At 33.9% G+C, this 72089-nt stretch overlaps 2 protein-coding genes across 3 annotated transcripts in view; one reads left to right on the top strand and one right to left on the bottom strand.

Annotated features, from left to right (window-relative positions):
* Positions 1 to 14885: 14885 nt before the first annotated feature.
* On the top strand, positions 14886 to 47204 carry aln (divergent protein kinase domain 1C). Its single transcript, XM_075304742.1, has 6 exons — positions 14886 to 15514; positions 15582 to 15734; positions 15807 to 15944; positions 30682 to 30890; positions 30952 to 31089; positions 46490 to 47204. The coding sequence occupies exons 1-6, from the start codon at positions 15365 to 15367 to the stop codon at positions 46911 to 46913; spliced, it is 1212 nt and encodes a 403-aa protein (XP_075160857.1). The 5' UTR covers positions 14886 to 15364; the 3' UTR covers positions 46914 to 47204.
* A 15525-nt stretch (positions 47205 to 62729) lies between these two features.
* Aps (diphosphoinositol polyphosphate phosphohydrolase 1 Aps) overlaps positions 62730 to 72089 on the bottom strand; it is a 10525-nt gene continuing 1165 nt past the window's right edge. The window contains exons 1-5 of one of the 2 annotated variants that reach the window (XM_075307882.1): positions 72009 to 72089; positions 71883 to 71955; positions 63370 to 63468; positions 63155 to 63310; positions 62730 to 63096 (exon numbers count right to left, since the gene is read on the bottom strand). The exon at positions 72009 to 72089 is cut by the window's right edge and continues 1165 nt beyond it. In XM_075307882.1, the coding sequence (XP_075163997.1) occupies positions 62848 to 63096; positions 63155 to 63310; positions 63370 to 63468 (504 nt within the window). In that variant the 5' untranslated portion in view covers positions 71883 to 71955; positions 72009 to 72089 and the 3' untranslated portion in view covers positions 62730 to 62847. Of the gene's footprint in view, positions 63097 to 63154; positions 63311 to 63369; positions 63469 to 71882 lie in introns of both variants that reach the window. The other variant, XM_075307881.1, reaches the window with a different exon arrangement.

Genomic DNA, 72089 nt, shown 5'->3' with positions numbered 1-72089 from the left:
TCAAAAAAGATCGATCAATACGTATATAATTCAGTTTGACAAAGTAGACATAAAATTTTGACAAAATTTTCTACAGAAATAAAATTTTAACAAAATTTAAGAGAAGATACACATTGGAGATGTTACATATAATAAACACTCCCACTGACGAACGTATGAATTACAAAACCGACACAGACCACTGTGCACAGATTTATAGAAATCTCATACAAAGGCACAAACATAAGTAGGATAGCTTTAGTTAGATATGAACTTTGCAAGGAGAAAGTCCATTACTTTGTAAAACGTAAATATGAAAAATGTTTGTTATATTTTTGTTAAAAACCATTGTTAAAATAAATATTGTAAAATGTTTAAATTATGGTATTTTATAGATAATATCTCGCTGAAGATGATCACCGAAGGTGTATCGAAATACCCGAAATAGCAATATTTCAATAATAAAACATTGAAAAAAGCAACTATACCAGCATTTTTCATTTATCATGACCTCAAGCCGAAAAGAATCCCAATAATTATAAAATTCCAAAGGTCAACTAAGAAAACTAAACAAAATTTTCTATAGAAATAAAATTTTCACAAAATTTTCTATAGAAATAAAAATTTTCACAAAATTTTCTACACCCAGAAAAAAGTGACCCCTTCTTTAAGTTAAAATGAACTCATTGTGAAGAAAGTTGAACTTCGTATAGCGCCAAAGACATTTTTATTTGTTTGAACGATGTGATTTTCGTAGAAATTAGGAATAATGCATTCCATATATTAGTTAACATTTTCCTATATTTATATACCACTATACTACAGAATGAAAAAATTTAACTAATTTGAATTCATATATGGAATGATTTTATTGAAATTTTTTCATTCATTTCGACAAATCTTACACATTTGTGGTAAAACTTTTACTTCATAATTAGAACTGCTTACCTTCGTTTTAAATACAATTTTATTTATTTCTATAAGCAATTTTATCTTCAATAAAAGACATGTTTTATTAATATATTGAATATATTTATTAAGAATCAACAGCATCGAATCTCTTTGAAATATTAGTTTATTATTCCACTATTTCCAATTTCCGTGTGATATTATCAACTGTAAAACGCACTTTTTCTTCTTCTTGTACTTTTCACTTTTAATAAGTTGATGCCTAACGATTTTGTCCTCCTTTTACATTTTCAATACCTACAAATATAAAAAATCATAAAACATTTTTGTTGCAAAAGGTTAGCGTCACTGAATATTACCTGATAATTGAAGGTTCCAAAATGAAGACAAATGAAAGGGTTGTTATTCTGCTGGTGTTTTCTTTCTTTATACACTATCACGAACATTGATAGATTTATTAAAAAAAAAAACGAAAATTTTTCTCACTAATTTAAAATAACAAATATATTATATATTTTATTTGTTATTTATTATATTATTTTACCATATTATTTTTTAACAATCTCTCCGTATACCAAAACAACGCGATTCCAACTAAAAAAACAACCGACGCGCAAATATATCGATTACACCCACGCGCAAACACATCGATTACGATGACAGGTATCGATTACAGGTAGACAATAGAAAAAATTTCCTATATTCTAACAAGTGTGTTTCCTTAAGTTTTGAAAGGATTGCATACTTCTTAGTACGAATGAACTAAAATATTTTTCTATGCCAAGTGTTGTTCGTATGTAGGAAAAACTTTCTATTATAAAGGAAGTCGCAATTATCATTTTATAAGAAATTTTACTAATTTTGAAGAAACTTGGTTTTAGTTCGGTTTTTGTTTATTTTTACGAATGCTTTGTTATCGGTGAATAAAATTTTCTTTTTCAGTAGTAAATTCTTATACCCAGCGAAGAAAATAGTATGAGTAAAATTCCATGCCTTATTCTAGTTAATGAACTATTCCTAACTGCTTACAGGTTAGGATTTTTTTACTGAAACGAGTAAATTTTATTATTTTTCACAAAAATTTACCTTAATGGAAATAAAATGGATAAACTATATTGATGAAAATTTTTTGATTTAGTTTCGAAGGCACTTTTTTCTGGGTGTATAGAAAGAAAATTTTGACAAAAATGTCTACAGAAATGAAATTTTAACAAAATTTTCTATAGAAATAAACTTTTGACAAAATTTTCTATAGAAATAAAATCTTGGTACATTATTTTTGGCTCGAGTGGCAACCATGATTATGAACCCAATAAAACTTGAACAAAATTTTCTATAGAAAAAAAAATTTTGATAATGATGAAAATTTTATTATGAACCGAATAAAATTTTAACAAAATTTTCTCTAGAAATAAAATTTTGACAAAATTTTCTATAGAAATAAAATTTTGGTAGATTATTTTTGGCTCTAGTGGCAACCATGATTATGAACCGATATGGACCAATTTTTGTGTGATTGGACCAATTTTGGTATGGTTGTTAGCGAACATATACTAACACCACGTTCCTAATTTGAACCGGATCGGATGAATTTTGCTCCTCCAAGAAGCTCCGGAGGTCAAATCTGGAGAACGTTTTATATGGGGGCTATATATAATTATGGACCGATATGGACCAATTTTTGCACGGTTGCTAGAGACCATATACCAATACCATGTACCAAATTTCAGCCGGATCGGATGAAATTTGCTTTTCTTAGAGGCTCCGCAACCCAAATCTGGGGATCGGTTTATATGTGCGCTATATATAATTATGGACCGATGTGGACCAATTTTTGCATGGTTGTTAGAAACCATATACCAACATCATATACCAAATTTCAGCCGGATCGGATGAAATTTGCTTCTCTTTGAGGCTCCGCAAGCCAAATCTGGGGATCCGTGTATATGGGGGCTATATATAATTATGGACCGATGTCGACCAATTTTTGCATAATTGTTAGAGACCATATACTAACACCATGTACCAAATTTCAGCCGGATCGGATTAAATATGCTTCTCTTAGAGGCTCCACAAGCCAAATCTGGGGATCGGTTTATATGGGGGCTATATATAATTATGGACCCATATGGACCAATTTTTGCATGGTTGTTAGAGACCATATACCAACACCATGTACCAAATTTCAGCCGGATCGGATGAAATATGCTTCTGTTAGAGGCTCCACAAGCCAAATCTGAGGGTCCCTTTATATGGGGACTATACGTAAAAGTGGACCGATATGGCCCATTTTCAATACCATCCGACCTACATCGATAACAACTACTTCTGCCAGGTTTCAAGTCGATAGCTTGTTTCGTTCGGAAGTTAGCGTGATTTCAACAGACGGACGGACGGACATGCTTAGATCGACTCAGAATTTCACCACGACCCAGAATATATATACTTTATGGGGTCTTAGAGCAATATTTCGATGTGTTACAAACGGAATGACAAAGTTAATATAGCCCCATCCTATGATGGAGCGAACAAACTGCTTAGCTAGCTGAACTGACATGGTGAACGAAAAAGAACGATTGATGTGAACTAGTTCAGTCCGTTCATTTCAGTGATCCGTTCACTTGAACTAGTTCGTTCGCGAACTACCCAACTCTACACCAAGACAACGCACCGTGCCACAAGTCATTGAGTACGATGGCAAAAATTCATGAATTGGGCTTCGAATTGTTTCCCCACCCACCGTATTCTCCAGATCTGGCCCCCAGCGACTTTTTCTTGTTCTCAGACCTCAAAAGGATGCTCGAAGGGAAAACATTTGGCTGCAATGAAGAGGTGATCGCCGAAACTGAGGCCTATTTTGAGGCAAACCCGAAGGAGTACTACCAAAATGGTATCAAAAAAGTGGAAGGTCGTCATAATCGTTGTATCGCTCTTGAAGGGAACTATGTTGAATAATAAAAACGAATTTTGACAAAAAATGTGTTTTTCTTTGTTAGACTGGGGACTTATCAGCCAACCTGTTATATGTCCAAAAGAACTCTAATTTTAATTTTTAATATGACTCGACGACAAATCTCGCACCGTGCCACAAGTCATTGAGAACGATGGCATAAATTCATGAATTGGGCTTCGAATTGCTTCCCCACCCACCGTATTCTCCAGATCTGGCCCCCAGCGATTTTTCTTGTTCTCAGACCTCAAAAGGATGCTCGCAGGGAAAAAAATTGGCTGCAATGAAGAGGTGATCGCCGAAACTGAGGCCTATTTTGAGGCAAAACCGAAGGAGTACTACCAAAATGGTATCAAAAAATTTGAAGGTCGTTATAATCGTTGCATCGCTCTTGAAAGGAGCTATGTTGAATAATAAAAACGAATTTTGACAAAAAATGTGTTTTTCTTTGTTAGACCGGGGGCTTATCAGCCAACCTGTTAGGTTCGCAAATAAAACAATAGCAAATATGGTGTGTATGGGTCCATGTTTTTTGGTATGGCTCCACACTGAAAAAAATATTGTCGTGAGGTCAAAGATTCCATGTCTTTAAAATACGAATGCAAATTTTGCTTAGCATAGAAGACGCATTTCTCTAATATAAAGTTTTTTTCTTTGTCCAAAAGTCGATAATCTTTTCAATGAAGTCCTAATGTCCTTATAATTAAGTGATTTGACTTAAAAATGGGTATCATAACATGAAAGAAAAAATGTTTGGGCTAAGGTCAACTTGACTTTAATAATTCAGAAAAATTCTTTAAATTTAATGAATTTGGCTTTAAATTTGTTGCCTTTTTGCGTCTTGACTATAAAGCAAAAAATCGTTCAAATTTAGGACATGTTTTTCTAAACTTTATTTTAAAGATGTTTTTTACTTGAAACATAGCATAATTTCTACTGGACGTCGAGTCTTAATTTGGAAAATAAAGTTGTCCTTAACTCGTTTTTAAAGGACTTTGATAGCATATGAAGAAAATAAGCTGAGAAAGCGAAAAATTAAAATTTGCTTCCTAGAAGCAAGTACACAAAGCCCACATTTAAAAGAGAATTGTGTCTTAATAGTTTCCTTACTTGTATTCTCCGCTTCTTTGGCTCGGAATCAATACCAAATTTTTTAAAGTAAAGACAAAATCTTTGGAACCGGGCATGCTTTTTTTTTCAGTGCAATAAGACCTTCCTTCAATAAGATCTTCCGTTTGGAATTCTTGGGAATATTGTCGTGAGGCCAAAGATTTCATGTCTTTAAAATACGAATGCGCATTTTGCGTAGCATAGAAGACTCATTTCTCTGACACAAAGTTTTTTCCTTGTCCAAAATTCGATAAACTTTTCAATGAAGTCGCTTTGTCCTTATAATTAAGTGATTCAACTTAAAAATAGGTCTCATAATTTGAAAGTTTTTGTTTTTTTTTTTTTTTTGACTAAGGTCAACTTGACTTTAATAATTCCGAAAATAGGACGTGGTTTTCAACACTTTATTTAAAAGTTGTTTCTTAGTTGAAGCATAGCATGATTTCTACTTGAAATTGAGCTTGTTTGTTTGAATTTCTTGCTTGTTTGTTTGAATTTCTCAAACATCATTTATGGTAAGCAAACACATGTTGCTCTCGAAGGAAAATCAGATATGTCCATAGCAGGGTAGAATCGTGGATATTAGTTGAATATTGTTGATAACCTATCAATTGTGTTTAGATGTTTCTGTTTGTGTGGTATACTCGGTTATTAGTGTCTACTCTGTTATTAGTGTTTCTATACAAAATTTTGGTAGAGATAAACATATGAATTTTATAACACCCACAAAGACAAAATCACTTGAGAAGAGATCAATGTTATCTATAATGGGTTTCTATTTGTATATGAGTTAGGAGATAAGTTGTTGTGAGGATAGGTTAAGAAATATTTTATAAGATAGCATGTAAGAATGAAAAATTTAAAATAAATTAAGTGTTCATCAACCTCGACGAAAGCGGAGGCATTTTTATTCATTTTTTGGTCCTTCGAACCTTTCTTAAGAATGAACCAGCGAAAGGTGTTCTACATCAAAGAGTAGAATTAAGCAGAAAAAGAAATCCTGCCACGAAGAAAACGTTGGAAGAACGAACGAGGAAAAAGACGAAGACGAGAGTAACGAAAAGGAGATGATCTAACAAGCCGAAGAAAACAACGGAGGAGAACGAGATTACGACGAAGCGAAACCCCAAACTACGTGGGATAAAAGGAACGAATTTTCAACGAAAATGAGAATGAAACTAAGCGAATAAAGCATAGGACGAGAAGAGCAAACCAGAAGAAATAGATCGAAGAGACGAGCGAAAGAAAACACGACGACAAGAAGTACTTGCGAAAACAGATTTAAGAGTAGAGGCATACCGCGACGAATGAGCATCGGATTTAATTATGTTGAATAAAGTATTAAAAGAAATGGGAAGCAGGAAAATGAGGTCGCTCGAAAATGCGTTTAATGTAAATCTGGCCGCATTGAATTCTATGATGAAACAGGGACAGAACGTAAGAGATAAATACTAATTACAAAAAAAGTACGAGAGTTTGGAAGATCAGATGAGGAGGCTCCGTGACATTCATACGGAAATGGTGAAAGAAGGAGAGGTCAACGATTTTACGGAAGACCAATGGGAGCAAGCAGTCTCTGATTTGAATGAGGAGCAGGAGAGAATAATGGAAACATCCATGGCTTTAGAATCAACTGACAAGAAGACCATCAAGTTGGAAAAAATAAGAATTCCGGAGTTTAGTGGACGCCTGGAAGACTGGAATACATTCTATGGGCTATTCTGGACTCTGATACACGAAGATGAGAATTCATCTGATCAGGAGATGTTTCGGTTAAAAACTGCATTGAAAGGAGACGCATTGCAACTGATCCGAAACATGCCGTTGTCTAGTACCGGATACAAAACAGCGTTAGAAAATTTGCAACAAAGGTACGACAACAAAAGGAACCTTTTCAACCATTATTTGGTCAAGCTTATCGATCAACCGAACATAAATTCGTCATCAACTGCCAGTATTACGCAACTACTGGATGTATCGATTGAGTGCATTGAAGGCATCAAAGCGATGAATTTGAAATTAGAAGATGCGTATCCGATTCTTGCGCATATTGTATTACGAAAATTGGATGTGGAAACACGTCTGCAATACGAGCAGACAATACAAAAATCTACGGGAATTCAGGACACCGGTGACATTCTAAAATTCCTGCAGCAACGATATCAAATATTAAAATCAGTATGGACAACAGATGAGATAAGAAAATCACTGAAGTAATTCAGGTTTAAACCAGCGACAGCTACTGAGTACGATAACAAATTGAAGTGCGGTTATTGTAGGAAGGCAAGACATAAAACGTTCCAATGCAGGGAATATGCCACTTTAAGGGTTCAGGAGAGAATAGAATGGGTAAATAAAAACGAGATATGCCGTAATTGATTGGTTCACAAAGCCACAAGAAGATGTAGGAGCAAAATAAGTTGCTATACATGCAAAGGGCTACACCACACAAGTCTACATATTAATATATCCGAGACTTTTGAAGATAGCAGCGAAACGACTTTGACAACATTGAATGAAGCACATCACGTTTTAATTGCAACCGCACAGATACGTGTAAAATCGAATCAGAACGGATTCATAACTTTGAGAGCGTTGATCGATCCCTGCGCGCAAACCTCATTAATCAGTGAGGAAGCCGTAAACATTCTGCAACTCCCAAAACTAAAAACCGATGTAACTCTACAGGGACCCGGGGGAGTAATAGTCGGCAAAGCGAAATCTAAAGTCAATATTGATGTCAAACCACGGTTCATGAGTGACTATGTTTTGAACATAGAAGCAAAACTGGCTTCCCTACAACAAGATCCCACGTGTGGGTACGATATTGATAATTGGGATAACATTACTCTTGCAGATCCCGACCTTGCGTCATCAGACAGAATACATGTGTTGATTGGGAGTGACGCCTATCATGAAATTGTTCAACAAGGTATTCTCAAAACAGATAAACTGCTGGCGCAGGAAACGAAGCTAGGATGGATATTATCTGGATCCATTTCAGCACTACGATAAAAAGAGATAAAAAATTTGAAGGTATTACAGAAAACGAAAACGTGGTAAGGGACAACGTTTGTGTGGAGAACTACATCAACTAAAACGAATGACCATCACAAGGCTCAAATCAACGAGCAAGGACACGAGTCCTGAATATAAGGAAGAAGTGATGCAACAACACTGAACTCAAAGAAGAATACGATCCTTTTATAGATGACACATCTTTCACACCACTTACCCTAAACGACCTTCTGGTTTCCCTAGAAAAAGAAAGGATACAAGTGGTGGCATACGCAGATGATGTGGCGCTAGCAGTCAGGGGACAATTCCCATCAACAGTTAGAGATATTATACAGAGAGCCCTCCGGATGACTGAGAAATGGGCGAAAGATAATGGTCTTGGGGTAAATCCTGCAAAGACAGAACTAGTCATGTACTGCAAAGATCGCAAAACTCCCACGGTTAGGCCCATTTCCTTAGGGGGTATTGAAATTCCCTTTAGGGAGTGTGCAAAATAACTTGGCGTTATTTTGGACAGGAAGCTGAACTTTAAACTTAATATTGAAGAAAGGGCGAGGAAAGCAACGGTAGCTTTATACTCGTGCAAAAAGGCAATAGGGAAAAAGTGGGGACTAAAACCAAAAATTGTACATTGGCTATACACGGCAGTGGTTAGACCTATAATGCTATATGGTGTTGTAGTCTGGTGGCCGGCACTTCACCAGCCGACAAGTTTAGACAAAGTTCAGCGTATGGCGTGCTTGTGTATCTCAGGTGCATTCAGCAAGACAGGAACAAACTCCCTTAATGTCATACTGCATCTATTGCCTTTAGACATTTTTGCTTGTTGCGCGAGCTATCGCTGTGGTAGGAAAAAAGGTACGGTCACAGTTCGGTCCTAAAAAAATAATGCCAGATGTGCCTAACGTAGTGGATTACACTTTGGCGAGACTTTTCGACAAAAAGTTTGAGACTCTAATTCCCAACAGTGAGGCGTGGTGTACACGGACCCCGGGGAATAAAAGATATATAGATTTCTACACCGATGGCTCCAAATTGGATGGCCAAGTGGGTTTCGGAGTATGTTCTAAAAATCTGGAACTTCGAATAGCGAAAAGATTACCTGATCACTGTAGTGTTTTTCAGGCTGAAATATTAGCAATAAGAGAAGTGGTGAATTGGCTGAGAAGTAATGCTCCAAGCAATATTGGCATTAATATATACTCAGACAGTCAACCTGCAATAAAATCCTTGGACTCTGTGTTCCTCAACTCGAAAACGGCCATCGACTGCCGCAAATCTCTCAATGAGATGGCTGAGCAGCACAATATTCACCTAATATGGGTGCCTGGCCACAGGAACATACCGGGGAACTGCGAAGCAGATGAGCTAGCAAGGCTAGGAACTACCTTACATATTCCAGGGGAACTAGAATCTGTTGGTGTGCCTCTGGCTACCTGCAAGCTCTTACTGCGTGAGAAGGCTGTCATGATGGCAAATGTTCGATGGGAGAATTGTAAGGGTTGTAACGACACCAAGCAAATATGGCCCCATTTAAACTTAAACCGCACACTAGGTTAGGTTAGGTTAGGTTAAAGTGGCAGCCCGATTAAGATTCAGGCTCACTTAGACTATTCAGTCCATTGTGATACCACATTAACTAAAAGTACCTATTACATATGGGCACTTCTAGTTTTAACCGCTGAACCTTCTTGATTATTTTTCTTTGTTGAACCAATCAGATTGTTCCAAAAACAGTAGCAGACTGCTTAAGTTAACGTTTTCCAGATCCGCCAGTAATCTGAAGCTATATGCTCCTAAAAGTTGCTTGCGCTTTACACAAAATGCAGGACACTCACACAAGAGGTGTTTAATTGATTCTTTTTCCTCCGCATCATGACAGCTCATACAATAGTCATTATACTTCGCGCCAATAGTTTTTGCAAAATCGCCTATCAGGCAGCGACCCGTTATAGCAGATATCAGGAGTGATATCTGACGTCTCGAGAACATTAGCATATCTAGTGTGCGGTTTAAGTTGAAATGGGGCCATATTTGCTTGGTGTCGTTACAACCCTTGCAATTCTCCCATCGAACATTTGCCATCATAACAGCCTTCTCACGTAGCATGAGCTTGCAGGTAGCTAGGGGCATACCAACAAATTCTAGTTCCCCTGGAATATGTAAGGTAGTCCCTAGCCTTGCTAACACATCTGCTTCACAGTTCCCCGGTATGTTCCTATGGCCAGGCACCCATATTAGGTGAATATTGTACTGCTCAGCCATCTCATTGAGAGATTTGCGGCAGTCGATGGCCGTTTTCGAGTTGAGGAACACAGAGTCCAAGGATTTTATTGCAGGTTGACTGTCTGAGTATATATTAATGCCCACATTTTTTGGAACATTACTTCTCAGCCAATTCGCCACCTCTCTTATTGCTAATATTTCAGCCTGAAAAACACTACAGTGATTAGGTAATCTTTTCGCTATTCGAAGTTCCAGATCATTAGAATATACTCCGAACCCCACTTGTCCATCCAATTTGGAGCCATCAGTGTAGAAATCTATATATTCTTTATTCCCCGGGGTCTGTGTGCACCACGCCTCACTGTTGGGGATTAGAGTCTCAAACTTTTTGTCGAAAAGTGGACTCGCCAAAGTGTAATCCACTACGTTAGGCACATCTGGCATTATTTTGAGGACAGAACTGTGACCGTAACCTTTTTCCGACCACAGCGATAGTTCGCGCAACCGCGCAGCCGTTGTTGCAGCTGACTGTTTGGCCAAAATGTCTAAAGGCAATAGATGCAGCACGACATTAAGGGAATTTGTTCCTGTCTTGCTGAATGCGCCTGAAATACACAAACACGCCATACGCTGAACTTTATCTAAACAAGTCGGTTTCTGAAGTGCCGGCCACCAGACTACAACACCATATAGCATTATAGGTCTAACCACTGCCGTGTATAGCCAATGCACAATTTTTGGTTTCAGTCCCCACTTTTTTCCTATTGCCTTTTTGCACGAGTACAAAGCTACAGTTGCCTTTCTCGCCCTTTCTTCAATATTAAGCTTAAAGTTCAGCTTCCTGTCCAAAATAACGCCAAGGTATTTTGCACATTCACCAAAGGGAATTTCAATACCCCCTAAGGAAATAGGCCTAACCGTGGGAGTTTTGCGATCGTTGCAGTACATGACTAATTCTGTCTTTGCAGGATTTACCCCAAGACCATTGTCTTTCGCCCATTTCTCAGTCATCCGGAGGGCCCTCTGAATAATATCTCTGATTGTGGATGGGAATTTCCCCCTGACTGCCAGAGCCACATCATCTGCGTATGCCACCACTTTTATCCTTTCTTTTTCTAGAGTAACCAGAAGGCTATTTATAGCAACATTCCAAAGAAGAGGTGAAAGAACTCCTCCTTGGGGAGTGCCTCTGTTCACATACCTTTGTATGTTTGCTTGTCCTAGTGTGGCTGAAATACGTCTCTTCATTAGCAGTTCGTCTAACAGCCTGAGTATACATGGATCAACATTCAGAGTTGTCAGTCCATTTAATATCGAGCTCGGATGGACATTATTGAACGCCCCTTCGATGTCTAGAAACGCCACGATTGTGTATTCTTTGACAGATAGTGAGCTTTCAATAAAGCTGACTAGTTCATGTAGTGCGGTCTCAGTAGACCTGCCCTTCGAGTATGCATGCTGTCCTTTCGAGAACAACCTTGAATCGATGTTAGTTCTAAGATAAATATCTATCATCCTCTCCAGAGTCTTAAGTAGGAATGAGGATAAGCTGATTGGTCGGAAATCCTTCGCCCTCGAGTGAGAGGCTTTTCCCGCTTTAGGTATGAAAACGACTTTTGTTTCCCTCCACTTTCCTGGGATATATGATAAGTTGATACATCCTTTATATATCACTGACAACCAGGGGATAATTTTGTCAGTTACAGCTTGTAACTCCGCCGGAGTAATTCCATCAGGTCCGGGGGATTTGAATGGTCCAAAGCTATTTAGCGCCCATCTTATTCTAGTTTCCGATACAATTTCCTCGACAGGAAACGACCGCTGAGCAACTGTGGCACCGCCAGTACATGGTTCAACCGTCTGATTTCCAGGAAAATGTGTGTCCAATAGTACCTCCAGCGTCTCCTCACTGGACGTTGTCCAATTTCCCTCCGATGTTTTAATGAAACCTGGAGCGGAGTTGGTGGATGCTAGAACCTTCCGTAGTCTGGAAGCCTCGGACGTATTCTCAATACTGCTGCAGTAGTCATTCCAAGAGTTATGCTGAGCCTTTCTCAGTTCTCGCTTGTATCCTCTCAGATTCCTCTTGTAAGCGTCCCAGTCCTCAGGGGCTCTGGTGGACTTTGCCTTGTTAAAGAGCTTCCTGCAGGATTTCCTCATATTACTTAATACCGTAGACCACCATGGTGGTCGATGTTTCCCCCTTGGCTTTCCTCTAGGGCATGCAGCTTTCAGTGAGATGTTGAAGGCCTTAGTAATCCGCTCCACTGCGTGTTCGATATCTTGCACATTTCTCATTTTTGTCTCTGTTATTTCCGGTATCATCATATTGAACGATTCCCTATACCTATTCCAGTCAGCTTTCCTAACATTTGGCGGAAATATGGTCTTGGTGATATGAACATCAAATTTGAAACTGATGTAGCGATGATCTGAGAAGCTGTGTTCACTTAAAACATTCCACTCAGATATCATTTCATTCAGTTCTTGCGAGGCCAAGGTGATGTCCAAAACCTCTTGCCTGTTTTTAGTGACAAAGGTTGGGGCATCTCCCTTGTTGCAAACTACCAGATTAGTACGCAAAATAAACTCTATTAGCGACTCTCCCCTTGCATTAGTATCACTACTTCCCCATATACTATGATGCGCATTCGCATCGCATCCCATTATGAGTTTCGTCTTTGTTTTCAGTGACTCCTCAACTAAGGTCTTAACGGCACATGGAGGCATCTCCCTGTCATGTCCCATATAGACCGAAGAACCGCACACTAGATAAGCTAGTGTTCTCGAGACGCCAGATATCACTCCTGATATCTGCTATAACGGGTCGCTGCCTGATAGGCAATTTTGCAAAAACTATTGGTGCGAAGTATAATGACTATTATATGAGCTGTCATGATGCGGAGGAAAAGGAATCAATAAAACACCTCTTGTGTGAGTGTCCTGCATTTTGTGTAAGGCGTAAGCAAATGTTAGGGGCATATAGCTTCAGATTACTGGCGGACCTGGAAAACGTTAACTTAAGCAGTCTGCTAATGTTTTTGGAACAATCTGGTTGGTTCAACAGAAGAAAATAATCGAGAAGGTTCAACGGTTAAAACTAGAAGTGCCCATATGTAATAGGTACTTTTAGTTAATGTGGTATCACAATGGACTGAATAGTCTAAGTGAGCCTGAATCTTAATCGGGCTGCCACTTTAACCTAACCTTAACCTAACCTACCCTAAACGGTTCTTAGAGGACGATGCACATTCCACTTTGGGGCCGCGCAGAATGTTTGAATTTCTCAAACATCATTTATCGTAAGCAAACACATGTTGCTCTCGAAGGAAAATCAGATATGTCCATAGCAGGGTATAATCGTGGATATTAGTTGAATATTGTTGATAACCTATCAATTGTGTTTAGATGTTTCTGTTTGTGTGGTATACTCTGTTATTAGTGTGTTACTTATTTTGAGTTTAATGTATGCGATTTTCAGAGTAGAGATAAACATGAATTTTATGACACCCACAAAGACAAAATCACTTGAGAAGAGATCAATGTTATCTATAATGGGTTTCTATTTGTATATGAGTTAGGAGAAAAGTTGTTGTGATGATAGTTTAAAAAATATTTTGTAAGATAGCATGTAAGAATGGAAAATTTAGTGTGTTCATCAACCTCTAGTGAAGCGGTTGCATCTTTTTATTCATTGTCGTTAAAACGTTTGTAAATATCTTAAAAAGCATATGAAGAAAAATAGCTGACAAAAACTAAATATTAAAATTTGCTTCCTAGAATCAAGTTCGCAAAAGCCCAATTTAAAATAAATAAAATAATACCAAAATCATTAGAATCATTAATCTTTGAAACCGGACATGTTTTTTTAGTGCAGACATCGCAATTGTTATTCAATTGTCTTAAACTTGGAAATCTAGAGGCATAATTGAGCCACATATTGTATGTATCGGTCCATGGTTTGGTACAGCCACCAACAGACCTGTCTTACGTTTTGACTTCTTGATTATCCAGATATCGCAATTTTGACCTATTTCTTGTTTGACAGAAAAATAGTGCGACCCATTAATACTTCGTTTCAGCTATCGTGTACTTTCAGTGTTGCAAAGGGCTGCGTTCTTAGCTAGTTTACTACGATGTATACAACCCAGCAAAAAATGGAGCACTATTTCAGCAGGGTTGTAAGGGAGAGAGGCAGTTCCAACTGCTTACAAAACAATCGAATCAGCGCTGAGTTTTGTGGGCGATGTCCCGATTTAGAGCAGCTTCTACATAGCGCTGATATAATTGCTCATTTTAATAGAAATATTGCCAAGAAGTGCTATATAATCTTGTGTATAGCATTGTTGGCGTGAAGGAATACAGCACTACCTTTCATGCATCTATACTGCATGAATTGGTTGCAATAACGTAAACGAATGATCATAAACTAGTTTGATTACTCGTTTACGTTATTGCCACCGATTCATGCAGTGTGGATGCACTGCCTAATTTATTGTATACCAATAAGCGCAACTAAACTCTTACTGCTGAAGTATTTTTTGCTGGGGCACTACCTTTCATGCATCTATACTGCATGAATTGGTTGCAATAACGTAAACGAATGATCATAAACTAGTTTGATTACTCGTTTACGTTATTGCCAACGATTCATGCAGTGTGGATGCACTGCCTAATTTATTGTATACCAATAAGCGCAACTAAACTCTTACTGCTGAAGTATTTTTTGCTGGGAACTGTCCTTCATACGATTGACATAACTGTTCGGTAAATACAACTGCGCCGAATCCTAACATATCCTGTAGTCTTACCACAACATAACCGGGGGCCCATTTAAACGTAAACATAAAATCGTAACAAAAGGAAATGATGAAAAACAATGCTGATGGAAACACGAGGAAAAACACGTTATCAAAACATAAACACCAAGAAGGAAAGAAACAAAACAAAACTACAACTACAACTTTTCAAAGGCAAAAAGGCGGACAAAAGGATATAAGTGACAATTAGAATATACATAAAATGTAAAGAAAGAAGTCCAGAGTGTTCAACACTAGCAACGAATGGAGCATAATTATTAGTTCATCCCATAAAAATAAACAATAGTAAATAATCTGTAAAATAAAGGAAAAAGTTAAACAACATTTTAAGGACAAATTCCTTACAAAAACCATGCTAAATGCCTTCAAACGTAGATTTCGCACTATTTTTCAACGCCTCGTACTTTTGGCAATACTGGCTGCTATATTCATGTTGGTTGTGTCCTATATGAATTTAGAATTCTGCTATAAAATTATGTCGCAGAATAGTCTAACTTATATGGTAAAGTGTTTTATATTTTCGCCAAGAGAGTTGTAGTAAAAAATGTTCCCTTTTTTTAATGCTATAGTGTAAAAAGTATAAGAACTATGAGTACAGTGGTTCATTGTGTGAGGAGTTGTGTGCCAATGAGCAAGCTTTTAAATCCTTTAAGTGTCCTCAAACGGATATGGGTACGATTATGTTCACAGCCGAAAAAAATGGTGATGTTTATGCCGTTAAGGTAGGTTAATACAGCTTCTAATATTTTCGATTTATGTATAACTTAATGTTTTGTTTTGATGTTTTTATTCAGCTGGCCCGCCACATCAAAGATGACTTAAGTTGGATTAACACTCATGGCAAACAAGTTTATCCTAAAATAGAGAATTTCCATCACATTGTTAAAATGCATATAACGCTTACATATAATGTAACGCTCGACGACAATATGGTAAGTTCTGGATAATCAACTACATCAAGATATTTCATATAGTATACACTGAGAAAAAACAGGCTTTTACCTTTGTCACATTCGCAAAATAATGTACGATGACAACTACACCGTCAAAAAATCGCTTCTGTAGCATATACTCCAAACACATTTTCATTCAAGCATATATATTTTCAGGATTGGTCGAAACAAAATATTGGTGGTGAAAAAATGATTCAACTTGGGAGAAATGATTCTCGTGTGTAATTTCCATAAGAAATTAGCATATAAGACCCAAATTGAATCATCTCACCCAGCCAGATCTTACTAGAGACTATGGAAATGTGGATAAGCCAACACTGAAACATATGTATAGTCAGGCTTATAAGATGGGTATCTGGCATTTTCTTTTCAATAGCATAATAATACCAATTCCTTAATCTTCATGTCCAATTAGCTCGCATTTATAATTGTAATTAATGTAAAGTAATTGATTTGGACGAAAAACCAGCCTGCGTTGATATCAGGCTAACATAAAAATTGTTTGTATTGTTTAAACTATTATGTTTCGCCTTAGAGCATACAGTGGTAGAAAAAAATGAAATTTATTTTTAATTAAATTTTCTTTGTGTGGATATATATTTAAGGCGTCAATTGGTTACTTTCATTATTTTACTTGCAGCATACTCTCTAGGTCTCTCTTTCTAAACACATATAAGTTTATAGGCTATTTCTAAATTAATAATAAACATAAAATGTTCTACCATATTAACATATACGTGTCAAACAGGTTATGTTAGTTTATGAACATTATATGCTTGCACTTAAAAATATTGTGTTAAAAAATGTGAGTTCCAAACATATAATTTTTACACCCAAACACATGAAAAACAGTCTTTTTCGTCCGTGTAGTGTAAAGATTCTCATAGAAAAATTCTGCTAACATTACAAACACAAAATTACTGCAATTACGTAATACCGAGCTTGCTGCTGAAATATATGTAATGTGCTTACAACGGCAATATACTAATTTAGCCCCCTAATACTCAAGCCTTTCTTCAATAATATGAGAAACTTATGGTAGAGCGCGTCTAAAGACAACAATGTTGTAAAACAAAATTAAAATTCTGTTAAAACTCCACTGGTAGAAGAAGTTTCGTAAATAAGATGAATACCTATCTTGTATTAATGGAATTCTTCATTAAAGGTCAGCCAAGGTAACATTTCGTTATGACAACGTAATTTTACGTTATATTTACAAAACCCTTCATGGTATACATTTCGTAGTATTAACGTTGATATTACGTAGCCTTTCCGTTGTATTAACGAAAATTATTCGTTGTATGAATGGAACTTATTCGTTGTATGAATGAAACTTATTTATTGTATGGATGCAACTTATACTTTGTATAAATGAAAATCACTCATTGTATGAACCCAGTTTTTTCATTGTATGAATGAAAAACGACGTTGGATCAATAAACACAAACGTTATATTACCTATCCAATTATTGCATTTGAGTTTAGTCATTGGTAGTGCATTATTCTTTTGTTAAGATCTTTGAAATATAATTTATATACAGTAGGAAATAATATTTATAGATACATTAACCCAACAAAAAAAGCGTCGGCACAAAAGTAATGAAAATGTTCTTTTTGGATCCGGAAGTGGTGCAAAATTGACACAGAAACGATGAATTTAACATGGACTTGTCATAGGACGGAAGTCCTCCATTTCAACAGCCGTCGCACTGAATTTGCATCACTTCTTTAGGAGTGATCCGAATTCAATGTTTTGAATGTAAATTAAAAAATTCTGTAATATTTTGTCAAATAAATAATTTTTATAATTTTTTATAATTTTTAATGGATTCTAACGCTTGTCGGAAACGTTTGACCTCAAATATTTTCAAAAATTCACAATATTTTCAGATTGGATTTAGCACTTTTTTCGACAAAATTTAAATGATTTGTACCATTTTATGAATTCTTACTCTGTTTTTAACCTATTTGAAACAAAAAAAGTTAAAATTACCCATTAAAACTATGAAAAAACCAAGTTATAAAAAATTGAATTAAAAGAACTTCCTGCACCCTCAAAAAAAAATCGCTTCTGCAACATATACTCCCAAACATATTTTGCTTCAAGCATATAAATTTTTGGGTATTGCCCAAACATTTATATGTTTGATTTCTTCCAATATATAATATGTTTGAAAGCATATTGGTCTAAACAATATAATGTGTTTGGGTAGTCTAAGTTCCAAACATTTTGTATTTTTCCATCCAAATTCAATAATGTTGTCTTCCAAAAAACTATATGTTATTATGTGAACATATAATATGTTTGGAGGCATTTTGGACCCAAAAATATTATATGCTGAGAAGAATTTTCTCCCAAAGAATATTGTGCTCAAAATTTTTTTTCTGCCTAATTGTATATTGCCTCACATTTTTTTCACTTCCATGAGTCTTTTTAGTTCTTAGCACCTTTTTCTGTAATACAAACATTGTACAAGAAATTATTAAATTTTATAATTTTTTTTATCAATTTTACCTTTTGCTGGACGGGGATTTGAACAGCGGACCACACAGTTTGTAAGCCAGCACACTAACCACTGGCCTACGTAGCTGTTATGGTCATCAAGAGATAATTATCGTTATAAGTTATATTTATATAGCATAGCTTGCGGCGCCCACGAGCTGATGATTTATTGATTGATTGATTTATTGATGCAAACATAACATTGTTTAACAACATAACATTGTTAAACATACATTTGTTGGCAGCGTGGAGCAATGGTTGGTCGTCCGCCTTGTGTGACAGGGGCCTTGGGTTCGATCCCTGCTTCGACAAACACAATTTTTATACCCTCCATCATAGGATGGGGGTATATTAACTTTGTCATTCCGTTTGTAACACATCGAAATATTGCTCTAAGACCCCATAAAGTATATATATTCTGGGTCGTGGTGAAATTCTGAGTCGATCTAAGCATGTCCGTCCGTCCGTCCGTCCGTCCGTCCGTCTGTTGAAATCACGCTAACTTCCGAACGAAACAAGCTATCGACTTGAAACTTGGCACAAGTAGTTGTTATCGATGTAGGTCGGATGGTATTGAAAATGGACCATATCGGTCCACTTTTACGTATAGTCCCCATATAAAGGGACCCTCAGATTTGGCTTGTGGAGCCTCTAACAGAAGCATATTTCATCCGATCCGGCTGAAATTTGGTACATGGTGTTGGCATATGGTCACTAATAATCATGCAAAAATTGGTCCACATCGGTCCATAATTATATATAGCCCCCATATAAACCGATCCCCAGATTTGGCTTGCGGAGCCTAAAACAGAAGCAAATTTCATCCGATCCGGCTGAAATTTGGTACATGGTGCTGGTATATGGTCTCTAACAATAATGCAAAAATTGGTCCACATCGGTCCATAATTATATATAGCCCCCATATAAACCGATCCCCAGATTTGGCTTGCAGAGCCTAAAAGAGAAGCAAATTTCATCCGATCCGGCTGAAATTTGGTACATGGTGTTGGTATATGGTCTCTAACAACCATTCAAAAATTGGTCCACATCGGTCCATAATTATATATAGCCCCCATATAAACCGATCCCCAGATTTGGCTTGCGGAGCCTCAAAGAGAAGAATATTTCATCCGATCCGGCTGAAATGTGGTACATGGTGTTGGTATATGGTCTCTAACAATCATGCAAAAATTGGTCCACATCGGTCCATAATTATATATAGCCCCCATATAAACCGATCCCCAGATTTGGCTTGCGGAGCCTCAAAGAGAAGCAAATTTCATCCGATCCGGCTGAAATTTGGTACATGATGTTGGTATATGGTCTCTAACAACCATGCAAAAATTGGTCCACATCGGTCCATAATTATATATAGCGCCCATATAAACCGATCCCCAGATTTGGGTGAAATTTGCTTCTCTTTGAGGCTCCGCACTCAAAGAGAAGCAAATTTCATCCGATCCGCCTGAAATTTGGTACATTATATTGGTATATGGTCTCTAACAACCATGCAAAAATTGGTCCACATCGGTTCATAATTATATATAGCCCCCATATAAACCGATCCCCAGATTTGGCTTGCGAAGTCTCCAAGAGAAGCAAATTTCATCCAATCCGGTTGTAATTTGGAACATGGTGTTAGTATATGATCTTTAACAACCGTGGCAGAATTGGTCCATATCGGTCCATAATTATATATAGCCCCCATATAAAACGTTCTCCAGATTTGACCTCCGGAGCCTCTTGGAGGAACAAAATTCATCCGATCCGGTTCAAATTAGGAACGTGGAGTTAGTATATGGTCGCTAACAACCATACCAAAATTGGTCCAATCACACAAAAATTGGTCCATATCGGTTCAAAATCATGGTTGCCACTAGAGCCAAAAATAATCTACCAAAATTTTATTTCTATAGAAAATTTTGTCAATATTTTATTTCTAGAGAAGATTTTGTTAAAATTTTATTCGGTTCATAATAAAATTTTCATCATTGTCAGAATTTTATTTCTATAGAAAATTTTGTCAAAATTTTATTTCTATAGAAAATTTTGTTCAAATTTTATTCGGTTCATAATCATGGTTGCCACTCGAGCCAAAAATAATCTACCAATATTTTATTTCTATAGAAATTTGTTTTAAAATGTTATTTCTGTAGAAATTTTTGTCAAAATTTTCTTTCTATAAAAAATTTTGTCAAAATTTTTATTTCTATAGAAAATTTTGTGAAAATTTTATTTCTATAGAAAATTTTGTTAAAATTTTATTTCTACTTTTTCAAACTGAATTATATACGTATTGGATCGATCTTTTTTGATTTAATATATACCACGTATGGACTTACATACAATTTAGAAGATGGTGTTAGGATGGTGTTAAGATATCTTGCCATCGGCAAGTGTTACCGCAACTTAGGTCATTCGATTGTGGATGGCAGTGTTTAGAAGAAGTTTCTAAGCAATCCATGATGGAGGGTTCATAAGCTTCGGCCTGGCCGAACTTACGGCCGTATATACTTGTTTTTAAATATATTTTTTAACATATATTCCAGATTCGTTCGAAAGTTCCCGAAAAGGTGTTCAGCATTACATACTATTATATTAAATTTTTACTACGAAATTGTAAAGTGTGTTTTATAAAAGACTTAAAGTCAGAAAAGAAAAATGCTTGATATAAACGAAATTGACTGAGTTCAAATCAAATATTATTTTTTTATTGCAAAAATAAAAATTGTGTAACAAATAAAGGTTTTTGTATACAAGTTTAAAATTTTCGAAGAAATTCGAAAACTCTTACAAAAGAAGAAGTGAATTCGAGTATATAAAAATATTTTTCCATCGAATCCTAAAGTTAACGATAACCATTCAAAAGCACACATTATATTTAAATTCTAAACAGTAATTTTACAACAGCACATAAATTTATTTTGGTGTGAACAATTGTTTGCTAGCATGTAACACCATTAATTTAGAAATACAAATAAATATGAATTTTTATTAACGAATAATTTTGTACTTAATTTAATTCTTAAGGCCGGTATAAATTGGTATTATCGAGTTAAAATGGCAATGTTTACACGTTTACTTTTCTTTAATAATTTCTTTTAAAGAAAATAAACTTATTTAATTGTTGCTTTGGATCTTTCCCCACCATGTTATAATACAATTTACCGGAAAAAGTTGTAATGTTATTCTGGTTTTGCCGCTAAAATGAGAAATAATTTTAGCGGCAAAACTCGAACTCAATGCCCGCTTTTATTTTCGAAAAAAATCCGTCAACTCCTCTTGGACTACTCATTAATAAAGAGGAACTAATCCTTGTTTTTATAGATCTTACTGTTTATTTTTTCACTGTTTAGCCCTGTTTTCATTTTACTTTCACAACTCTAAAAAGAGTGCACTGAAAAAATATTGTCGTGAGGCCAAAGAGTTCATGTCCTTAAAATCAGAATACAACTTTTGCTTAGCTTAGAAGACGCATTTCTCTAATATAAAGTTTTTTCCATGTTCAAAGGTCGATACTTTCAATGAAGTCGTGTTGTCGTTATAATTAAGTGATTTGACTTAAAAATGGGTATCATAACATGAAAGAACAAATTTTTGGACTAAGGTCAACTTGACTTTAATAATTCAGAAAAATTCTTTAAAATTAATGAAACTGTCTTTAAATTTGTTGCATTTTTGCATCTTGACTACAAGGCAAAAATCATTAAAAAATAGGATATGTTTTTCAATACTTTATTTTAAAGATATTTTTTACTTGAAACATAGCATAATTTCTACTGGAAGTCTTGTTTTTAACGGACATTTTATAGCATATGAAAAAAAGCTGAAAAAGCGAAAAATTGAAATGCGCTTCGTAGAGTCAAGTACACAAAACCCCATTTACAAGAGAATTGTGTCTTAGAAGCATCCGTACTTGTATTCTCCGCTTCTTTGGTTCGGAATCAATACCAAAATTGTTAAAGTGGAGACACAATCTTTGGAACCGAACATGCTTTTTGTTCAGTGCATAGTGCCCTTTCGTTAGTTTTTATGAAGATCCCTTTAATTACCTTTGTTTGAATATTTTGACTTACTCGTCCTATGTTCCGATTTGTTTTGACGAAACAAAAAAATTGTGCCCGTAATGCGAAAATGATAAACAAAACTAATGCTCTTTTTTTCAAATATATTTTATCTTGGTTCCGAATGAATTTTCTCTCCGAATACTCATTTTAATATTTTACTTAAGCATATACAATTTTTGGCGAAGTCTTATATCACAACATATATATGTTTACACATAATATGTAAATTTATACTTGTTTATATTCACACGTAGTATTTTTCCTATATTTAATGAAATTTTCTTTGTGTATATATATTTGTAATGCGCCAATTGGTTACTTTCATTATTTTACTTCCAGCATACACTTTGTCTCTCTTTGTAAACACATATATGTTTATGGGCTATTTCTAAATTAATATATGTTTATGGGCTATTTCTAAATTAATATATTGAATCCAAGCATATTATATTTACAAACATTTTATGTCCCAAACATAATATGTTCTAAAATATTAACATATATGTCCCAAACATATTATGCTAGTTTATGAACATTATATGTTTGCACTCAAAAATATTGTGTTTAAAAATTTGAGTTCCAAACATATAATGTTTATACCCAAACATATGAAAAACAGTCTTTTTCGTCCGTGTGGGTAGTTAAAATAAAGAACATCATTGGGAGTGCATCTTCTGGAAGTGCTTTTAAAGTTGTGCCTTTGGAAGAACTTCCAAATTTTTTTTGCTGGGAAGTAAATTAATAATCATATATTGTGACTTTCACTTAGTTCATATAAAAAAACACAACATATTTTTCTAATTCAATCACGAAATTAATTTATCCAATTAATTTGTTAATTGCAATGTCTTCAATGACAGAAATGATAGTATCAATTAAAAAATTAATTGAAAGTCAATTAAAAAATTAATTGATACTAATTATTTTTGTAACAGATTTTTGTTTCAATTAAAAAAATTGTTGAATCAATTAAATTTGGAATTGAATATTTTTCAAAACTCAATTAAGACTTTAATTTGAAAAAAAATCATGAAATGAAATTTTAATGACTGTTACGCTTTCGTTTTATAAATGAAATTTTTAAGGGCTAAAAGTTAGGTTAGGTTAAGTTAAAGTGGCAGCCCGATTAAGTTTAAGGCTCACTTAGACTATTTAGTCCATTGTGATACCACATTTACTAAAAGTACCTATTACACACAAAGAAAATTTCATTAAAATTGAGCCAATGAAAATTTTTCATTGATATAACGAAACATTTTCATTGAGACAATGAAAATGTTCGTTAATTGTACTAAAAGTTTCGTTGACTAACAGAAAATTTGTTATAATAACGAAAAATTTCGTTATATCAATGAATTTGTTTCATTGGCTCCTTTTTAATGACACATTTCATTAATATAACGAAAATTTTTCTACCAGTGTACATATGGGCATTTCTAGTTTTAACCGCTGAACCTTCTCGATTATTTTTTTCTGTTGAACCAGAAAAAAAGTTAGCAAAAGTTATTCTCTATGAGCAAATGATTATAATAATTTCATCATTGTAAAATGTTTATTCCAATTCTTGAAAAAATTACAAAGTTTATATTCGTAATATTAAAGAAACGTACTTCATTAATATAACGAAAAAACAAAAACACAAAATTGTCTTTTAACGATTAACTTTGTCATTCAGTTTGTAACACATCGAAATATTGATCTAAGACCCCATAAAGTATATATATTCTGGGTTCTGAAATTCTGAGTCGATCTGAGCATGTCCGTCCGTCTGTTGAAATCACACTAACTTCCGAACGAAACAAGCTATCGACTTGAAACTTGGCACAAGTAGTTGTTATTGATGTAGGTGTGCAAATGGGCCATATCGGTCCACTTTTACGTATAGCTCCCATATAAACGGACCCCCAAATTTGGCTTGTGAGGCCTCTAAGAGAAGCAAATTTTATCCGATCCGGCTGAAATTTGGTACATGGTGTTAGTATATGGTCTCTAACAACCATGCAAAAATTGGTTCACATCGGTTCATAATTATATATAGCCCCCATATAAACCGATCCCCCGATTTGGCTTGCAGAGCCTCTAAGAGAAACAAATTTCATCCGATCCGGCTGAAATTTGGTACATGATGTTAGTATATGGTCTCTAATGACCATGCAAAAATTGGTCCATATCGGTCCATAATTATATATAGCCCCCTTATAAACCGATCACCAGATTTGACCTCCGGAGCCTCTTGGAAGACCAAAATTCATCTGATTCAGTTGATTTGGTACGTGATGTTAATATATGTCCTCAAACACCCATGCAAAAATTGGTCGAAATCGGTCCATAATTATGTGTAGGCCCCATATAAACCGATCCCCAGATTTGACCTCCGGAGCATCTTGGAAGAACAAAATTCTTCCCATTCGGTTGAAATTTGGTACGTGATGTTAGTATATGGTATCCAACAACCATGCAGGAATTGGTTCCTATCAGTCCATAATTATATAGCTGCCATATAAACCGATCGCCAGATTTGACCTCCGGTGCCTTTGGAGAAGCAAAATTCATCCGATCTGGTTGAAATTTGGTACGTGGTGGTAGTATATGATATTTAACAACCATGCCAAAAGTGGTCCATATCAGTCCATAATCATTTATAGCCCCCATATAAACCGATCCCCAGATTTGGTTTTGGAGCCTCTTGGAGGATCAAATTTCATCCGAGTGTGTTGAAATTTGTGGATGACAGTCTTTCGTAGAAGTTTCTACGCCATCCATGGTGGAGGGTACATAAGATTTGGCCTAGCCGAACTTACGGCCGTTTATACTTGTTTTTGTTTTTTACTAGTTTTATTTTAATTATTTGTTGCTTACTTTAATAACGGTAACTAGAAATGAGAAGACAGTTTTATACAAATGAAGTACACAATTTTCATAAGTTTCTCAAATGAGTAAATTTTACTTAAATTGTGTCTGTCTAGAACTTCATATAGCGCTAAAGATATTTTAAAAATGTTTAAATCCAATTTTTTTCTTCCTAAATGTGTAATTTTATTATACATCAGACAAAAATAATTTTTTAATAAATTTTCTTCAATTTGACAAGAATTATTAATTAATTTGCAATTGCCAAATATTTTAGTTAATATTCTCTAATATATACCTATATTTTCTTTCATGCACACAAAGAAAATTTCATTAAAATTGAGCCAACGATAGTTTTTCATTGATACTGCGAAAAATGCTCATTAAGGCAATGAAAACTTTCCTAAATAGTACGAAACTTTTCATTGTTTAACAGAAAATTCGTCATAATAACGAATTTGTTACGTTGGCTCAATTTTAATGATACATTTCGTTGATATAATGAAGCTTTTTCTATCAGTGTGGGGGGTTCACTTTTTTCTGAAAGTAGGATCAATTGAATTAAACTTGGCATAGAGAACATCCCGATCGAATTTTCTTTATCTGTTTGCGATATATTCATGTAAAGGGTGATTCTTTTGAGGTTAGGATTTTCATGCATTAGTATTTGACAGATCACGTGGGATTTCAGACATGGTGTCAAAGAGAAAGATGCTCAGTATGCTTTGACATTTCATCATGAATAGACTTACTAACGAGCCACAACGTCGAATTTTCAGTGAATGGGCCCTAGAAAAGTTGGCAGAAAATCCGCTTTTTTATCGACAAATTTTGTTCAGCGATGAGGCTCATTTCTGGTTGAATGGCTACGTAAATAAGCAAAATTGCCGCATTTGGAGTGAAGAGCAACCAGAAGCCGTTCAAGAACTGCCCATGCATCCCGAAAAATGCACTGTTTGGTGTGGTTTGTACGCTGGTGGAATCATTGGACCGTATTTTTTCAAAGATGCTGTTGGACGCAACGTTACGGTGAATGGCGATCGCTATCGTTCGATGCTAACAAACTTTTTGTTGCCAAAAATGGAAGAACTGAACTTGGTTGACATGTGGTTTCAACAAGATGGCGCTACATGCCACACAGCTCGCGATTCTATGGCCATTTTGAGGGAAAACTTCGGAGAACAATTCATCTCAAGAAATGGACCGGTAAGTTGGCCACCAAGATCATGCGATTTGACGCCTTTAGACTATTTTTTGTGGGGCTACGTCAAGTCTAAAGTCTACAGAAATAAGCCAGCAACTATTCCAGCTTTGGAAGACAACATTTCCGAAGAAATTCGGGCTATTCCGGCCGAAATGCTCGAAAAAGTTGCCCAAAATTGGACTTTCCGAATGGACCACCTAAGACGCAGCCGCGGTCAACATTTAAATGAAATTATCTTCAAAAAGTAAATGTCATGGACCAATCTAACGTTTCAAATAAAGAACCGATGAGATTTTGCAAATTTTATGCGTTTTTTTTTTAAAAAGTTATCAAGCTCTTAACAAATCACCCTTTACAAGCAAATGCCAGTTAAAAAAATTTGAATTTAAATAGATACTTTAAAGAAAAAAGTATTTCAAAAGAAAACTTTAAACCACAGTTACCAAAAAATCGACCGAAAAATGACAAAGTTATAAGCAATTGAGTAAACAAATCCGATGTCAAATCATGCAAATATGAGTAACTCACCTATGCAAAAATTCTACTCGGCCATGCATTTTTGTGTGAGTGTGTTGCTCATATTTGCATGATTTGACATCGGATTTGTTTACTCAATTGCTTATAACTTTGTCATTTTTCGGTCCCCACCCCATCCAAAAATAACATGTTGCTCTTGAAAAATTTTGATGCGATCATATTTCTTCTCTGGGTGTATGCTCATTAAATTGAGAAGGAGCGTGACATAACATTCGAACAGGAACTTTATCAGAGAATCGGGAAGCCGTAATTAATAACAGAAAATTCAACATCTGTTATAATAGACCCCATAAAGTATATAAATTTTGGGTGGTGGTGAAATTCTGAGTCTAATGATGTCCGTCCATCCGTCAGTTTAAAACACTTCCGAACGAAATAAGCTACCGACTTGGCACTTGTAGTAGTTATTACTGGTGTGGGTCTGTGATATAACATTCGACATAACATTCGAACAGGAACTGATCGGAGAACCGGGTAGCATTAATTGATAACAGAAAATTCAACATCTGTTATAATACTGTGAGCAAAAAGCAAGGTTAAGTCTAAATATCAAATTTATGCTTCGTGGGTCATACATTTCGAGGTAGTTTTTATAACTTCCACCATATGATGGGAGTACACTAACTTTGTCACTCATTACTAACTTTGTGACACATTGAAATATTGATCTCAGACCCCATAAATATATAAATTTTGGATGGTGGTGAAATTCGTAGTCTAGCGATGTCCGTCCATCCGTCAGTTTAAAACACTTCCGAACGAAATAAGCTACTGACTTGGCACTTGTAGTAGTTATTACTGGTGTGGGTCTGTAGTATAGCAAATGGACCATATCGTTTAGGTACACGCAAAAAAATAATTCTTTCCTCCCAAACGAAATTTTAGACAAACAAAGTTCGTTTCTCATTTGCTTTTCGTTGAAAGGAAGTGTATTTGGAAGAAAAGTATATACTTTTTGTGATAAACGTTTATTCTTTTCCAGGATGTAAAAACAATTTCATAAAGACAAACTAAAAAAAAAAACATTGTTTTCTCGCTAATTTCATTTTCCCTTACATCTTTCACACATCCACGAGGTTTTTAGTTCTTAACACCTTTTCCTGTAATACCAACAATGTAGAAGAAATTATACGATTTTATAAATTTTTAAAATTTTTTTACCTTTCGCCTGGACGGAGAATCGAACCGCGGACCAATCAATTTGTAAGCCAACACACTATCCACTGAGCTATGTAGCCGTTATTGTCATCAGTAGACAATTACCCATATAAGTTATATTTATATAGCGTAGCTTGTGGCGCCCACGAGCCGGTTAAACAAAATTTATTTCACAGAAAAATACATTTAGTTGGGCACCATGGAGCAGTGGTTGCTACGTCTGACTTGCATGCCAAGGGTCGTGGGTTCGATCCCTGCTTTGGCCAAAGTTTTTTTTACATATATTCCAGATATGTTAGGAAGATTCCGAAAAAATGTTCAACATTACATTGTAGTATATTAAACTTTGAACTGTAAAATGAGTCTTATTAAAGACCTAAAGTCAGAAAAGAAAAGTGTTTGATATAAACGAAATGGACTCTGTTGTTGTTTCAAAAATAATTTTTTTTATTGAAAAAATTAACATTTTGTAACAAACGAATTTTTTTGGTGATAAAAGTGTATACTTTTCGAAGCAATTCAAAAAACTCTAACAAAAGAAAAACGTTTTCAGTACACGTTTTCCAAGCGTTTTTTTCTTTGTGTGTATAGCCTCCATATAAACCGATCCGCAGATTTGACTTCTGGAGGCTCTTGAAAGAGCATATTTCATCCGATCCGGTTGAAATTGATTTTCAGATCGTCTTGCTAGAACAAATATCATCCGATCTGGATATAAAACGAACAAGAACTAAAGAGGCTTATGTAGGTATACACGCAAAAAAATAATTCTTTCCTCCCAAACGAAATTTTAGACAAACAAAGTTCGTTTCTTATTTGCTTTTCGCTGTAAGGAAGTGTATTTGGAAGAAAAGTATATACTTTTTGTGATAAACATTTATTCTTTTCCAGGATGTAACAACAATTTCATAAAGACTAACTAAAAAAATTTTTTTTCTTGCTAATTGCATTTTCCCTCACATCTTTCTCACATCCACGAGTTTTTTAGTTCTTAACACCTTTTCCTGTAATACCAACAATGTAGAAGAAATTATACGAATTTATAAATTTTTAAATTTTTTTACCTTTCGCCTGGACGGAGAATCGAACCGCGGACCATGCACTTTGTAAGCCAACACACTAACCACTGAGCTATGTACCTGTTATGGTCATCAATAGATAATTATCCATATAAGTTATATTTATATAGCATAGCTTGCGGCGCCCACGAACCGAATAAACAAAGTTTATTTAACAGAAACAAACATTTAGTTTGGCACCGTGGAGCAGTGGTTGCTACGTCTGACTCTCATGCCAAGGGTCGTGGGTTCGATCCCTGCTTCGACCAAAGTTTTTTTTTTTTACATACATTCCACATATGTTCGGAAGATTCCGAAAAAATGTTCAACATTACATTGTACTATATTAAATTTTGAACTGTAAAATGTGTTTTATTAAAGACCAAAAGTCAGAAAAGAACAGTGTTTGATATAAACGAAATGGACTCTGTTGTTGTTTCAAAAATAACTTTTTTTATTGAAAAAATAAAAACTTTGTAACAAACGAATTTTTTTGGTGATAAAAGTTTAAAATTTTCGAAGCAATTCAAAAAACTCTAACAAAAGAAAAACGTTTTCGGTACACGTTTTCCAAACGTTTTTTTTTCTTTGCGTGTATAATCTGCCATTTTTATATAACATAGACTGCACATAGACTAACTTTAGAAGAAGAAATAAAAGTATACATTGCTATCGGCAATTGTTATCTCAACCCAAGTAATTCGATTGTATCTGCACTCAAAACAGTGAACTCCCTATTTCACTCAGGCCAATTTAACTTTATTTTAGTTCATAGAATTATTATGTTTGGAGAAAGTTTTCTTTACTCTAATAATTTTTGTGCACGTTAGTTAAATTAACTAAACCCAAGGAAAAAAATATACTCAAATGAAGCATAAAGATTAACTAAATTCGTATCTTCCACAAAATAGTTCAGAATTTCTTTAAATTTGTAAATTTTACCAAAAATGAGTCCATCATGAACTTCGTATGTCACTAAAGACATTCTTGCAATTTTGAACTCCAAGTTTTTCCTTCAAACTACAAAATGTTCTTTAACTATTGAAAAAACTTAGTTATGTCTAATAAATTTTCTTGAATTTGTCGAAAAATATTTACTTATTTTTATGACATCGGCGTGATACCAACGTTTGTAATACTCTTTAGTTAAAATTTTCTACAAATATTCAAAATTTTCTAAAATTAGCCGAAAGTGGTGGGTTCACTGTTTTTTCAGTGTGAGTGTCTTTAGTAGATCTTTGTACACAATCCTTGGTGGAGGGTACATAAGAACATTCGGCCGTATATACCTGTTTCTTAATTATTTTAAAATAATATAAATAAACAAATTTCCTTTCAGATAAAAGCATTAGTAAATCAAGAAATTGACAAAAATAATCCACAACAAATGCTTAACTTCTGGAGACTATTCAAGGATAACAACTATATGATGAGCAAATTGTACGACGAGGATAGTCTATTCCCTACGGTATTGGGTTCATGTGGACCCTACTATGCCACTGAAAATTTAAATATTTTGAAAACTGAACAAAGTCTTTTGCAATATATGTAAGTGGTAATAACGTCCGATAGCGATATATAAAGCTGTGGTATTCCATTTAAATTTCAGATCTTCAGATTGGCAAAAACGTTTGAAATATGCTTTAAGTCTTATGGAGTTTGTTTTCAAAATGGACGAAATGAAACCGGAACCTTTAAGGATGTGCAAAATGAAAATCAGTAATTTCGGCGTGACTGGTGATAAAAGGTAAGACAGTGACAATTGCAATCAGTATGTACTTCATTTAGATTAAACAAAAACTGATTGTCCTTTTAACCCTAGCTTTGGCACTATATACAAATGTAAATATTTAATTTTGACACTCTTGCCATTTCAACAATATTTATCCGATTTTTATGAAATTTGGACTCAGTGCCTAATTTTTCGTGCTCTTTCATAATGTGTACAAATTTAACAATATTTTTACAATATCGCAATTTTTCTGCCACTATTTACAAATGTAAATATTGTGGTTTAAGATACTTTTAGTTGATTTGTTTTGAATTATTTCATATGAAAATAATACAAATAAAAGAAGAGGAAATAACAACTTAAAATATATATATTTTGGGCAACTGCAGCATTTGGTTTGCACCCAGGTGTGCACCACAAAGACTGTATTTTTACATTGCCCAGATTTTTGCCTTGTAGGACGCTTCCTTTTTTTCTCACCATGGTAGCACATATAGCAAACGGTTTTTACTTTTGAATATCCTCTATCACTTTCATCAGGCATAAAAAAAATAGGCAACGATTGTATAGGTTCGCCGATAATGTGTCTACAATGCTCAATTTGTTTTTTGTAATTGGTTTAGAGCCGTTAAAACAAGATTCACGAAAAATTTCGCTCCATTCAGGATTTTTATCCAATTTAAATCCGTTTTTATTAAACAAAAATTGCTACCTGTCCAATTCAGATAGTTCACCGTCATTTTCCATATAATATTCCCCCACTTCATGCTAATGTAAATCGGAGTAAAGTTTGGCCTCTGTGGTCATATATGTATAAATCGGACTAAAGATATACATGGGAGCTATATCTAAATCTGAACCGATTTAAACCAAATTTGGCATGCATAGTAAGAATGTTAAGTCTACACCCTGTGCAAAATTTCACATACATTGGAGTAAAATTTAAGTCTGTGGCCATATCTGTATAAATCGGGCTAAAGATATATATGTGGAAGCTATATCTAAATCTGATCCGATTTCAACCAAATTTGGCATTCATAGTAAGAATATTAATTCTACCCCCTGTGCAAAATTTCACGTAGATCGGAGCAAAACTTTGGCGTCTGTGGTAATATGGGTGTATATCGGGAGAAAGATACATATGGGAGCTATATCTAACTCTGAAACGATTTCAATAATGTCGAACAGATAATGTTCAAAAACAACAATATTTTTTCTGTAGCGAATATCAGAATGCAAAACAAACATAAAAAAGCGGCTATGAAGTTAAAAATACCAAAGGAAACAAAATATTTACATTTGTAAATAGTGGCAGATAATGTAGAAAAACATTGGTGCCAGTACACGGACGAAAAAGATGGCTTTTCATATGTTTGAGTGCAAAAATTATATGTTTGGAACTCAAATTTTTTACCACAATATTTTTAAGTGCAAGCATATAATGTTCATAAACTAGCATAATATGTTTGGGACATATATGTTAATATGTTAGAATATATTATGTTTGGGACATAACATGTTTGTAAATATAATATGCTTAGATACGAACATATATTAATTTAGAAACAGTCTATAAACATATATGTGTTTAGAAAGAGAGACCTAGACAGTATGCTGCAAGTAAAATAATGGAAGTAACCAATTGGCGCCTTAAAAATATATCCACACAAAGAAAATTTCATTAAAATTTTTTACTACTAGTGTATGCCCTAAGGTGAAACATAATATGTTTGAACAATACAAACAATAGTTGTGTATTGTGTAAGAAGTAGTAAAAGAGGGACATATTGAAAATCCTCTTAGAGTTCAAAATTTGTTAAATGTAATACGGAAACGGAAATATAGTAAACAAGTATATACAACGGCCGGGCCGAATCTGAAACACCCACCACCATGAATCAAATATTAGGATTTCCTTTGAAATTTCAGAGGGTTTGAGGACAGATCAAGCAGAGCAGTTCAACCAGTACACTTCCCGAAGATAAATTTAAAGATTTTACCTATGAAAACTATATCAGATTCTGGATTAATAAGAACCATTTTCGTTTGAATTTTAGAAGAATCATTAACATCTCTTCTAAGTGTGGAAGAAAATTATAAAATAACGTCTTAATTTGAAATCATAAATCTGTAGATTTTCACCCGAGAAGTAAAATCTGGAAATTTTATGGGCACCATTTTTGGCACACTCCTTTATGGTCCTAAAATACCTCTAGTTTTCCAATTTCAGGCAAATTGGATAAAAACTACAGTTTCTATAAGCCCAAACCCCCAAATCGGGAGGTCGGTTTATATGGGGACTATATCAAAATCTGGACCGATATAGCCCATCTTCTGTGATTACAACAGACAGACAGGCAGCCAGACAGACGGACATAGTTATATCGTCTTAGAATTTCTCCCTGATCAAGAATATATATACTTTATATACGAGTAGACGGAAATCGATATTTCGATGTGTTACAAACGGAATGACAAACTTATTATACCCCCGTCACCATTCTATGGTGGCAAATTGGATAAAAACTACAGTTTCTATAAGCCCAAACCCCCAAATCGGGAGGTCGGTTTATATGGGGACTATATCAAAATCTGGACCGATATAGCCCATCTTCTGTGATTACAACAGACAGACAGGCAGCCAGACAGACGGACATAGTTATATCGTCTTAGAATTTCTCCCTGATCAAGAATATATATACTTTATATACGAGAAGACGGAAATCGATATTTCGATGTGTTACAAACGGAATGACAAACTTATTATACCCCCGTCACCATTCTATGGTGGTGGGTATAAAAATTGTTAAAATGTCTTTCGCGCTGTACGATACGTTCAAGACAGGTTAAATTTTAGTACTCATATGAGAGACTTATGAACTCAATTTAAGCAAACTTCTCCCATTTTAGAAAAATATGAACTATTTTATTTTTTAGTGAAATTGTGCACTATATGTTAGAACTTTTTTCTTAGTTTTATTTCACATCATTAAAGTTAGCAAAAAGTTATTCAAATAAGGCAAATTTGCTCATATTAGGCAAAATTTAACTAAAATCAACTAATCTTCATTAACTAAAATAAAGTTCAATTATCATTAGCGCCCCTTTTTTGAGTGCATACACCATAAACAAAATCGCCTCTGTAACATATACTACCAAACATATTCTGCTTCACGCATATATGTATATTTTCAGAAATTGTTCAAACAAAAAATTATTTTTTACTATACAAACATGTAATGTTCACCCTAATCATATATTTGTTTAAGGCCCGAAATAGTTAAATCCAGTTTCTAAACATTTATTTGCTTACAGCAAAATGTCTTAAGGTGAGTATTAAGTTCGAGTTTAGCCGCTAAAATCGCCATTTTTTCACGATTACTTTTCTCTAATAATACTTTTTAAGGAATACAAACTTTTTGAAAACTTGCTTTGGGCTATTCCCCATCAAGTTATAATAAAATCTGCAACAAATATGTATAATTTTAGGCCTTTTTTTACTGTTTTAGTTTTCACTTTAGTGAAAAAAGTCGAACTTAATACCCACCTTTAGCCATAATTGTGTTGGAATACAAATAAAAGCATGTGTTTGTAATTTATTTGAATATTACACCCCCAAATATTTATTTATATACGAAATATGTAAGTCGATAAGCAATTATGAAAGTGTACTCAGCAAACTATCCTTTTATTTGTTGTAATTAAATTTACATAACTATACAAACATACTATGTTCTAACATATTAACATATATGCCCAAACATTATATGCTTGCACTTAAAATAATGCGCTAAAAACTTAGTTCCAAACATATAATTTTTTTTTGATTTTATCGATCTGGCCTGGATCTGGCATACCAAAAAACCGGTTCAAAAAAACGCATACTAAAAAAGGTCCCAAAAAACGCATACTAATAAAACGGTTCCAAAAAAACGGTTCCAAGAAAAACGCATTTTTTACATCCACATTACGGAAAAGAAAGACCACAAATGCTGTTTACGTTTTCTGCCGCTTAACTTGGCTTTTTACAATTATGGGAGAGAAACTGCAAATTGCAGCGTATTTTATCCTTGCCAGTGTCCATCTCTGACACATTCTCAAACAAAACGAAACAACCAATCATAAAACTGGCGGAAATGGTTTTCAGCACGAAAGGTCATATTAGCGTTTCTGTTTTTAGAAAAAATAACGCCCTCTGTACAAAAAAATAATATATCTAAATTTGCCCAAATTTGTTCATAAATCAATCGAGTCGCTTTAGAGGTACAGTAAGACCTTGTAAGAAATTCGAAGACCATCCAGCTTAAATTTGCAACTGTATTTTCCAAATAAAAATACACACCCAGAAAAAAGTGCCTTCGGAACTAAAGCACAAAATATGCATAAATTTAGTTTAGCCAATTTATTTCCATTAATTTAAGTTTTTGTTTAAAATAATAAAATTTATTTGCTCCAGTAAAAAAGTCCTAAACTGAAAGCAGTTAGGAATAGTCTATTAACTAGAACAAGGCATGGAATTTTACTAATACTGATTTCTTCGCTGGGTATAAGAATTTACTACTGAACAAGAAAATTCTATTCACTGATAACAAAGCATTCGTAAAAATAAACAAAATATGAACTAAAACCAAGTTTCCTCAAATTTAGTAAAATTTCTTTTAAAACGATAATTCTGACTTCCTTTATTATAGAAAGCTTATCATACATACGAATAACACTTGGCATAACATGTTGGCTGATAAGTCCCCGGACTAACAAAGAAAAACACTTTTTTGTCAAAATTCGTTTTTATTATTATACCCTCCATCATAGGATGGGGGTATATTAACCTTGTCATTCCGTTTGTAACACATCGAAATATTGCTCTAAGACCCCATAAAGTATATATATTCTGGGTCGTGGTGAAATTCTGAGTCGATCTAAGCATGTCCGTCCGTCCGTCCGTCTGTTGAAATCACGCTAACTTCCGAACGAAACAAGCTATCGACTTGAAACTTGGCACAAGTAGTTGTTATCGATGTAGGTCGGATGGTATTGAAAATGGGCCATATCGGTCCACTTTTACGTATAGCCCCCATATAAAGGGACCCTCAGATTTGGCTTGTGGAGCTTGTAACAGAAGCATATTTCATCCGATGCATCTGAAATTTGGTACATGGTGTTGGTATATGGTCTCTAACAACCATGCAAAAATTGGTCCACATCGGTCCATAATTATATATAGCCCCCATATAAACCGATCCCCAGATTTGGCTTGCGGAGCCTCAAAGAGAAGAAAATTCATCCGATCCGGCTGAAATTTGGTACATGATGTTGGCATAAGATCTCTAACAACCATGCAAAAATTGGTCCATATCGGTCCTTAATTATATATAGCCCCCATATAAACCGATCCCCAGATTTGGCTTGTGGAGCCTCTAAGAGAAGCATATTTCATCCGATCCGGCTGAAATTTGGTACATGGTGTTGGTATATGGTCTTTAACAACCGTGCCAGAATTGGTCCATATCGGTAAATAATTATATATAGCCCCCATATAAAACGTTCTCCAGATTTGACCTCCGGAGCCTCTTGGAGAAGCAAAATTCATCCGATCCGGTTCAAATTAGGAACGTGGTGTTAGTATATGGTCGCTAACAACCATACCAAAATTGGTCCAATCACACAAAAATTGGTCCATATCGGTTCATTATCATGGTTGCCACTAGAGCCAAAAATAATCTACCAAAATTTTATTGCTATAGAAAATTTTGTCACAATTTTATTTCTATAGAAAATTTTGTCAAAATGTTATTTCTAGAGAAAATTTTGTTAAAATTTTATTCGGTTCATAATAAAATTTTCATCATTTTCAAAATTTTATTTCTATAGAAAATTTTGTCAAAATTTTATTTCTATAGAAAATTTTGTTCAAATTTTATTCGGTTCATAATCATGGTTGCCACTCGAGCCACAAATAATCTACCAAGATTTTATTTTTATAGAAAATTTTGTCAAAAGTATATTTCTATAGAAAATTTTGTTAAAATTTTATTTCTGTAGAAATTTTTGTCAAAATGTTCTTTCTATAGGATATTTAGTAAAAATTTTTATTTCTATAGAAAATTTTGGGTAAATTTTATTTCTATAGAAAATGTTGTTAAAATTTTATTTCAGTAGAAAATTTTGTCAAAATTTTATGTCTACTTTGTCAAACTGAATTATGTACGTATTGGATCGATCTTTTTTGAGTTAATATATACCACGTATGGAATTACATACTATTTAGAAGATGGTGTTAGGAGGTTTTAAGATACCTTGCCATCGGCAAGCGTTACCGCAACTTAAGTAATTCGATTGTGGGTGGCAGTGTTTAGAAGAAGTTTCTACGCAATCCATGATGGAGGGTACATAAGCTTCGGCCTGGCCGAACTTACGGCCGTATATACTTGTTCAAAATAGTTCCCGTCAAGAGCGATACAACGATTTTAACGACCTTCCAATTTTTTGATACCATTTGGTAGTACTCCTTCGGTTTTGCAGCCAAATTTTTTCCCTGCGAGTATCCTTTTGATGTCTGAGAACAAGAAAAAGTCGCTGGGGGCCAGATCTGGAGAATACGGTGGGTGGGGAACCCAATTCATCAATTTTTGCCATCGTTTTCAATGACTTCTGGCACGGTGCGTTGTCTTGGTGGAACAACACTTTTTATACCCACCACCATAGAATGGTGACGGGGGTATAATAAGTTTGTCATTCCGTTTGTAACACATCGAAATATCGATTTCCGACTATATAAAGTATATATATTCTTGATCAGGGAGAAATTCTAAGACGATATAGCCATGTCCATCTGTCTGTCTGTCTGTCTGTCTGTCTGGATGCGTGTCTGTTGTAATCACGCTACAGTCTTCAATAATAAAGCAATCGTGCTGAAATTTCGCACGGACTCGTCTTTTGTCTGCAGGCAGGTCAAGTTCGAAGATGGGCTTTATCGGTCCAAGTTTTGATATAGTCCCCATATAAACCGACCTCCCGATTTGGGGTCTTGGGCTTATAAAAACCTTAGTTTCTATCCAATTTACCTGAAATGAGAAGTCTAGAGGTATTTTAGGACCTTAAATATGAGAGCCGAAAATGGCGTGTATTGGTCCATGTTTTGGTTTATCTCCCAAATAGACCGATCTCCCGATTTTACTTCTTGGGCTTTTAGAAACCATAATTTTTATCAAATTTGCATGAAATTTTAAATCAAGAAGTATTTTAGGAACATAAAGAGGTGTGCCGAAAATGGTGAATATCGGTCCATGTGCACTGATAATGAAAATTGCTTGAAACTGAATTATAGTTTCCAGATTTTACTTCTGGTAATCATTTAAATAATGAGGGTAAAAATCTACAGATGTTAGATTTTAAATCAAGGCGTTATTTCATTTTCTTGAACACTTGCACACGATGTTTATGATTCCTCTAAAACTCAAACAAATGTGGTTCTTATAAATCCAGAATCTGATCTAGTCTTCATAGGTAAAATCTTTGAATTTATCTTCGGGAAGTGTATTGGTTGAACTGATCTGCTTGTCACCAAATCCCCCTGAAATTTTCACAGGAAACTATAATATTTGATTCATGGTGGTGGGTATTTAAGATTCGGCCCGTCCGAACTTACTGCTTTATATACTTGTTTCTTCTTCATATGGGACCGTTTTGCCGCGATTTCGACCTTCAAATGCTCCAATAACGCCATATAATAGTCACTGTTGATGGTTTTTCCCTTCTCAAGATAATCGATAAAAATTATTCCATGCGCATCCCAAAAAACAGAGGCCATTACTTTGCCGGCGGACTTTTGAGTCTTTCCACGCTTCGGAGACAGTTCACCGGTCGCTGTCCACTCAGTCGACTGTTGATTGGACTCAGGAGTGTAGTGATGGAGCCCTGTTTCATCCATTGTCACATATCGACGGAAAAACTCGGGTGTATTACGAGTTAACAGCTGCGAACACCGCTCATAATCATCAACACGTTGTTCTTTTTGGTCAAATGTGAGCTCGCGCGGCACCCATTTTGCACAGAGCTTCCGCATATCCAAATATTGATGAATGATATGACCAACACGTTCCTTTGATACCTTTAAGGCCTCTGCTATCTCGATCAACTTCATTTTACGCTCATTCAAAATCATTTTGTGGATTTTTTGATGTTTTCGATGGTAACCACCTCTTTCGGGCGTCCACTACGTTCACCGTCCTCCGTGCTCATTTCACCACGCTTGAATTTTGCATACCAATCAATTATTGTTGATTTCCCTGGGACAGAGTCCGGAAACTCATTATCAAGCCAAGTTTTTGCTTCCACCGTATTTTTTCCCTTCAGAAAACAGTATTTTATCAAACCACGAAATTCCTTTTTTTCCATTTTTTTTTACACGAAACATTTTAAAGTTGGTACTATATAAAAATAATATGCATTTAATACTAGCGACGCCATCTATGTGTCAGACCGGGGACTTATCAGCCAACCTGTTAGAAAAATATTCGAGTATTCAATCCTTTTAAAACTTAAGGAGAAACACTTGTTAGAATATAAGAAATTTTCCTATATTTCTTTTATCTACCTGTAATCGATACCTGTCATCGATGTAATCGATATGTTTGCGCGTGGGTTTTTTTAGTTGGAATCGCGTTGTTATGGTATACGGAGGGATTGTTAAAAAATAATATAGTAAAATAATATAATAAATAACAAATAAAATATATAAAATGTTTTTTATTAGTGAGAAAAAAATTATGTTCGTGATTCATTCGTCTTCATTTTGGAATCTTCAATTATCAGGTAACATTCAGTGACGCTAACCTTTTGGGAAAATTGGTTTATGATTTTTTTATATTTGTAGGTATTGAAATTGTAAAAGGAGGACAAAATCGTTACGTAGCAACTTATTAAAAGTGAAAGGTACAAGAAGAAGAAAAAATGCGTTTTACAGTTGATGACATTACATGGAAATTGGAAATAGTGGAATAATAAAATAATATTTCAAGGCCAGTCGATGCTGTTGATTCTTAATAAATATATTTGATATAGTAATAAAACGTGTATTTTATTGAAGAAAAAATTGCCTATATAACCCATTTTCATGAAGCTCCGTTAGTGCTACGTTAGCTAACGAACTTTTAAACCACACTACAGACATATCTGTCATCTTGCCTATATATTCCTTATGTTAGTTAAGAACTTAATTGCTGAAATTTTTTCAGTTAAATTTAACCGGTGACAAGATATTTACAATTAATTTTTTGTTAACTGGCATTTAAAGCATAACGGAGTTACATGAAAATGGCCGTAAATAAATAAAATTGTATTTAAAAACGAAGGTACACCCTCAAAAAAATCGCTTCTGTAACATATACTCCCAAACACTTCTGTAACATATACTCCCAAACATTTATATATTTGATTTCTTCCAATTATAATATGTTTGAAAGCATATTAGTCTAAACAATATAATATGTTTGGGTAGTCTAAGTTCCAAACATTATGTATTTTTCCATCCAAATTCAATAATGTTGTCTTCCAAAAAACTATATGTTATTATGTGAACATATAATATGTTTGGAAACATTTTGAACCCAAAAATATTATATGCTTAGAAGAATTTTCTCCCAAAGAAGATTGTGCTCAAATTTTTTTCTGCCTAATTGTATATTCCCTCACATTTTTCTCACTTCCATGAGTTTTTTAGTTCTTAGCTCCTTTTTCTGTAATACAAACATTGTAGAAGAAATTATTAAATTTTATAATTTTTTAAAATTTTTTTTAAATTTTACCTTTTGCATAGCTTGCGGCGCCCACGAGCCGATGCAAACATAACATTGTTTAACAACATAACATTGTTAAACATACATTTGTTGGCGACGTGGAGCAGTGGTTGGTACGTCCGCCTTGCATGCCAAGGGTCCTGGGTCCGATCCCTGCTTCGACCGACACCATTTTTTTATTTTTTTTTTTTACATATATTTTTTTACGTATATTCCAAATACGTTCGGAATATCCCGAAAAGGTGTTCAAGATTACATACTACTATATTAACTTTTTACTACGAAACTGTAAAGTAAAAAAAGTAAAAATAAAAGACTTAAATTCAGAAAAGAACAGTGCTTGATATAAACGAAATGGACTGATTTCTAATCATATATTATTTTTTATTGCAAAAATAAAAAAATTTGTAACAAAAAAGGGTTTTGTACACAATTTTGAAATTTTCGAAGAAATTCAAAACACTCTTACAAAGGAAGAATGTGAAGTCGAGTAATATATAAATATTTTTCCATCGAATCCTAAAGTTAACGATAACCATTCAAAAGCACATTATATTTAAATTCGAAACAATAATTTTACAACCAACACATAAATTTATTTAGGTGTGAACAATTGCTTTCTTTAATAATTTATTCTAAAGAAAATAAACTTATTCAATTGTTGCTTTGGATCATTCCCCACCAAGTTATAATACAATTTGCCTAAAAAAGTTATAATGTTATTCTGGTTTTACCGAGTTTTGCCATTAAAATGAGAAATAATTTTAGTGGCAAAACTCAAACTCAATGTCCGCTTTTATTTTCGAAAGTATCCGTCAACTCCTCTTGGACTACTTATTAATAAAGAGGAACTAAACTTTGTTTTTATAGATCTTACTGTTTAATTTTTCACTGTTTCCCAATGTTTTCATTTTACTGTAACAACTCTAAAAAGAGTACACTGAAAAAAATATTGTCGTGTGGCCAAAGATTTCATGTCCTTAAAATAAGAATACAAATTTTGCTTAGCTTAGACGACGCATTTCTCTAATATAAAGTTTTTTCCATGTTCAAAAGTTGATAAACTTTTCAATGAAGTCGTGTTGTCCTTATAATTAGGTGATTTGACTTGAAAATGGGTATTTGACTTGAAATCGTGCTTACACGGACGAAAAAGACTGTTTTTCATATGTTTGGGTATAAACATTATATGTTTGGAACTCAAATTTTTAAACACAATATTTTTGAGTGCAAACATATAATGTTCATAAACTAGCATAATATGTTTGGGACATATATGTTAATATGTTAGAACATATTATGTTTGGGACATAAAATGTTTGTAAATATAATATGCTTGGATGCAAACATATATTAATTTAGAAATAGCCCATAAACATATATGTGTTTACAAAGAGAGACAAAGTGTATGCTGGAAGTAAAATAATGAAAGTAACCAATTGGCGCATTACAAATATATATACACAAAGAAAAATTCTTTAAATATAGGAAAAATACTATGTGTGAATATAAACAAGTATAAATTTACATATTATGAGTAAACATATATATGTTGTGATATAAGACTTCGCCAAAAATTGTATATGCTTAAGTAAAATATTAAAATGAGTATTCGGAGAGAAAATTCATTCGGAACCAAGTAAAATATATTTGAAAAAAAGAGCATGAGTTTTGTTTATCATTTTCGCATTACGGGCACAATTTTTTTGTTTCGTCAAAACAAATAGGAACGTAGGACGATTAAGTCAAAATATTCAAACAAAGGTAATTAAAGGGATCTTCATAAAAACTAACGAAAGGGCACTATACACTGAACAAAAAGCATGTCCGGTTCCAAAGATTGTGTCTCCACTTTAACAATTTTGATATTGATTCCGAACTAAAGAAGCGGAGAATACAAGTAAGAATGCTTTTAAGACACAATTCTCTTTTAAATGGGATTTTGTGTACTTGACTCTACGAAGCACATTTCAATTTTTCGCTTTTTCACCTTTTTTTCATATGCTATAAAATGTCCGTTAAAAACAAGACTTCCAGTAGAAATTATGCTATGTTTCAAGTAAAAAATGTCTTTAAAATAAAGTATTGAAAAACATATCCTATTTTTGAATGATTTTTGCCTTGTAGTCAAGATGCAAAAATGCAACAAATTTAAAGACAGTTTCATTAATTTTAAAGAATTTTTCTGAATTATTAAAGTCAAGTTGACCTTAGTCCAAAATTTGTTCTTTCATGTTATGATACCCATTTTTAAGTCAAATCACTTAATTATAACGACAACACGACTTCATTGAAAGTATCGACCTTTGAAGATCTATAAAAACAAAGATTAGTTCCTCTTTATTAATGAGTAGTCCAAGAGGAGTTGACGGATTTTTTCGAAAATAAAATGGCATTGAGTTCGAGTTTTGCCGCTAAAATTATTTCTCATTTTAGCGGCAAAACCAGAATAACATTACAATTTTTTCCGGTAAATTGTATTATAACATGGTGGGGAAAGATCCAAAACAACAATTGAATAAGTTTATTTTCTTTAAAAGAAATTATTAAAGAAAAGTAAAAGGGTAAACATGGCAATTTTAAGATAATGCCAATTTATACCGGCCTTAAGAATTAAATTAAGTACAAAATTATTCGTTAATAAAAATTCATATTTATTTGTATTTCTAAATTAATGGTGTAACATGCTAGCAAACAATTGTTCACACCAAAATAAATTTATGTGCTGTTTTAAAATTACTGTTTAGAATTTAAATATAATGTGCTTTTGAATGGTTATCGTTAACCTTAGGATTCGATGGAAAAACATTTATATATACTCGACTTCACGTTCTTCTTTTGTAAGAGTTTTTGAATTTCTTCGAAAATTTTAAACTTATATACAAAAACCTTTATTTGTTACACAATTTTTATTGTTGCAATAAAAAAATAATATTTGATTTGAACTCAGTCCATTTCGTTTATATCAAGCACTTTTCTTTTCTGACTTTAAGTCTTTTATAAAACACACTTTACAATTTCGTAGTAAAAATTTAATATAATAGTATGTAATGCTAAACACCTTTTCGGGAACTTCCAAACGTATCTGGAATATATGTTAAAATATACATTTAAAAAAAAAAAACAAGTATATACGGCCGTAAGTTCGGCCAGGCCGAAGATAATGTACCCTCCATCATGGATTACGTAGAAACTTCATCTAAACACTGCCATCCAAAATCGAATTACTTAAGTTGCGGTAACGCTTGCCGATGGCAAGGTATCTTAAAACCTCCTAACACCATCTTCTAAACTGTATGTAAGTCCATACGTGGTATATATTAAATCAAAAAAGATCGATCCAATACGTATATAATTCAGTTTGACAAAGTAGACATAAAATTTTGACAAAATTTTCTACAGAAATAAAATTTTAACAAAATTTTCTATAGAAATAAAATTTTCACAAAATTTTCTATAGAAATAAACTTTTGACAAAATTTTCTATAGAAATAAAATCTTGGTAGGTTATTTTTGGCTCGAGTGGCAACCATGATTATGAACCGAATAAAATTTGAACAAAATTTTATATAGAAATAAAATTTTGACAAAATTTTCTATAGAAATAAAATTTTGGTAGATTATTTTTGGCTCTAGTGGCAACCATGATTATGAACCGATATGGACCAATTTTTGTGTGATTGGACCAATTTTAGTATGGTTGTTAGCGACCATATACTAACACCACGTGCCTAATTTGAACCGGATCGGATGAATTTTGCTCCTCCAAGAGGCTCCGGAGGTCAAATCTGGAGAATGTTTTATATGGGGGAGTGGATGAAATTTGCTTCTCTTGGAGACTTCACAAGCCAAATCTGGGGATCGGGTAAAATGGGGGCTATATATAATTATGAACGGATGTGGACCAATTTTTGCATGGTTGTTAGAGACCATATACCAATTTCATGTACCAAATTTCAGGCGGATCGGATGAAATTTGCTTCTCTTTGAGGCTCCGCAACCCAAATCTGGGGATCGGTTTATATGGGCGCCATATATAATTATGGACCGATGTGGACCAATTTTTGCACGGTTGTTAGAGACCATATACCAATACCATGTACCAAATTTCAGCCGGATCGGATGCAATTTGCTCCTCTTAGAGGCTCCACAAGCCAAATCTGGGGATCGGTTTATATGGGGGCTATATATAATTATGGACCGATGTGAACCAATTTTTGCATGGTTGTTAGAGACCATATACCAACACCATGTACCAAATTTCAGCCGGATCGGATGAAATTTGCTTCTCTTTTAGACTCCGCAAGCCAAATCGGGGGATCGGTTTATATGGGGGCTATATATAATTATGTACCGATGTGGACCAATTTTTGCATGGTTGTTGTGGCCCATTTTCAATACCATCCGACCTACATTGATAACAACTACTTGTGCCAAGTTTCAAGTCGATAGCTTGTTTCGTTCGGAAGTTAGCGTGATTTCAACAGACGGACGGACGGACGGACGGACATGCTTAGATCGACTCAGAATTTCACCACGACCCAGAATATATATACTTTATGGGGTCTTAGAGCAATATTTCGATGTGTTACAAACGGAATGACAAAGTTAATATACCCCCATCCTATGATGGAGGGTATAAAAAAATGGTGATGGTCGAAGCAGGGATCGAACCCAGGTCCCCTGTCACGCAAGGCGGACGACCAACCACTGCTCCACGCTGCCAACAAATGTATGTTTAACAATGTTATGTTGTTAAACAAAGTTATGTTTGCATCGGCTCGTGGGCGCCGCAAGCTATGCTATATAAATATAACTTATAACGATAATTATCTCTTGATGACCATAACAGCTACGTAGGCCAGTGGTTAGTGTGCTGGCTTACAAACTGTGTGGTCCGCTGTTCGAATCCCCGTCCGGCAAAAGGTAAAATTATAAAATATAATAATTTCTTCTAAAATGTTTGTATTACAGAAAAAGTGAGACAAATGTGAGGGAATATACAATTAGGCAGAAAAAAAAATTTGAGCACAATCTTCTTTGGGAGAAAATTCTTCTAAGCATATAATATTTTTGGGTTCAAAATGTTTCCAAACATATTATATGTTCACATAAGAACATATAGTTTTTTGGAAGACAACATTATTGAATTTGGATGGAAAAATACAAAATGTTTGGAACTTAGACTACCTAAACATATTATATTATTTAGACCAATATGCTTTCAAACATATTATTTATTGGAAGAAATCAAACATATAAATGTTTGGGCAATACACAAAAATTTATATGCTTGAAGCAAAATATGTTTGGGAGTATATGTTACAGAAGCGATTTTTTTTTGAGGGTGTATGAATTCAATTCAGTTAAATTTTCATTCTGTAGTATAGTGGTACATAAATATAGGAAAATGTTAACTAATATATGGAATGCATTCTATCTAATTTCAACGAAAATCACATCGTTCAAAAAAGTAAAAATGTCTTTGGCGCTATACGAAGTTCAACTTTCTTCACAATGAGTTCATTTTAACTTAAAGAAGGGGTCACTTTCTTCTGGGTGCATGGATTGATAGATTCTGACACTATTGTCTAACACTTTTCTCTTTCCATTTTCAGAATTAAATACGAAAATGCCGAACACGTCTTTGTGGAAACCAAGATAGACAAACGCCTTTCCGATGGTTCGGCCTGTGAAGAAGATGTCGACTGTAATTTTCACTATTGTATGGGAAAATGTGATCCAAAGACATTAACATGCAATGGTCACCAACAGAATAATAATTTACAAATATTTTGTGATAAAATACTTAAAGGCGGTGGACTTTTTCCTGGACTCTTGGCATCAGCGAAAACCCCCAAGAATCTTATGAAAATGGTCAAAAATTGTATAGATCCTTCAAAATTTAGTCATTTACATGTGCCCGATAGACCCTATGCTCCAAATACAGAATTGGCATTGCGATTGTATAATGAAATGAAACGTTTGCAAAAAATAGAACCACCCAAGGAGACATCGCCCAATGGTAGCGGAACAAATTGATATGTATACTATGCGTAGAAACTATGGAATTGGTGAGATGATGGATCTAACAATACAATAATTGGAATTCCTTTAATGAGAATAGGACTTAAAGTCCTTTCTCTTCCAAATAAAATCAAGCAATATTGTCTTTAATTACTTTATCGAAATAACCATATACTTTATAATTATAAGAACACATAATAAACCCTCCTTGACATTTTAATTTAGGATAGTGTAGTGTAACTCAAAGTCTACATTTAATGCTCATCTTTTTTAACATTAATCTTTTCTTAGAATAAAAGCAAAAAATAGAATTATTATGCATCGTTTTATTATCCAAGGACTGGAAATGTTCGAAAGACACTAGATCGGATGTTGCAATCTAAAAACATATTATGAAACAGGTGAGTAAGGATTAAACTTGGATGGGGTCAATCAATCAATTATACAAATCAACTAATCCAAATAAAGAGAGCACATATTTAAATTAAAATGAACTAAATTTGAAGAAACCTGAACTTCATACAGAGCCAAAGACATTTTTATTTATTTGAACGATGTGATCTTCATAGACTGCATACTATAATTTAGTTATAATTAATTTATATACCACTATACTACATAATAAAAAAATTAACTGAATTGGATTGATATATAATTATAATTCTAGGAATAATTCTAGGGCTGTTTTCTTTTAGCACTGGATACCCTAAGCCGTGAAGGACTAAAAGAAAACAGAGTACTCGTTTATGCAGGACATCTCCAAAAGTATGCAACACTGTCATCAGCTGTTTAAAAACAATCACAGAAAAGAAGGGAACTCTTGCAATTTTATACCCTCCACCATAGGATGGGGGTATATTAACTTTGCCATTCCGTTTGTAACACATCGAAATATTGCTCTAAGACCCAAAAAAGTATATATATGTATATATATATATATTATATGTATATATATATATATATATATATATATATATATATATTATATATATATATATATATATATATATATATATATATATATATATATATATATATATATATATATATATATATATATATATATATATATATATATATATATATATATATATATATATATATATATATATATATATATATATATATATATATATATATTTATATATATATATATATATATATATATATATATATATATATATATATATATATATATATATATATATATATATATATATATATATATATTATATATATATATATATATATATATATATATAATATATATATATATATATATATATATATATATATATATATATATATATATATATATATATGAGAAATTCTGAATCGATCTAAGCATGTCCGTCTGTTGAACTCACGCAAACTTCCGAACGAAACAAGCTATCGACTTTAAAGTTGTTGTTATTGATGTAGGTCGGATGGTATTGCTTGCGAATCCTCTAAGAGAAGCAAATTTCATCCGATCCGGCTGAGATTTTATACATTACATATAGCCCCCATACAAACCGATCCCCAGATTTGGCTTGCGGAGCCTCTAAGAGAAGCAAATTTCTTCCGATCCGACTGAAATTTGGTACATGGTGTAAATATATGGTCTTTAACAACTATGCAAAAATTGGTCCACATCGGTTCATAATTATATATAGCCCCCATATAAACCCATCCCGAGATTTGGTTTTGGAGCCTCTTGGAGAAGCAAAATCCATCCGATCTGGTTGAAATTTGGTACATTGTGCTAGTATATGGCCGTTAACAACCATGCCTAACGAGGTCCATATCGGTCTATAGTTATATATAGCCCTCAGGTAAATCGATCCCCCATCAGACAAAATTGGTCCATATCAAGTTCATAATTGTAGCCCCCATAAAGAGTGATACGGTCAAAATTTGGTCAAGGGAAAACGCGTGTAAATCGGTGAAATCGTTTATTTAAAAAATCAAATTAAATTTATTTTTCAAGTTCAATTAGTATACAATTCAGGAAAAATATTCAGTTAGGCTTTCGCTTTTCCAAATCCGAATTGCCGGGCCTCACGCTTGACACCTGCCATCAGATTTTGTACAGCAACCTTGTCCACCTTCTTCGCCGCAGAAAGCCAGTTTGCCTTGAACTGCTGCTCGTCCTTAGCAGTTTGTTTAGTCTTCTTTAGGTTCCGCCTGACAATAGCCCAGTATTTCTCAATTGGGCGGAGCTCTGGCGTGTTGGGAGGATTCTTGTCCTTGGGAACCACCTGCACGTTGTTGGCGGCGTACCACTCCATGGCCTTTTTACCGTAATGGCAAGATGTCAAATCCGGCCAAAACAGTACGGAACAACCGTGTTTCTTCAGGAAAGGCAGCAGACGTTTATTCAAACACTCTTTCACGTACATTTCTTGGTTGACAGTCCCGGAAGCTATGAAAATGCTGCTTTTCAAACCACAGGCTTGCCAAACCAGATATTTCTTTGCGAACTTTGACAGTTTTATGTGCTTGAAAATATCTGCTACCTTTCCCCTTCCTTTTGCCGTATAAAACTCCTGTCCCGGAAGCTGCTTGTAGTCGGCTTTGATGTAGGTTTCGTCGTCCATTACCACGCAGTCAAACTTCGTCAGCATCGTCGTGTACAGCCTCCGGGCTCGCGCTTTGGCCGTCGTATTTTGTTTATCATCGCGATTTAGAGTCACTACCTTCTTGTAAGTCGATAGTCCGGCTCGTTTTTTGGCTCGATGCACGGTTGTAGACGATACACCCAGCTTATTTGCGGCATCTCGGAGAGAGAGGTTAGGGTTTCGCTTGAAACTACCGGCAACTCTCTTTGTCGTCTCAGCGGCTTCCGGTTTTCGATTTCCTCCCGATCCAGACTTCCTGGCTGTCGACAAACGTTCCCCAAACACTTTAATTGCATTTGTAACGGTTGATTTGGCAACTTTTAGCTATTTTGCCAGCTTTGCGTGCGAGTAGCTCGGATTTTCGCGATGCGCGAACAAAATTTTGATACGCTGCTCTTCTTGATTGGACGGCATTTTGACAACTGAAGAGTGAATTCCAAAATCAAAATAGGAGCAACATTCTACACACACACACCTTCAAAATGAGGGGTGTTCAGGTTTTTTAAATGCAAAATTGAAAGAAATACGTCAAGTTTATATTGACCAAATTTTGACCGTATCACCATTTATATATAGCCCTCGGATAAATCGATCCCCAATCACAAAAAAATTGGTCCATATCAAGTTCATAATTGTGTATAGCCCCCATATAAGCGACCCCCATATTTCAATTCTGGCTATTTACCACGTATGGACTAACTCACAATTTAGAAAACGATGTTAAGAAGTTTTAAGATACCACAACCCAAGTAATTCGATTGTGGATGACATTCTTTCGTAGAAGTTTCTACGCAATCCATGGTGGGGGGTACATAAGATTAGGACTGGCCGAACTTACGGCCGTATATACTTGTTTCACGATTACTTTTCTTTAATAAATCCATTTCAAGGAATACAAACTTTGTGAAAAGTTGCTTTGGGCTATTCCCATCAAGTTATGATGAAATCTGCAACAAATATGTATAATTTTATACCTTTTTTACTGATTTAGTTTTCACTTTAGTGAAAAAATGACGATTTTAGCGGCTAAAGGTGGGTATTAAGGTCGAGTTTAGCCGCTAGAATCGCCATTTGGACTATTCCTCATCAAGTTATAATAAAATTTGCAACAAATATGTATAATATTATGCCTTTTTTACTGATTTAATTTTTCACTTTAGCGATTTTAGCGGCTAAACTCGAACTCAATACCCACCTTAAACTCGAACTTAATAAAATTGTAAAATGTATATTGGTGAACAATTTTTGACTTTCCAAATGGAATAAAGTGATTGTTTTTCAGATATTTTACAGACACGCTACCTCCATAGATAATAAAAACACTGGCTGATAGACGCTGAAACATGTAACTTGCCACTTGTAAATAAACATCATTATATTATTAATGAAAAAAAAAAATATGTTAAATGTGTTGTGATAGTGGTAAAAATGTTATATTTATAAGAATTTATAAATGTTTAATCAAATCAATAAACATCTAAACAATCGTGTTTTACTTGACAACAATGATTCTTTTACAACTATCTTAAAATGCACTTTTTCTGATTGTTAGAAGGGGCTCTTATGGCGTCGTTCTAAATTTATTAAAAATGGCACCTAATAATTGCACTCATGTGATACTTTTTTTGTAGTAACTTGGCGTGGTACAACTTCTCAATAGTGACGGCGCTTTTCCGACGAGTTTTGGATGTCGTATACAATTTTTTTCGACGTGGTGGGGATTCTCGGAAGCGCCGTCAAATTCAAAAAATGTTGGCAGGATATTTTCATCCGATTTCTTTGAACGTGATTTGTAAGATCCTCCTCGAACATAAACAAAATAGTTCTTATAGATCCAGAATGATGTAGTCTACATCAGGGCTGTGGAGTCCAGCATTTTTCATCAGCTCGACTCCGGAGTCGACTCCGGGTAATATAACTAAATTTAATTTTAATACCACTAATTTGTAGTTCTATTGTGGGGGTACCGTAAGTGGATCGATATAAAGTATCGTATTTATTTATGTGTGCAAAAAAAGGTCTTAATTGCACATTAGATGCCAATTGAACTCTATATTTCAAATTTAGGGCAATGTTTAATAAATAAAATAATGATATAAATACCCATCATAATATGAGAAGATACCAACAGTATATGTATTTGTAGATTGATACTATCTCAAATCCTTTAAATTTGTTGCGAGCTATATAAAGGTTTATATTCCCATATGCATGAATTTGAATCTGAATCGATTTAGACAAAATTGTATATACTTCTACAAAATCTATGTACTTAAAATTTAAATCTAACGTTATGGGACGTAACACAATTTTAACAAAAAATGCAAGGAAAGTCTAAAGTCGGGCGGGCCGATTATAATATTCTCTGCACAACTTTGTATTTAGATCTACATTTTGATAAAATCTCAAATCAGACATCTACAAAATCTCGCGCAATATTTGGGAAATATTTATAATTGTTTAGACAATTTCGCAAAAATGCATTTATGATTCATTCATTGAAAAATTTGAAAATTTGAGTCATTTCTACAAGTTTTCGACTTAGCAGTGAGTATCAGTGAGCATACAATTTTGGAAAAATTTGTGTCTAGTAAATAAAATTTTGCAAATTTTTTATAGAAATCAAATTTTGAACAAGTATATAGAAATAAAATTTTGAATAAAATTTTTATAGAAATAAAATTTGACAAAATTTTTTATAGAAATAAAATTTGGCAAAATTTTTTATAGAAATAGAATTTTGAAAAAATTATCAATAGAAATACAATTAAAAAACAAGTAAGGAAAGTCTAAAGTCGGGCGGGGCCGACTATATTATACCCTGCACCACTTTGTAGATATAAATTTTCGATACCATATCACATCCGTCAAATGTGTTGGGGGCTATATATAAAGGTTTGTCCCAAATACATACATTTAAATATCACTCGATCTGGACAGAATTTGTTAGACTTCTACAAAATCTATAGACTTAAAACTTAAGTCGGCTAATGCACTAGGGTGGAACACAATGTTAGTACAAAAAATATGGGAAACATTTAAATCTGAAGCAATTTTAAGGAAACTTCGCAAAAGGTTATTTATGATTTATCGCTCGATATATACGTATTAGAAGTTTAGGAAAATTAGAGTCATTTTTACAACTTTTCGACTAAGCAGTGGCGATTTAACAAGCAAAATGTTGGTATTTTGACCATTTTTGTCGAAATCAGAAAAACATATATATGGGAGCTATATCTAAATCTGAACCGATGTCAACCAAATTTGGCACGCATAGCTACAATGCTAATTCTACTCCCTGTGCAAAATTTCAACTAAATCGGAGTTAAAAATTGGCCTCTGTGGTCATATGAGTGTAAATCGGGCGAAAGCTATATATGGGAGATATATCTAAATCTGAACCGATTTCAACCAAATTTGGCACGCATAGCTAGAATGCTAATTATACTCCCTGTGCAAAATTTCAACTAAATCGGAGCAAAAAATTGGCCTCTGTGGTCATTTAAGTGTAAATCGGGCGAAAGCTATATATGGGAGCTATATCTAAATCTGAACCGATTTCAACCAAATTTGACACGCATAGCTACAATGCTAATTCTACTCCCTGTGCGAAATTTCAACTAAATCGGAGCAAAAAATTGGCCTCTGTGGGCAAATGAGTGTAAATCGGGCGAAAGCTATATATGGGAGCTATATCTAAATCTGAACCGATTTGGCTGATATTTTGCAAGTTTTTCGAGACTCATAAAATATTCGGCTGCACTGACTTTGAGGAAGATCGGTTGATATACACACCAATTATGACCAGATCGGTGAAAAATATATATGGCAGCTATATCTAAATCTGAACCGATTTCAATAGGGATCGTCTTTGAGCCGAAACAGGACCCTATACCAAATTTTAGGACAATCGGACTAAAACTGCGAGCTGTACTTTGCACACAAAAATACATCAACAGACGGACAGACGGACAGACAGACAGACGGACATCGCTAAATCGACTCAGAATTTAATTCTAAGATGATCGGTATACTAAACGATGGGTCTCAGACTTTTCCTTCTTGGCGTTAGATACAAATGCACAAACTTATTATACCCTGTACCACAGTAGTGGTGAAGGGTATAAATATGGGAAACATTTAAATCTGAAGCAATTTTAAGGAAACTTCGCAAACGTTTATTTATGATTTATCGCTCGATATATATGTATTAGAAGTTTAAGAAAATTAGAGTCATTTTACAACTTTTCGACTAAGCAGTGGCGATTTAACAAGGAAAATGTTGGTATTTTGACCATTTTTGTCGAAATCAAAAAAAAATATATATATATGGGAGCTATATCTAAATCTAAACCGATTTCAACCAAATTTGGCACTCATAGCAACAATGCTAATTCTACTCCCTGTGCAAAATTTCAACTAAATCGGAGTTAAAAATTGGCCTCTGTGGTCATATGAGTGTAAATCGGCCGAAAGCTATATATTGGAGCTATATCTAAATCTGAACCGATTTCAACCAAATTTTGCACGCATGGCTACAATGCTAATTCTACTCCCTGTGCAAAATTTCAACTAAATCGGAGCAAAAAATTAGCCTCTGTGGTCATATGAGTGTAAATCGGGCGAAAGCTATATATGGGAGCTATATCTAAATCTGAACCGATTTCAACCAAATTTGGCACGCATAGCTACAATGCTAATTCTACTCCCTGTGCAAAACTTCAACCAAATTGGGGTAAAACTCTGGCTCCTGGGACCGTATTAGTCCATATCGGGCGAAAGATATATATGGGAGCTATATCTAAATCTGAACCGATTTCAATAAAATTTGGCACACTTGACTATAGTACTAATTGTTCTTCTTCTACAAAATTGTAAGTAAATTAGGGTAAAACTCTGGCTTCTGGGGCCATATAAGTCCATATCGGGCGAAATATATATATGTCTGAACCGATTTCTTCCAAAATCAATAGGGATCTATTCTGAGCCAAAAAACATACTTGTGCCACATTTGAAGTCGATTGGACTAAAACTGCGACCTAGACTTTGATTACAAAAATGTGTTCACGGACAGACGGACATCGCTATATCGACTCAAGAGCCCACCCTGAGCATTTTTGCCAAAGACACCATGTGTCTATCTCGTCTCCTTCTGGGTGTTGCAAACATATGCACTAACTTATAATATCCTGTTCCACAGTGTGGAGCAGGGTATAAAAATTGTGTAGCAAACAAAATTTTGCAAAATTTTCTATGGAAATAAAATTTTGCAAAATATTCTATAGAAACAAAATTTTGACTAAATTTCCAAATAGAAATAAACTTTTGACTAAATTTTATATAGAACAAAATATTTCTATAGTAATAAAATTTTGAATACATTTTTTATAGCAGTGAGTATCAGTGAGCATCAGTAAGAACAAGTATATACGGCCGTAAGTTCGGCCAGGCCGAATCTTATGTACCCTCCACCATGGATTGCGTAGGAACTTCTACTAAAGGCTGTCATCCACAATCGAATTACTTGGGTTGCGATAACACTTGCCGATGGCAAGGTATCGTAAAACTTTTTAACACTGTCTTCTAAATTGTAAGTTAGCCCATACGGGGTATATATTAAACAAAAAAAGGCCGATTAAATACGTATATAATCTAGTTTGACAAAATTTTCTATAGAAATAAAATTTTGACAAAATTTTGTATAGAAATGAAACCTTGACAAAATTTTCTATAGAAATAAAATTTTGACAAAATTTTCTATAGAAATAAAAATTTGACAAATTTTTCTATAGAAATAAAAACTAGACAAAATTTTCTATAGAAATAAAATGTTGACAAAATTTTCTATGGAAGTAAAATGTTGACAAAATTTTCTATAGCAATACAATTTTGACAAAAATTTCTATAGAAATAAAATGTTGACAAAATTTTGTATAGAAATAAAATTTTGACAAACATTTCTATAGAAATAAACTTTTGATAAAACTTTCTATAGAAATGAAATTTTAACAAAACTTTCTATAGTAATAAAATTTGACAAAATTTTCTATGGAAATAAAGTTTTGGTAGATTACAAAATTTTCTATAGAAATAAAATTTTGACAAAATTTTCTATGGAAATAAAATTTTGACAAACATTTGTATAGAAATAAACTTTTGACAAAACTTTCTATAGAAATGAAATTTTGACAAAACTTTCTATAGTAATAAAATTTGACAAAATTTTCTATGGAAATAAAGTTTTGGTAGATTATTTTTGGCGATATGGACCAATTTTTGTGTAATAAGTCATCGGCTATATATAACTAAAGACCGATATGGACCAATTTTTACATGGCTGTTAGAGGCAAAATGTACCAAATTTCAACCGTATCGGATGACTTTTGCTCCTCCAAGAGGTTCCGGACGTCAAATCTGGGGACGGTTTATATGGGAACTATATATAATTATGGACCGATATGGACCAATTTTTGCATGGTTGTTAGAGACCATATACTAACACCATGTACCAAATTTCAACCGTATCGGATGACTTTTGCTCCTCCAAGAGGCTCCGGAGGTCAAATCTGGGGATCGGTTTATATGGGGGCTATATATAATTATGGACCGATATGGACCAAGTTTTGCATGGTTATTAGAGGCCGTAAACTAACATCAGGTACCAAATTTCAACCGGATCGGATGAATTTTGTCCCTCCAAGAGGCTCCGGAGGTCAAATCTGGGGATCGGTTTATATGGGGGCTATATATAATTATGGACCGATATGGACCAAGTTTTGCATGGTTATTAGAGGCCGTAAACTAACATCAGGTACCAAATTTCAACCGGATCGGATGAATTTTGTCCCTCCAAGAGGCTCCGGAGGTCAAATCTGGGGATCGGTTTATATGGGGGCTATATATAATTATGGACCGATATGGACCAATTTTTGCATGGTTGTTGGAGGCCGTATACTAACATCAGGTACCAAATTTCAACCGTATCGGATGAATTTTGCCCCTCCAAAAGTCTCCGGAGGTCAAATCAGGGGATCGGTTTATATGGGGGCTATATATAATTATGGACCGATATGGACCAATTTTTGCATGGTTGTTAGAGACCGTATACTAAGACCACGTACCAAATTTCAACCGGAACGGATGAATTTTGCTGCTCCGGGAGTCTCCCCAAGCCAAATTTGTGGATCGGTTTATATGGGGGCTATACGTAAACGTGGTCCGATATGGCCCATTTTCAATACCATCCGACCTACATCAATAACAACTACTTGTGCCAAGTTTCAAGTCGATAGCTTGTTTCGTTCGGAAGTTAGCGTGATTTCCACAGACGGACGGACAGCCGGACAGACGGACGGACGGACAGACGGACAGACGGACGGACGGACGGACATGCTTAGATCGACTCAGAATTTCACCACGACCCAGAATATATATACTTTATGGGGTCTTAGAGCAATATTTCGATGTGTTACAAACGGAATGACAAAGTTAATATACCCCCATCCTATGGTGGAGGGTATAAAAAAAATGTTGAGAAAATTTGCTATAGAAATAAAATTTGACAATTTTTTCTTATAGAAATAAAATTTTGGAAAAATAATCAAACAAATACAATTTTAGAAAAATATTTGTATAGTAAATAAAATTCTGCAAAATATTCTACAGAAACAAAATTTTGACTAAATTTTCTATAGAAATAAAATTTTGACAAAATTTTCTATGGAAATAAAATTTTGACCAAATTTTCTAATAAAAAAATCAATTACTATAAAATGTTGGCAAAATTTTCTATAGAAATAAAATTTTGACTTAAAGTTTTATAGAAATAAAATTATCAAACAAAACAAAATTTTGCAAAATTTTCTATAGAAATAAAATTTTGCAAAATATTCTATAGAAACAAAATTTTCTATAAAAATAAAATTTGACTAAATTTTCTATAAAAAAATATTTCTTTAGTAATAAAATTTTGAATAAATTTTTTATAGAAATAAAATTTTGACAAAACTTGCAATAGAAATAAAATTTTGACAAAAATTTTTATAGAAATAACATTTTGACAAAATTTTCTATAAAAAACAACTTTGAAAAAAATTTCTGTCAATATTCCACATATGTATATGGCCTTAAAATAAAATAAAAAAATAATTTCGATTGTTCGAAATATTTCAAATAAATTGATATGGGCATTAAAATGGATCGATACAACCCATCTGCTAGTCTAACATTCTAGGAAACATAAAAAGAAACATAATTGGAAGTTGATTTTCATTTACAATCATGCTGTACATTGATCGAATGAATAACGCAATGGAAACTAATTTGCGTAAAAACTTGCTTAGTTACAAAATTGTGAAGTATTTTAAAAAATTTGGTTTAACCGGAGTCGGAGTCGAGCAAAATTTTTACGACTCCGACTCCAGCAAAATCTTTAGACTCCGACTCCAAGACTCCGACTCCGGCTCCACATCCCTGGTCTTCATACTTATGCGCAAATTTTAAATTTAAGTTTAAAAACAGTATTTGAACGGGTCATCTCAAGGAAGTACGTGGCATCAAATGTACAAAACTAAGGTGGTCCGTAAAAAATCCCTAATTTACTTACACCCTATAATAACCAATTTCCACAATTTCACATCCGTTGCAAAAATGTAATAAATTACTGACGTTACTTCAAAGGTACAAAAATTTCAGCCCGGCTAAACTTACGTCCGTTTAGGCTTTATTTAGCAAAATTGTAATAAATAGTTACCTTAAAGACTCGCAGCCTGAAGAAAAACCAATTCGAGAGTTTTCTTGAAGACCAGATGAATTTATAATGTGTATTTAACATGAATCAACTTGGATTTACATATTCTTTCATTTGTTACATTCAAAGCTAGAAATAGCAATTATATTTCAATTGTATATCCTTTTTATATGAATTTAGTCTCTCTAAAAATTGTATCTCTTATTAATTATTGTATTTCTATATTTTCTGTTTTTCTTGTTTTTTTATTGTTATTGACCATTTTAATGCGAATGATTTATATTTAACAGTTTTCTCCATGTATTTTTTTTCGTTTTGTCCTTTTAGGGGAAAAAGGTTTTTAATAAACTTATACAAAAAATAAGTAGCCATAGAAAAAAGAAGTGCAAAATGTTTTTAGTTGTTTTACGTTTTTGTTTTTCTTTTTTAATTTAGATTATAAATAATTTTTATTTCGCTTACATAAAAAAGTTTATATTGTTTTTCTCTTTCTTCCAAAATTGTGAGTGTGTAATTTTTAAAAGACAACGATAAAGGAGGATCTGGATTTGAACAGGCCAGGTAAAGAGAAGGCTTGGCATGCCGTCTATAAGAGATGTTAATTCGAAGGTATTGTATGATTTGGATCTTCTTTTGGTTGTTCTGGTTCCTTACATTGTGTTTATTTTGTATGTTTTTGTTTGTTTTCAATTAAACGATACTTTAGACTTTGTAAAGTAATTTTTATTGAGTTTTGCTTTGCAATAAAATTCGAAATAATGAATTATAAATAATTTAGTGAAGTATTTTACTTTCTTTTCCTTTATTATAATTTGTTTACGACTCTTTCTATAGATATTTAACGCTTTTTTCATGAAACACAAAAAGAATATTTGTTAGAAATCATCATTAAAGCAAAGCCGCTTTTTGTGTTTTTTACACAGCAACCTAACTTAATCATATTATACGCTTCAGGATAGTCCATTTCATTTGCTTATTTATTTTTTACGTTAGACGTTAATTTTGTTGTATGTACTAAAGCATAGAAGGTGTTTTAAGTAAGAAATACGCTAGGAAAGGAACATGTGTATTTGTTTTGTTTTGTTTTTTTTTTTTTTTAAGTCTGATTTTCGTGGGCCGTGTGTGATGGATGGGATTGTGGCGGAAACTCTTTGGAAAGGCAAATAAAAAAATATACATAATACAAAATTGCATTTTCATCTTACGCAGTGTTTATAGAAAATTTGTTTTAATGTATAGAAAAAAATAACTGTGTACTAAAATTGTAAGCTATAGTTAATGAATCCCTCATTTATATTTTAAATAATCATCAGCATAATTATTTCAACTTTAAATCAAATACGGTTTGTAATAGAGTGGCGTAAATAAATACTACAACATCCAAGAAAACTAAGTTCTAAACACAATAATCACAATAACATTATATTCAACAATATTGAATTAGTAACCCACAAATTTCGTTCGAATATTTCTTTGTAAATCGTAATTTCCCTCTTAGCCCTTTCTCACGGCAGATATTTTACTAAAAAAGAAAACATTATATCTTCTACTTTGGTTATTGCATTATAAATATGGATAATTTGTTTACTAGAAAAATGGTTCTTTCAATAGATTTGTAAATAGTTTATCGAAGGAATTTATATGGGAAAAATTTATTTAATATTGAAATACGAATTTCACATTTCTTAAAAACAATACTGAAAGCCAATTATGGACTTAACAATTAAAATCATATTATGTCCATTTTAAATATTTCAGATCTTAAACCTTCTTATAATGCAAATTCTTTCTATAAACTCTTTGTGAATGGTATTAGTATTTAATGTAGACAAATAACACATATTTAGTATTTAACATGGACCTAATCATGTCACTATGGGAATTAATTTTAATTAATTACATCTTGCATAAACCTAATATGCTAATTATACCTCAAAAATTACATTTGTATAAGTCCCATATTCAGATGCAATACTTATGTGGATCATTCCATACAAACATTTCTACTGCAGCAATCGTAATGTCTATGAGGACGTCAAAATATCCTTGGGGTTTACTTAAATATACTTTAACCCTTTCACTATCGATGTCCACCTAGAAGGACATTCGAAAACGACACCAAACTCTATTTCCCCACTTAGTTTCGATTTATTTCTCAATGTTATTTTAAAGTAAAGGCTTTAATCTAAATAAGCTTTAAATATTTTCCATATTGGTGAGCACTAAAATGCATTTTTGTAAACTTCTTTAACAATAAACAAAAAATACGAAATTTTGAGTCCATTTTTCTACTGTATGTCTTTAGTAAATGGACATTCATGCAAAAACTATAGTTGATATTTTTCGGGCTCTTTTATGTATTTTTTGTCACACTTCGAAAGATATTATAGACCAAACAGCGCCTATTTTCGTCAGGCCATTTAGTTACAATTCAAGAATCAAGTTTTCAGAACAAACTCATATAGCTCTTGAAGTAATTGAGGTAGGTCCTCAAAATGACAATTTTTGTTCTACATAAACCAAGAAGAAAAATGAAAGTTTCTAACATTAGGTTTATTTCGGTAATGAAAGGGTTAACCCCCATTTTCATGAAGCTCCGTTAGTGCTACGTTAGCTAATGAACTTTTAAAGTGTACTATGGACATATACCATATGTCATAGCTTGGAACTTAACTGCTGAACATTCTTTAGTTAAAGTTAACCGGAAAGAAGATATTTGCAATTTTCTGTCAACTGGCAGTTAAAGCCTAACGGAGCTATATGATGACGGCCGAATGTCAAATATTTGGAAAATTCTACGTTTGCGAATTGTAACGGTAGTTGGCACAACTTTGACTATTCAATGTTTCACGTGAATTAATGTCATACTTGCAGGGATACAGATCACCTTCATTAGCTATCATATCACCAATAAAGAATTGTCCTTATAACAAATGCAACCATCACACTGATAATAAATTTAATAAAAATTATTTAAAATTTGTTGCGAAACACAAGGGTATATTGTTAAGAGCATAATACACAAAAGTCGAATAGTCAATTTTGACCAGATTGACTCTAGTGCATGGATAGAATATAATAAAATCGATTAAATACACATAAGCACGTAAAAAGGGCATCGTAATTATCATCATTTGAAAACTAAATAAATCATATCTTCATATAACGAAACTTAATTTGCCTTTTTACATATTAATTGTTCAGCGAATGTAGTATCACTGAAACATAGTGGGTATATAAAACAAAAACGGATGTCGTATTGAAAAAGGATAAAAACACAACATTCGATAACTCGGTTCATTATTCACGCCTATATGAACAATGTGAAACCTCATTTAACCTTTTTAACCCCCAATCAGTGTTATTGGTTTAATATTCTAGAGAAAATCCGATTGCGGAAAAGGAAAATACATTTTCAATATCGTAGTTTTTTTTCCTTTGAAGGATGAAATATTTTCTATACGTTACATGAAAAAAAAGAAAACGATTACAATAAATAAAAAAATATAAATTACAAAAATATTATGCGCATTATAACCAAAGATTTAGATGTTAGGCCTCTTAAAATTTTAAAAATTCGAGCCGTTTCCAATTTCGAATAGTCGAAGTATCAACCTGGTTTTTTATGAAAAGGAAATCTCAATGAAATTGTTCATTCATAGACTTATTATTGCTGCTGAAATTGGTACTGAAATTAGATGATGCTTTTGAATTTAATATCTATGGATGTAAGTAGGTACATTTCGCCGAGAAAAATATAAGAAACATATATTGTAATTGTAACCCAAACAATGAATCATTGTCTATGCAAACCTTTTACATAGAAAAAATAGAAAAATACGAAATTCAATATAAGACGAGTCACAATCACAAAATTTCAACTTAAAAACTACTTTTATATAAAGAATATTAAAAATGTTTCTTTTTATATATAGAGAGAGGGATAGGTTGCTGCAGTTAGAAGATAACATAATAAACGTTTTATCGCCATATTATCATTTATATACACGCCACGTTCTGGTTTACGAATTTGTCATAGGCCTATATATTCCAAATGACAACAATTTTATTATATTGGTTACATTCTTCTGCTTAAAGCAAGAAAATTAATTAGAAAATAAATACCAAGATATAAAAAAAAAAAAAACAAAAAAAAAATTAAATAAAAAGGCATAGGAAATTATTTCCCCATGTCCTGATGTACGTATTCGCTAAACGCAATTTGTTTTTGTCAATAACTCATCAGAAGTTCCAATTTTTACCACGAATTGTTTTACAACTAAATTCCTTATCAGTTTGTTAAAATTTTGTTTACACATCATTGTGGTTCGGAAAATAAATATTGAGAAATATTTTGCGCTTTGCTAATTCATAAACTAGAACACGGCGGTAACATAATGAAATTTTCCAATTTACAAATCCGTAAACCACAACATGAGGTATGACGATGATATAGAATTGATGGTAAATTAAAACAAAAAATTTAAACATAAAGAGTAGGGATGTAAAATATGTTTATGTATGTGTAGGTGTTCTCTGTGTGTCATATGCATGAATGTATGTATGTATTTGATTCTGAGGATAAATGAGGTATGCACGTTTATGCTGTTGTTGGTTCAGCTGCAGTGGGTGAATTTGTTGTTGAATTAACATTTGAATTGTTTTTCGAATGTCGCAACTGCATTAAATAATGTCGTTGTGTGGGTTTATGTAAAGCCAATTGAGTTAGGGCATCATCGATAGAAAACCATTGGCGTTTACGACCAATACTACGAGAGTCTTCCCATTCTTCCAATTCTTTGGTAACGGTCATAACGAAAACTTCCGTACGATGCATGTGATCTTGATTCTATATGAAAGAGTAATAATAAGTTTTTAAGATTTGTTAGAGATATACAAAACATTACCTCAAATACTCCCAAGCATCTGCCTAATTTGCCCATAACGCCAGCCTCTTCTAATACCTCCCTAACTGCCGTAACCGAAGGTTCTTCTTCTGGTTCCACACCACCACCTGGCACTATCCACAATTCCGGACGTCTAGATGAAGTCACTAGCAAAACCTGAAAATGTATGATTTTATTATTTATATTTAAACTAGACATTTCAATTGCATACTAACCTCAGCTTCCGCATCGGATCGTACACAAATACAAGCTGCACGTCTTCGATAGCCATCCTTATCGTAGATACGTATTGAGTTTGGTTTTTCCTTTACCATCTGAAATTAGTTTAGTGAAGACAAATTGTAAATTTTACTATAAACAGAGTAATCAATCAATTTTACACGCAACCCTGAATATAGCAGTTTTGGTAATATAATAATTCTGAACACGCAAGGTTATGGAAAATCCTCTTAACATATATATGTTAAGAGGCCAAACCAATCGAGTTTAAAATCAATTACTTTTTTAAAGTAATTAAAAATATAGATAAAGCAAATATATTCGTATTAATTATGGAAGAACAATGCGAAATACATTTAATAAAACAAGTGAAAAGTCGGGCGGGGCCCACTATTTATGCCCTTCACCACTTTGTAGACCAGCATTAAGTTTATATTTCCATATATATACTTTTAAATCTTAACCAATTATAACAAATTTTTTTGCACTTCAACAAAATCTCTAGACTTAAAATATAAATCGGCTAAAACATTAGGACAAACACACAATGCAATGCAATTACACAAAAGTGAATTTATTTATCGGACGATACATATTTATTGGAGGTGTAGGTAAATTTGAGGCACTTTTACAATTTTTGCTACTTAACAATGACGATTTTACCAGGATATGAGCCACCGTGGTGCAATGGTTAGCATGACCGCTTTGCATACACAAGGTCGTGGGTTCGATTCCTTCTTCGACCGAACACCAACTAGTTTTCAGCGACGGATTATCCCACCTCAGTAATGCTGGTGACATTACTGAGTGTTTCATAACTTCTCTAATTGGTTTCACAGCAAAGTGGAACGTTGTTCGGACTCGGCTATAAAAAGGAGGTCCCTTGTTATACCCTCCACCATAGGATGAGTATATATTAGCTTTGTCATTCCGTTTGTAGCACATCGAAATATTGCTCTCAGACCCCATAAAGTATATATATTCTGGGTCGTGGTAAAATTCTGAGTCGATCTAAGCTTGTCCGTTCGCACGTCCGTCCGTCTGTTGAAATCACGCTAACTTCCGAACGAAACAAGCTATCGACTTGAAACTTGGCACAAGTAGTTGTTATTGATGTAGGTCGGATGGTATTGCAAATGGGCCATATCGGAGCCTCTAAGAGAAGCATATTTTATCCGATCTGGCTGAAATTTGGTACATGGTGTTGGTATATGGTCTCTAACAACCATGCAAAAATTAGTCCACATCGGTCCATAATTATATATAGCCCCCATATACACCGATCCCCAGATATGGGTTGCGGAGCCTCAATGAGAAGCAAATTTCATCCGATCCGGCTGAAATTTGGAACATGGTGTTGGTATATAGTCTCTAACAACCATGCGAAAATTGGTCCACATCGGTTCATAATTATATATAGCCCCCACATAAACCGATCCCCAGATTTGGCTTGCGAAGCCTCTAAGAGCCACAAATAATCTACCAAAATATTGCCATAGAGAATTTTTTCAAAATTTTATATTTCTATAGAAAATTTTGTCAAAATTTTATTTCTATAGAAAATTTTGTCAACATTTTATGTCTTTAGGAAATTTTGTCAAAAATTTATTTCTGTAGAAACTTATGTCAAAATGTTATTTCTATAAAAAAATTATTAAGCATTTCGTAGTTGGAGAGGAATATTTTGCAAAATCTTCCAAAACATCAAGAATTCTACCAATCTACCAAACAGTAAAAAATCTGTAATTTTTTGCTAGACTCGTGTTCATAATTGTATATAGCCCCCATGTAAAGCGACCCCCATATTTCAATTCTGGCTCTATAATTACCTCACAAAAGCTCTTATCGGTTCGTAATTATTTATTCTCTATATACCGGTCATGAACTGGATATATACGTATTTAATTGACCTTTCTTTTGTTTACTATATATCCCGTATGGACTAACTTACTATTTAGAAGATGATGTTAAGAAATTTTAAGATGTCTTGCCATCGACCGCAACCCAAGTAATTTAATTGTGGATGACCGTCATGGTTGGGTACATAAGATTCGGCCTGGCCGAACTTACGGCCGTATATACTTGTCATTGAGCTTAACATGGAATCGGGCAGCACTCAGTGATAAGAGCGAAGTTCACCACTGTGTTATCACAATGGACTGAACAGTCTAAGTTAGCCTGATACATCGGGGCCACCTAACCTAGACACCGTGGTGCAATGGTTAACATGCCCGCCTTGCTTACAAGGTCGTGGGCTCGGACTCGACTATAAAAAGGTCCCTTATCATTGGGCAGCACCCAGTGATAAAAGGCAAGTTCACCACTGTGGTATCACAATGGACTGATTAGTCTAAGTGAGCCTGAAATATCGGGCTGCCATTACACCTAACCTAAGCTCGTTAATTCTATTGACATCATACTACATATTATATACGATGGACTTAGATTCAGTGGATTTTGACGGTCAATCTGTTATATAATATAGAACTATCTTGCTCTCTAGATGTGGTCACTGATATTTATTAATGTTGGCATAGAAAATTGTTTACTAAAAAGACGAATGCAATTGAAGTGAATTTGAAAAGGAAAACGGTGAACGGTGAACGTTTAGATATGGGTCTTCATAAGCCTCAGAAGAGACTAATATATTACCAAAGCTAATACAAACTTGGCAACAACGCGCATAATATCAACCAGATTTATACAGCTAATTTAATTAATTATGATGTTAGTTTCATCGACTTTTTTCTATGGTATTTGTGCTATGGTTTGTAATGAGAAACAAAAAGTCGACATTTCGATGTTTCAGAACTAGGACTTTTCGAAAAACAAATAATGAACGTATGCGAATGGATCCCAACATTTTAACACAACTCTATTGTGCAGAGTAGAATAAAGTAGAGGTGTACATGTGAGTAACATTTTACTCATGCTCACGCACACTCACGACGGAAAAATCTTGCTCACGCACACTCACGCACACTCAGGAATAGAAAATTTGTACTCACGCACACTCACGCACGAAAATGTCGTAACTCACGAAAAATACCGTGACTCACGAAAAATATCGTGACTCACGAACAATTTTTTGAGTAATTTACCATAGCGATGTGTCTGAAAACATGGGCATTCTTAAAATCGAGAGCATTATTACACTCTTAACATTCCAGGTGTCACTAAAATTGTAAATGAATTTAACTCTTAAGGGTTTTATGTTGGTGAGCGGGATTATTTTCGTGAGCATAAACCTTTACTCACGAAGATAATATTTTCGTGACTTACGCTCACGCACGACATTTTGGTTTGTTAATCACGCTCACGCACACTCTCGCCGTTAACATAATTTTCGTGAGTCATGACAATTTCGTGTCACGTGCACACCTCTAGAATAAAGGCATCCATTTTATTAAAGCTCCCAAAAATGGCTATTACCAACTATTAAGATTAGATTAGCTATGTTGGATGCCCGCTGTTGCAAACATTGTGATTCCGATTCTATGTTATACTCAATGATGAGGAAACTGCTTTTTTAGAACTGTGTCTCAAGCAAAGTGTGAAACCATTTATAGAATCTTAGAAATGACACCAAGAGATAAACTACCACGGCAGAACATTTTTTTGCTCGAGAGAAACTGCGATGGAAGCCATCCAAGGCGGTCATTGTCCCACGGTAGCTCTACTTTGTAAAATTTTGGAAAATCTACCCTATGAACATTTGAAAAAGTCGTCTTTTCGACTTTTCAAATTTTGAGTTTTCGACTTTTTCAAAATATACCACAAAAATCTGTTTTTTTTTAATTGGAAAAATCTAAAAAAGTCGAATACAATATAAAAAAACGTTTATAACGGCTTTTCAAAATTTTACGATTTTGTCTGTACATACGTAGGCCTTTAACATAATTTTTAAAATAGATGATACACACATGTTCCTACAGTTATCGTAGAAATATTTGCATCATATTGCCCTTTTAATCATTTTTAACATAAAAGTGAACATTGGCCAAAATGAAATGAATATTATATAGTCAGATATGTACGACCTTATCTCAAGGGGCGATTCATTTCCATTTTGATTTAAAAAAAAAAAATGTGGCTCTAATTTAGTAGAAATTTCTTAATATGTATATTTAAATTTACCGTGTTTCCATGCTAATTCAGCTAATATAAGAACCAAACTATTATAAATATACAAATAAATCTTAACATAAATCATTTAAATGGCGTTATCATATAAGTTCCAATTAACTTTGCATTTTTGCCTTTGGATTCATTTCTTTTCCTGATTCGAATTATGGTGTACCCATAATAGCAAATACAATTTATATATGCCAGATTTACTTCTGCTTATCTGATCAGACAGAACGACATTCTTGTTTGTTATCGTTAGCATTATGATGATGATGATGAAAGGTAGATAGGTAGGCAGGTAAGTACCTATTATATTTTGCAAGTAAGTGGACACTAAAAGAATATATAAATAGCACTGATAAAGAAAATGACAGCAACAGATTCTCCGAATATTTTTTGGGGAAATTAAGATTTGCTGTCGTTTTCAGAGCGTCATATAACAGATAGAAATGTATATATATATGTACCCAAAGCGAACGTACTCTGAAGAAAACCATAAGCTAATAGCCGCAAAGCAGCATATAAAGAATTTGTTGTAAATGAATCTTATTAGCAACTCTGCCTCTGGAAATCTAATAGCGACAAATAATTTAGAGGGCTTAGATCATGACATCACAATATGGTAAAATTAGAGATATTTTGCTAAAATATCACACTGAATTTATAATAAAACTGATTCCCAGCCAAATCAAATCATTTCCTTTTTCCAATGAACCCGCTATATTTCTGTATGACGCATAAATGTTCTAAACGTATTCTAATGAATCTGTCTGAAAACTGTGGTGAATGCAGTTACACATTTTTGTTATGAAAAATAATTTATTAACTGCGTTTATATCATCTTAATTATTATTATTTACTTATTCATTCAGGGCATGTAGTTCTGGCATTTTTGGCCATGCAATTACTTTAGCATTGGTCTTCTCTTATTTACGAATTTCTAAAAAGGTGCATTCGCAATAAAAGGTAGCACAAAGAGTGCCACATTTTTATAAAGACAAAAATTTTGCATTCATATTTAAATCATCTACATTTATATCAGGGAGACACCGTGGTGCAATGGTTAGCATGCCCGCCTTACATACACAAGGTCGTGGGTTCGATTCCTGCTACGACCGAACACCAAAAAGTTTTTCAGCGGTGGATTATCCCACCTCAGTAATGCTGGTGACATTTCTGAGGGTTTCAAAGCTTCTCTAAGTGGTTTCACTGGAATGTGGAACGCCGTTCGGACTCGGCTATAAAAAGGAGGTCCCTTGTCATTGAGCTTAACATGGAATCGGGCAGCACTCAGTGATAAGAGAGAAGTTCACCACTGTGGTATCACAATGGACTGAATAGTCTAAGTGAGCCTGATACATCGGGCTGCCACATAACCTAACCTAACCTAACCTACATTTATATCATCTTTGTTACTAATTTTTCCAAATGGCCAAAGTGAGGATGGTGGAGTGATAGGCATTGTAGGGTAATTTAAGTATTAATGATTAGTATTGATAACTTTACAATTACTATTAATGTATTACTATTTTTAAGAACAATACGATTTATTGGCCACGAAGGCTTACTGTATTGGTAAATAAATGAAATGAAATGAAATTTTTTAGTCCTAGCCTACAATTACATTAATCGTTTATATCCACGCAAAGGAACATGAAATTATAAAAAAAGCTTGTCCATATCCATGTACGTTTTTTATCTTATAAAATTAACAACTTAACAGGTTGGCTGATAAGTCCCCGGTCTGACACATAGATGGCGTCGCTAGTATTAAATGCATTATTTTTATATAGTACCAACCTCGCCGAAACTGAGGCCTATTTTGAGGCAAAGCCGAAGGAGTACTACCAAAATGGTATCAAAAAATTGGAAGGTCGTTATAATCGTTGTATCGCTCTTGAAGGGAACTATGTTGAATAATAAAAACAAATTTTGAGAAAAAATGTGTTTTTCTTTGTTAGACCGGGGACTCATCAGCCAACCTGTTACATGCCCATATATTTGATAAATTTGTTTTAATAAACGTTTATGAAAAATGGTCTCTTGTCCATCCCTTCTCTTAGAGGCTCCGCAATCCAAATCTGGGGATCGGTTTATATGGGGGCTATATATAATTATGGACCGATATGGACCAATTTTTTCATAGTTGTTAGGGACCATATACCAATACCATGTACCAAATTTCAGCCAGATCGGATAAAATATGCTTCTCTAAGAGTCTCCGCAAGCCAAATTTGTGGGTCAGTTTATATGGGGGCTATACGTAAAAGTGGACTGATATGACCCATTTGCAATACCATCCACCTACATCAATAACAACTACTTGTACCAAGTTTCAAGTCGATAGCTTGTTTCGTTCGGAAGTTATCGTGATTTCAGCAGACGGACGGACGGAAATGCTTAGATCGACTCAGAATTTCACCACGACCCAGAATATATATATACTTTATGGGGTCTTAGAGCAATATTTCGATATGTTACAAACGGAATGACAAAGTTAATATACCCCCCATTCTATGGTGGAGGGTATACAAAATAAATTATCATCGCTTCAAAAAGTGGCAGTTTAAATGTTTGACTTTGGACAGGAAAATGCCAATTATTCAATTTAGAAAGTATTGTCGTTTTCCACACTCAAATTAATAGTTGCCGTTTCGTGTTTTGAATAAATTGGTGGAAACTTTTACTTGTAATTTACCTTCAGACAAAGCGGTTTGGAGCGATTGCTCTTAGCTCATACCTATCAAAACGGAAACGATTCCAATAGAAAAGTATGTCAAACATCGGCCAAATTAATCGTCACATTTTTGCATTATGATTTACAAAAGTGAGAACTATGTGAAAAATGTTCGGGATTCCAAGCCGAAACGGTTACCATGCAATAAGACCTACCGTTACCGGAAAACCATGGTTAGGTTAGGTTAGGTTATGTGGCAGCCCGATGTATCAGGCTCACTTAGACTATTCATCCATTGTGATACCACAGTGGTGAACTTCTCTCTTATCACTGAGTGCTGCCCGATTCCATGTTAAGCTCAATGACAAGGGACCTCCTTTTTATAGCCGAGTCCGAACGGCGTTCCACATTCGAGTGAAACCACTTAGAGAAGCTTTGAAACTCTCAGAAATGTCACCAGCATTACTGAGGTGGGATAATCCACCGCTGGAAAACTTTTTGGTGTTCGGTCATAGCAGGAATCGAACCCACGACCTTGTGTATGCAAGGCGGGCATGCTAGCCATTGCACCACGGTGGCTCCCGGAAAACCATAAGGGGCTCCGTACAATGCTAAGAAAACTGAAAAAGGGACTATATATGGACAATCATAATAAAAATATGACTGAAAATGGGATAAAGAAAGACAAAATGTTTTTAAGCCGAATATTCCAAATTGTTCCATATTTGTGGTGGGTACTAGCAAAAAAATGAGGCCAAGAAGTTTTTACATTGGTTTATAAGGATCATGTATAAATTTAGGTCATCCGGTTTACAATTGCGTCTTCTATATGTCCTAGAAGTAAAATTGGAAAATAATTTTATGTCAGATACAGTTAATTCGTTTGCTATCTTAACGCATTAAAATTAATCTCTCGTAACTGGACACCTCCCTAATGTGGACACAATTTAGGCATCGTTGGTGTCTACTTCTGAGAGGATAATTCCAATTATCTATATCCTATTACATAAAAATTAATAAAATAAAATTAAAATAAGTCATAGTGTTCTGTAAAAATTTTTCCTTTTAACAATCGTCCAATAACCTTTTTTTGGATAGAAAGTCATGCCAAACAAAATATAAACTGGGCACAAAATCCAAACCTTGATTCTCAGCAGTGATGCCGGTTTATGCATATTTTTTTTCTTCCTACTCTATAAACAGAGCATACGATTATGGAAACCACCTTACATAGTATCGCTAAGTCTGAAATCTGAGATGAAATAAAATGCTATCAAATACTTCGATACTCCGCTAATACCTCAACGAGATGGCTCATCTCCCATTCATTCGTTATATGTGAGTATTGAACTTCACGACATGTTAGAAGGGGAGAAGGATATAATCGGATGGGTCAGCAGTAAAAACTGGAAATATAATTTATGTGAAATTAAAAATAACTTTTTTGTATATTAAGTCCGAAATAGCCTCAATCCTAACCAACTAATATTAGATTTTGTGTTAATTTATAAAATTTTCGATTGCGATCGTGTTTGAACCTCTGGATCAATAGACGGACAACTTATGCTAGTTAAGAGTATTATACAGAATCTCAAACATTCAAGGTGTTATAAGCAAAATGACGAAATGAGTTTATCTTCAATAAGATGGAACGAAGTGTATAAAAATAAATCACTTGTTGCCATCACATATCATCTTACTTACCTTTACTAAGTTGTGTTGCGCAGTTGCTGAAGGAAACTGAATATGATGAAAACGAAGTTTAGGTGTATATCTCCTAAAAAGAGCTGCTTGAAAGCTTTGTGGCTTAGGCCTGAGTAATATTCTTACGGATGCTTTTTCTTTTGAAAAGACGGCGGGTGAGTTGTCTGGTTTTTCTAGCTTAAGCAGTGGTGAGATGAGAAGTTTTCC

This window comes from Haematobia irritans, chromosome 4, assembly GCF_050003625.1.
Source record: "Haematobia irritans isolate KBUSLIRL chromosome 4, ASM5000362v1, whole genome shotgun sequence".
NCBI lineage: Eukaryota > Metazoa > Arthropoda > Insecta > Diptera > Muscidae > Haematobia > Haematobia irritans.
This window is presented reverse-complemented; position numbering and strand designations above follow the sequence as displayed.

What these genes read in the sequence shown, in the direction of transcription:
- aln (XM_075304742.1), top strand. Translation starts at nt 15,365, where the DNA reads ATGCTAAATGCCTTCAAACGTAGATTTCGCACTATTTTTCAACGCCTC. An exon ending in AGAATAGTCTAACTTATATG is followed by an intron (nt 15,515 to 15,581) that starts GTAAAGTGTTTT and finishes TTAATGCTATAG; the next exon opens with TGTAAAAAGTATAAGAACTA. An exon ending in TAACGCTCGACGACAATATG is followed by an intron (nt 15,945 to 30,681) that starts GTAAGTTCTGGA and finishes ATTTCCTTTCAG; the next exon opens with ATAAAAGCATTAGTAAATCA.